The 57,315-nt window shown below is 44.6% G+C and overlaps 1 protein-coding gene across 1 annotated transcript; it reads right to left on the bottom strand.

Moving 5' to 3' along the window:
- Positions 1-31,567: 31,567 nt before the first annotated feature.
- Positions 31,568-44,010, bottom strand: APOL6 (apolipoprotein L6). The gene is given in 5 exon segments (XM_017890118.1): positions 31,568-31,621; positions 31,624-32,551; positions 34,668-34,764; positions 38,336-38,424; positions 43,856-44,010. Coding segments are annotated over 4 exon segments (1,104 nt in total). The 5' UTR covers positions 38,376-38,424; positions 43,856-44,010; the 3' UTR covers positions 31,568-31,582.
- Positions 44,011-57,315: the final 13,305 nt, after the last annotated feature.

Genomic DNA, 57,315 nt, shown 5'->3' with positions numbered 1-57,315 from the left:
ATTATGCACGCTTAAAATTAATTAATATTAATGTCATTTAACAATATTATTAGTTCTTAATATTAATTATTATTTTATTACTAACATCACTTAGTATTGATTTAAGTAACAATAATTGCTGATATCATTTGATTATTAATGGTGATATTACTATTATTAATACTAATTGTTAACATTTTTAACCAATATTAATTTTCACTATCTTCCTTGTGATTATTAATACTGATTATTACTATTAATTTTATATTTATTAATATTAATAATTAATAGACCTGTTCCTGATATCCGGGGGAGAGGATGATATGACTCCCAATATCACTGAAAGTGTATACCCCTGTATGTTGTTATTCCTAGCAGCCAGGGGGTAGAGGATGACATTCTTGAAACTATCGCAGCGGGTGTACATCCCTTCGGTCATCTGGTTCCTTATATAGTCTTAATATCATCCTCTTTCGCAGGAGGTGTACACTCCCTAGTGATGTTGTTCCTAATATCCAGGGACAGAGAGGATGATATCACTACCAATAGAGCAGGGTGTGTACACCCCTTCTGTGACATTGTTCCTCATAGCCAGCGGGGGAGAAGAAGATATTACCCCCAATATCACAGGGGTGTTCACCCCTTGTGATATTGTTCCTTATATCCTGGGAGGGAGACTATGATACTGGTGGCAATATCGCAGGGGGTGTACACACCCACTGTGATACTGTTCCGAATATCCAGAGGGGGAGAAAATGATATTACTACCAATATCGCAGGGGGTGTACATCCTCCTGTGATACTGTTTCTTACATTCAGGGGGAGAGGATGATATTACTCCCAATATCGCAGGGGTTGTACACACCTCCTGCAATATTGTTCCTAATATCCCGAAGGGGAGAGCATAATATTACTCTCAACATCTCAGGGGGTGTACACCTCCTTTGTAATATTGTTCTTAATATCCATGATGGGAGAGGATGATATTACTCCCAAGATTGGAAGAAGTGTACACTGGGGTTTCACTGAAGCAAATCTCACCATGGGAACTTGTACTACCTTGAGCATTCAGACACTGCCTGCTCGTGTGTTATCAGCTCGTTTTTATTTTTAAAAGATGGGGTCTCACTCTGTTACCCAGGCTGGAATGTAGCGATGAGATCATGGCTCACTGCAGCCTCGAATTCCTGGGCTCAAACGATCCTCCTGCCTCAGTCTCCCCAGTAGCTGGAACTACAGAGGAGTGCTACCACACCCTCCATCAACTCTTCATTGCTGCCGTAGGCCACGTGGCTCCACCTTCACTTTCTCCCACCTCAAACACTTGACCCCTCTGTCTGTAATGCAGTGCACTGTGTAGTAAGAGGGAGCCTTTACCTCCTTAATTTATTAGAATCTTTGGACATGGGCTGTCTCTAAGCTGCTGTTCTAAAAATGAGCCAACAATGGCCTGGGCCTGTGGACCCATGGGGTTGTTTATTTTTTCACTACAGATTCACATCTGTTAGCTCAAAAGCCCACTGCTGCCAAACTCAAATTTGTACACATCCAGTTATTGTAAAAAATAGTCCCAACAATGAAACCGTTAGCCATTTAGATCCTGCCTGCTTTGCATGTCCTGTGAAACTTCACAGGACAAGTGTTATCTATGGATGAGCTGGAGCCTCAAAATTCTAAGGCCTCCAAGCTGCCGCCACCCTTGGGAGTTCTCTGACCCGAGGCCCTGTGAGACACCACTAGACGAGTAAGCCCCTCTTCCCTCCCCTTCTCCTCCAGAGTTTCCTTCCACTCCTCACTTCCCCTTCTAGCCATAAACCTGTACAGAACAAATACTCAAAGTCATTTAACAAAATCCAAATAAAGACTTCCATTAAGCTAGAAATATGAGCAATAACTATCACATCAAAGCCAACTCTCAGAAACCAACAGCAAAATCATACTTTGTTAAAAATAAAGTCAGATCAAATTTAAGAATTTTTCAGGTGATTGTGCATGCAAAAGAATAATTTGTGAACATGGTAAGAGGAAGTCCAGCAGTTACAGTGCAGCTTACAAAGCAAGAATGAGGAGGCACCTTCACCTCTGTCTTGCAAACAGAGCTGCACAAGCTTATTTGTATCGGCTTCATGTTTCCAGGTTGGCAAGGAAGAAAAGCTTAATTTTTATTTGTGGGTAGAGCCAGCATTTGAGGGGAAATCAGGATCAATTCAGTTTCAGTTACATGGCCATAGCTAGTCGGCTCAGGGCCTCTTTCCCTCCCTCCCTCCCTCCCTCCCTTCCTTCCTTCCTTCCTTCCTTCCTTTCTTCTTTCTTTCTCTCTCTCTTTCTCTCTTCCTTTCTTTCTTCTTTCTTTAGACAGGGTATCATACTCCAGGCTGGAGTGCAATGGCGTAATCTCAGCTCACTGCAACCTCTGCCTCCAGGGTTCAAGTGATTCCCATGCCTCAGCCTCCTGAATATGTGGGATTACAGGTTCACACCACCACACAAGGCTAATTCTTTTGTACTTTTTGTAGAGAAGGGGTTTCACCATGTTAGCCAAGTGATCCACCTGCCTCGGCCTCCAAAATTGCTGGGATTACAGGCGTGAGCCACCACACCTGGCCATCTATTTTCCTGTTTGTTTTTAACAATTGCCCAATTTGGGTCATTCTCTCAGTCGTACTCAGAGTGTGACCCACTGCTTAGCACTACACTCGGTTTCCACATGACTTGGTCTCCATGCTGTCTGAAGATCATGAAGCAGAGTTTCAGTAGGTTTTTTCTTTTTTTGACAATTCCAATTGAAGCAGTTTTTGTTGCTCCATCCTCCTGAGATCACGTGATGAGTCAGTGGCTGCTGACAAGCACTGAAGACTCCTGAGAGAAGCAACAGATAGGAAATGTTATCAGTAGGACTAATGAGAGGATAATGCCAAGAGTTTGGAAAGTACCTGAAACTAGAGTCCCCAAGAGCCAAGATTTAATCTCTTGATTTAACTAGGTCAGTTGATGATGTTTTCCACATCTGCTGGAGAACCTGGACCTGGCCTTTTATATCTCTAAAGATCCAATATTTGGGCATCTATTCCTGTCGTATTCACATAGAAATAGCATTTGTTTTTTCTTCTTCTGGTGTGGCAGTCTCAATCCGATGGGTTTTCCTGGTTTGCAGCTTGGGTGTCTCTGGTGATATCATCAGGTTTCTGGTGAACTTTCTGTGTGGCCAACACAGCCTCAGGCACCAAGGTTGTCCAGGTATAACCTGTTGTAGCAATTTCTCTGAAGTCTCTATCAAGTCATCCAGCTCCCATTCGCAGAGCTGTAAGGCTAAGAACAACTCCAGTTTAATGGGTTCAACAGTGTGAATTAAAAGTTATCAGACACCTATGCTTGAGTCTTTTTTTATGAATCTCTTGAAATTTTGTGTCATAGCGATTTGCAAGTGCTTTCAGGAAAGCATCAGAGTAAACAATAACCACCTGGTGGATGACAAAAAAAATTAAAATGGCCACGGTTAATGATCTCATGAGAGTTCATTTGAATTTTCGTAAGAAAATTTAGTTATTCATGAGGTATATGACGTTTTAAGATAACAACTGGAATTATAGCTGATAACATTATCCCAGGACATATCAGATTTCTAGAAATTTCATACAATTTCTGGAACACTTACATTAATAACATATATCTATACAAACATAACATGATACTATGTAACAAATAGCATCCTTTCTTATTTGATAACATAAAACATAAAAGTATAAAATACCAGGAGAAAATGTAGGACATTTTCATAATGTAAAAAATAAACGACAAGGAAAGTTAAATGGCAAATGACTGACTGAAGAATATATTTGCAGGACATGTGACAGACCATGGGTTAATTATGCAAGAGTGTCTACAAATTAAGAAAAAAGTATAGGCAGACAGAAGGAAAATGGACCACAGATCTGAAAAGGTGTGAGGTGTGGTAGGGCACGGCCAGGCTTGCTGCACTGAAACCTCAAGTGGGTACGATGGTACAGTAAGTAGTGGGATGTGGTGGGATGTACCTCTGATATAGAAGCATTCCCTTACGTGTCACAGGAATGAATCTTTTTTTTTTTTTTGAGACGGAGTCTCACTCTGTCACTCAGGCTGGAGTGCAGTGACGTGATCTTGTCTCACTGCACCCTCCGCCTCCTGGGTTCAAGTGATTCTCCTGCTGTAGCCACACCACCACACTTGACTAATGTTTTTATATTTTTGGTAGAGATGGGGTTTCACCATGTTGGTCAGGCTGGTCGTGAACTCTTGAGCTCAAGAGATCCAGCCCCCTCAGCCTCCCAAAGTGCTGAGATTACAGGTGCGAGCCACCGCTCCCGGTCCAAGAATGAATCTTGAATGCCGATCAACCCTTGACCCCAAACTAAAATACTGTAAGAGCCACAAGTTCTGGCTTGCTCTGATCTCCTCTGAAATAATGCATTCTTCACTCCATAGGGGCTGCCGAGAGCACCTAGGCAACCTCCTCAGGAAACCAAGAGAGATAGGCAAGCTACATCCCCTTCCTGGCATCCTTGATTTTGCCAAGTACAAGTGCAGACAATGACATCAAATGTTTCACCTCTCAGATGGCAAAAATGCAAATGATTGAGTACCTCAAATTTTGATGACAGTGTACTGCAAAAGGTCTGTCCACACACTACTGGTAGAAATGAGAATCTGGCAATATCTATAGACATTGTGAATGTGAATCCTCTGTCAGCAGAATGGCAACTGGATTAGCTTGAGAAACTAAAGACTAATACATCTATGTCCTTTTCAGCCCAATTAGACAGAATCGAGTCATTTTACCTTAGGGACTGCGCTAAGAGTAGCAGTTACAGGATTTGTTGCTACTGACTTACAGGACTCCAAATGACAATGCTTACAAATCTATAGATTCTTGAAGGGAAAGGAGCACTGTACAGCTAACATTAAAGTCAGGATGTGTGCAGGGCACGGTGGTGCATGCTTGTAATCCCAGCACTTTGGGAGGTTGAGGTGGGAGGATTGCTTGAGACCAGGAGTTCAAGACCAGTCTGAGCAACACAATGAGATTCCCATCGCTACAAAAAATTTAAAAATTAACTAGGCCTGGGCTGGGCGCAGTGGCTTACGCCTGTAATTCCAGCATTTTAGGAGGCCGAGGCAGGTGGATCACCTGAGGTCAGGAGTTTGAGACCAGCCTGGCCAACATGGTGAAACCCCGTCTCTACTAAAAATACCAAAAATTAGCTGGGTGTGGTGGTGCGCACCTATAATCCCAGCTACTCGGGAGGCTGAGGCAGGAGAATTGCTTGAACCCAGGAGGCAGAGGTTGCCGTGAGCTGAGATCATGCCATTGCACTCCAGCTTGGGTGACAGAGCAAGACTCTGTCCAGAGAAAAAACCAAACAACAACAAAAAAAACTAGGTGTGGTGGCACACACCTGTAGTCCTGGCTACCCAGGAGGCTGAGGTGGGAGGACGCTTAAACCTAAGAGTTGGAGGCTTCAATGAGATATGATCATGCCACTGGACTCCACTGTGCAACAGAGACAAAAAAGAAGAAGAAGAAAGAAGAAAGAAGAGGAGGAAGAGGAAGAGGAAGAAGAGGAAGAAGAGGAAGAGGAAGAAGAGGAAGAGGAAGAAGAGGAAGAGGAAGAAGAAGAAGAAGACAAGAAAAAGAAGAAGAAGAAGAAGAAGAAGAAGAAGAAGAAGAAGAAGAAGAAGAAGAAGAAGAAGAAGAAGAAGAAGGAGGAGGAGGAGGACGAGGAGGAGGAAAAGGAGGAGGAGGAGGAGGAGGAGAAGGAGGAGAATGAGAACAAGGAGAAGAAGGAGAAGAAGAAGAGAATCACAGCTATGGCCGAATCACAGCCATGGCCAGCTGGTCATGGCAAAATGCACTTCCTCCTTCAGAACCCTTTACAGAACCCTTGGCAGGTGCACAGAGCACCACAGAACCAAGGGGCCCAAAAGAGAGTCTCGGCTGGGGTTTTTTACGTTTCATGGGTCACATACAGAAATTCCTGTTACATAACTAGCTTGTGCAGCACATCTCTCTGGGAGTCTCACCAGGAGCAAATCAGTCTCACTGTTATCAATAAACAACGCTGACAAGTTGGTACAAACCACGCCAAACTCCTTTTTGGCCCCCTGCCTACAAAGCGACACTATTCATCGGCTTTCCTGCCTTGGCCAGCATCCGTGCCAGGCAGGAAGTTTAGTACAACCGCTCAGTTTCATTCCAGGCATGCTGCAATTCACGCTCAGAGTGCAGGAACTAAACAAGGAAGAGGTGTGTTTATTGGGTTTTTGGGCAAAAGGAGGAAAGATAAATGCAACTGATTTATCCATTCCCACAGTTCTGCATCCCTCACTCCAAATGCAGAACTCATGTCCCGGGCCTGCCCCCTCAGGATGGAGCTCTCGGGGTCATGAATTGGCTCTCGGGCCTCCATTTTTGCTAGTGTGGCTTGTTTTAACAGTTGACGACATCATAGGCTCCAGGTTGGGGTACAAGCATCCTATAAATAAACCAGTGCGTTCCACAGACCCCCAGCCCCAGGCCAGCTCTTCTGCTGGTCATCTGCTACCTATCACACGTGCACACTCTGTTTATATCTACCAGACACAGGCCTGCCAAGGCTGTTCCATCAGGACAGAGGAATGGTGGATATCTTTTATACTTTGCCCATCTTAATTTTCTTCCTGGAAGTGTGGCTGCACCCCCTTTGCAGAGGAGAGTGCATGACTCGGTTGGCCTATCCCATGACTGCAGAGGATTGCAGAGGTTCACAAACCATTTGGGCCTAGCCACTTGGTAATTGAACTGTTTGGTATTTCTGTGACCTAGGGAAGCTGTGACAAAAATTGCTGAAACACTAAGACTCTCAGACACTAACTGGAGAACCTCTACCATGCTGGTTGCTTTGGGCAGAACCATTCCCAGGACTTCTGTGGGAGAAATAGGTAGGAAAGATGGACTCCCTTCCCTCTGGGGCTGCTAGTTTAAAGGCAAGGTAAATCCAGATCTCTGATGGCCATCTTTTCCATGATGTACAAAGGTCATTCCTAGGAAAGGAACCCACGCGGAGGAAAGCAGACCTGAGATAGACAGGAGTCCTAGGCCAGGCGCGGTGGCTCACAACTGTAATCCTAGCATTTTGGGAGGCCAAGGGGGGGCGGATCACTTGAGGTCAGGAGTTCGAGACCTGTCTGGCCAATATAGTGAAACCCCGTCTCTACTAAAAATACAAAATCAGCCGGATGTGGTGGCACTTGCCTGTAATCTCAGCTACTTGGGATGCCGAGGCAGGAATCACCTGAACCTGGGAGGTGGAGTTGCAATGAGCTGAGACTGAACCACTGCCCTTCAGCCTGGGCAACAGAGTGAGGCTCTGTCTCAAAAAAAAAAAAAAAAAAAAAAGTCCTAGTATGTAGTTGAGCACCTGGAATCAACCTTACCTGAAGCAGGGCCATCGCTGGACTTTTCATTACATGACCTGATTCATTCCTGAACCAGTCAGCAATCCTAGCTGCTAACAAAAGTGAACCCAAACTACCTTAATCAGAAAAGCACTGTATTACCAAATATTAGGTATCTCAGAAGTTCTCTAGGAAAGAAGAAGGAAAAATGGCCTGTATACAATTTGTGTCCATAAGCAACACCCCCAGGAACAGCACCCAAAATCACACTGAAAAGTGGTTTAGTGGGAAGCACTGCTAAGCACAGACAGCTCTGACTTCAGCACCGTTGTCACCAACACGACCAATGCTGGACACACGACTACAGCCTCTTATGCTGTTGGCTCTGGAAACAGGATGTAACTGCTGCCATTATCCCCAGAATAGATTCTGGAGCGAGCTCATGATTTGAAGTCTAATATGGGTACAACGGTTTGGCTGCATCTCTGCATCAAGAGAGGCTGGGAATGAGGATCTGATTTCTGTAGTCAGAGGCTATTGCCACGTCCCACCAAGAGCTGTAGAGCAGGGAGCGCCCCCAAATGGAGGCAAAGTGTTTACTGGGCAAAAAGAATCACCAAAGTCTACAAAGCCTTTGACTACCCAACGTCAGTGAGTGCACGCACGTGTGTGTGCGCACACACACACACACACACACTTAAATAAAACCAAGTAACAGAAAGTAGTACTTATAAACCCCTTTTAGCCCACATACACACAAAAACACTCTTTTCAAAACGGGATCAGGACACATCAGTTACTGCATCCAGCTCCAAGTCAGCTTCCAGTTCCATCCCAGGGCAGATCACCCATGTCTTCATTCTAGCTTCTTGGAGGCTGAGAAAGTGAGTTTACTGATCAAGTGCTGGGTGGCTGTGATGGTTTACAAATGTCCACCAGAGTACACAGCAGTTTCTCTCCTCCTCTCCTTCTCTCTCTCTCTGTCATTCCTTCTCTCTTTCTCTCTCTCATTCCTTCTCTTTCTCTCTTTCCTTCTCTCTCATTCCTTCTCTCTCTTTCTCTCTATCATTCCTTCTCTCCTTCTCTCTCTCTCTCATTCCTTCTCTCTCTTATTCCTTTTCTCCTTCTCTTTCTCATTCCTTCTCTCTCATTCCTTCTCTCTCTCTGTCATTCCTTCTCTCCTCTCTCCCTCGTTCCTTCTCTCCTCTTTCTTCATTCTTTCTCTCCTCCTCTCTCGCATTCCTTCTCTCTCTTTCTCTCTGTCATTCCTTCTTCTCTCTCATTCCTTCTCTCCTTTCTTTCATTCCTTCTCTCCGTCTCTGTCTCTAATTCCTTCTCTCTCTTTCTGTCATTCCTTCTCTCCTTCTCTTTCTCTCATTCCTTCTTTCTCTCACTCCTTTTCTCCTCTCTTTCTCATTCCTTCTCTCCTCTCTGTGTCATCCCTTCTCTCTCTCTCTCTCTCTTATTCTTTCTCTTCTCTCTCTCATCACTTCTCTGTCTCTCTCATTCCTTCTTCTCTCTTTTGCTCATCCCTTCTCCAATCTGCATGTAAGTGGACCTAAACAGTTCAAACCCATGTTGTTCAAGGCTCAACTGTAATTGTACGTGTAGAAAATCCAAAATAATGTATGGGTAATTCATTAGATTATAATAAATTTAGTGAGGTCCCTGGATACGAAGTCAATATACAGAATTGCATTGTATTTCTTCATACTAAGAGACAAACAATAAAAAGTAAAATAAATAATTTATGACATTAGAACACATCAAATACCTAAGAATATATCCAGCAAACAATTTTCAAGACACTCAAACTACAAGGCATCGTTAAAATAACTGAAAGACCTAAATAATTGGAGAGATACTATGAATCAAAAAATTCAATTTTGTCAGGAATTCAATTATTTTCAAACTGATCTATAGATTCAATAAAATACTAGCAGATATTTTTATTGGAACATTGACAAGTTGATTCAATTTTAAAATTTATATGGAAATAAAAATGACCTAGAGTAATAGAAGAAATCTTGGTGAAGAACAAGTGGGAAAATTTACATTACAGGATCTAAAAGAGTCATTGTAAATCCACAGTAATTAAGAGTATGGTAGGCCGGGCGCGGTGGCTCAAGCCTGTAATCCCAGCACTTTGGGAGGCCGAGGTGGGCGGATCACGAGGTCAGGAGATCGAGACCATCCTGGCTAACACGGTGAAACCCCGTCTCTACTAAAAAATACAAAAAAACTAGCCGGGCGAGGTGGCGGGCGCCTGTAGTCCCAGCTACTCGGGAGGCTGAGGCAGGAGAATGGCATGAACCCGGGAGGCGGAGCTTGCAGTGAGCTGAGATCTGGCCACTGCACTCCAGCTTGGGTGACAGAACGAGACTCCATCTCAAAAAAAAAAAAAAAAAAAAAAGAGTATGGTATTGCACAAGGCCAGACAAATAGACTGATGGAACAAAACAGAGAATCCAGAAACAAACAGTGTAAGTTCTGTTGGTCTATTTGTCTAACTTTGTCTTTGTACCATCACCTCATTTACAACAAAGGCACCCTGCAATGCAGTAGAAGAATGGTCTTTGCCACAAATAGTGATGATCAATTAGATATTCATACGGGATAAAAGTGAACTTTTTTTGAGATAAGGTCTTGCTCTGTCTCCCAGGCTGGAGTGCAGTGGCATGATCTTGGCTCACTGTAACCTCCACCTCCCAGGTTCAAGTGATTCTTATGCCTCAGCCTCCTGAGTAGCTGGGATTATAGACACGCACCACCACGCCTGGCTAATTTTTGTTTTTTTAGTAGACATGGGGTTTCACCATGTTGACCAGCTGATCTTGAACTCCTGGCCTCATGTCATCCACCCACCTCAGCCTCTCAAAGTGTTGGGATTATAGGCATGAGCCACCATGCCCTGCCAAAGAAAGTGAATCTTGATTCCTTCCTCACATCACACATAAAAATCAATTCCTGATGATGACAGATTTAAAGATTAAAATAAAACAATAAAATCTGTAGAAAAAATCGGAGGAGGATATGTGCACTATCAAGGGATATGCAAATATTCTATACAGCATTAAAAGAACTGATAGATGGAAGAAAACATTTATAACTTGAACTTCACTAACATGAAGAAATTTTGTACATTAAAATATACCAGTAAGAGCACACCCATGTTTATAGCAACATTATTTACAATAGTCGAAAGGAGGAAGCAATCTAAGTGTCAGTGTGATATAGATGCAGGAGATGGCCAAATGCCAAGGCAGATAGGGAAGGGTTCCTGGAGAAACTCCGACCCACCCCAGGTTACACCAGACGTAATCACGAAATTTTTACACCAGACCTTTTGTGCAGATAAGGGAACCTGCACAGGGGGCTTGCCTGGGCATACCCACAGCAGACCGGGGGCCCACATGACCTAGGGGAATGGGGTGGAGCTACTGGAAATTCACACCTTATGCAGGGGAGGAGCCTGACCTTCAGTTTGTGTCTGGTGGCCCTGGTATTCAATTTGTGAAATGGAAATCTGCTTGCAGAGCCCCTCTCTTTGCTGAGAGCTTTCCTTTCACGGAATAAATTCTGCCCTCCTCACCCTTCAATGTGTCTGCGTGCGTAATTTTCTTGGTTGTGAGACAAAACCTGGATTTAGCTAAACTAAGGAGCAAAAACCCTGTGTCAAATGGATGAATAGATAAACAATCTGTGGTACAACAAAGATTGGTACAAAAGTAATTGTGGTTTTCATTTAATTTTTAACTTTTAATTGCAAAAACCACAATTACCTTTGCACCAACCTAATATATACATCCGATATTAGTTAGCCTTGAGAAGGAAGGACATTCTGACACATGCTACAACATGGATGACCCTTGAAGACGTTATGCTAAGTGAAATAAGCCAGGCTAGGCACAGTGGCTCACGCCTGTAATCCCAGTACTTTGGGAGGCTGAGGCGGGTGGATCACTTAAGGTAAGAAGTTTGAGACCAGCCTGGCCAACATGGCGAAACCCCATCTCTACTAAAAATAGAGATGGGGTGTGGTGTCATGGACCTGTAATCCCACCTACTCAGGAGGCTGAGGAGTATTGCTTGAACCCAGGAGGCAGAGGTTGGAGTGAACCAAGATCATGGCACCGCACTCCAGCCTGGGTGACAGGGTGAGACTCTGTCTCAAAAAAAAAAAAAAAAAAAAAGAGAGAGAAATCAGTCACAAAAAACAAATACTGTATAATTGTGCTCACATGTGGTATTTAGAGTAATCAAATTCACAGGAACAGAAAGTAGAATGATGATTGCCAGTGTATAGGGGAAGAGGCAATTGTTATTGCCTCTTTTGTTATTGTTATTGTTTATTATTATTGTTTATTGTAGAGAGTTTCAGTTTTGGCCGGGTGCGGTGGCTCAAGCCTGTAATCCCAGCACTTTGGGAGGCCGAGACGGGTGGATCATGAGGTCAGGAGATCGAGACCATCCTGGCTAACACCGTGAAACCCCGTCTCTACTAAAAAATACAAAAAACTAGCCGGGCGAGGTGGCGGGCGCCTGTAGTCCCAGCTACTCAGGAGGCTGAGGCGGGAGAATGGCGTAAACCCGGGAGGCGGAGCTTGCAGTGAGCTGAGATCCGGCCACTGCACTCCAGCCTGGGCGATAGAGCGAGACTCCGTCTCAAAAAAAAAAAAAAGAGAGAGAGAGAGTTTCAGTTTTGCAAGATGAAAAAGTTCTGGAGATAGATGGTAGGGACGGTTGCATAACAATGTGAATGTACCTAATGCCACTGAACTGTACACTTTGTAATGGTTAAAATGGTAAATTTCATATTATAAATATAGTACTAAAAATTTAAAAATACACATACCAGTTAGTTAGAGGGTATATATCAGTAAGAGACTATCAGTTTAGAGACCACCTTAAAATTGTTAGTGCCTCAAGCTACAGCCTGAGAGAAGATATTTATGATAAATATATTGGATAAAAGACTTAAATGTAAAAAAAAAAAAAAGAAATTCTTCAATAAATAAGAAAATAACAGAATAAAATGGGCAAAAGGCTTGGACAGGCATTTCACAATAAAAGAGATTAAAGGGGTCAATAAGCACATGGATACTCAATATCATATGTCACAAAGAGGCCGGGCGCGGTGGATCACACCTGTAATCTCAGCACTTTGGGAGGCCGAGGTGGACGGGTCATGAGGTCAGGAGATCAAAACCATCCTGGCTAACATGGTGAAACCCCATCTCTACTAAAAATACAAAAAACTAGCCAGGCATGGTGGCCGGTGCCTCTAGTCCCAGCTACTAGGGATGCTGAGGCAGGAGAATCCTTGAACCCAGGAGGCAGAGGTTGCAGTGAGCCGAGATCGTGCCACTGCACTCCAACCTGGACGACAAGAGCTAAACTCCGTCTCAAAAACAAACAGACATATGTCATCCAAGAAATATACATTCAAATCACAATCACAAAGACATCACTACTTGCTCAGCAAACTGGCTAAAATTTTTTAGTGACAATACCAATAGATGGTGAGGATGTGGAACAACTGGAACTCTAACCATTACTGGTGGGAATGAAAATAGATACAATCACTTCAAATGTGTTTATTAAAGCTAAAATATGGCCGGGTGCGGTGGCTCAAGCCTGTAATCCCAGCCAGCCCCCTGAGACGGCGGATCACGAGGTCAGGAGATCGAGACCATCCTGGCTAAACACGGTGAAACCCCGTCTCTACTAAAAAACACAAAAACTAGCCGGGGTGACCGAGGCGGGCGCCGTGTAGTCCCAGCTACTCCGGGAGGCTGAGACGGAGAAATGGCGTCGACCTGGGAGGGCGAGCTTGCAGTGAGCTGAGATCCGGGCCCACTTGCACTCCGCCTGGGCGGCAGAGCAAGACTCCATCTCAAAAAAAAAAAAACAAAAAAACAACAAAAAAACAAGCTAAAATATGTACACTCTACAAACTGTGGTTCTACTACTTGCCATATGTCCAAGAGAAGTGAGTGTATAAACCTACCAAAACATACTCTATTAATCTGTTCTAATGCTGCTAATAAAGACATACCTGAGACTAGGTAATTTATAAAGGAAAGAGGTTTAATGGACTCACAGTTCCACATGGCTGGGGAGGCCTCACAATCATGGTGGAAGATGAAGAAAGAGCAAAAGCACTTCTTACATGGCAGCAGGCAAGAGAGCATGTGCAGGGGAATTCCCATTTATAAAGTCATCAGATCTCATGAGACTTACTCACTACCACAAGAACAATATGGGGGAAACTGCCCCTATGAGTCAATTACCTCCCACCAGGTCCCTCCCACGACGTGGGGATTATTACAGTTGAAGTTGAGATTTGGGTGGGGACACAGAGCCAAACCATATCACATACATTAACAAAGATGTACATAATAGCTTTATTTATAACAGTCTCAAGCATGTTTATCACCATTAGAATGAAGAAATACATTTTGGTATATAACGGAATTTCACTGCAGTAAAAAATAACTAACTAAAGCTACACATAACCACACAGATGAATTTCACAGATATACCTTTGAGTACAAAAGAGGATATACCGTATGATTTTACTTATATGAATTTTAAGGACAAGGAAGACTAAACATGGTGACAAATCAGAAGAGTTGGATGTGGCAGGCAGAATATCAGTTTCCCAGAATGTCCCATCTTAATCTTTAGAAACTATAAATATGCTCTGTTACCTGGCAAGAGGGACTTTGCAGATGTAATTAAAGTTACTAATCAGTTGGCATTAAAAGAGAGAGATTATCTGAATGGGACTAATCTAATCATATGGGCCCTTAGAAGCAGAGAACATTCCCTGGCTGGAGGTAGAGAGATGTGGCAGAAGAGGAAGTCAGAAGACTCAAAGTGTGGGAAGGACTTGAGTCATTGTTCTGGAAATCATGAGAAGTAGTGAGTTCTACCAATGACATGAAGGCACCTAGAAGCAGTTTCTTCCTTGGAGTATCCAGACAATAGCCCAGGCCATTCAACACTGACTTTGGCCCTATCAGAAGCTAAGACAAGGTTGGGCACAGTGACTCATTCCTGTGATCCCACCACTTTGGGAGGCCAAGACAGAGGGATTGCTTGAGCCCAGGAGTTCAAAAAGAGCCTGGGCAATGTGGCGAGACCCCCATCTCAAAAAACAAAAAAGGCCAAGATAAGATTGGGAACCCAGTCGAGTATTACCTAGACTTCTCACCTACAGAACTGTGAGGCAATAAATGTGTGTTGTTTTAAGCCACTACATTTGTGGTAATTTATTGCAGCATCCATAGAAAACATATACAGTGAGTATGGACTGGATGGGAATAAAAGGGGGCTCTCTGGAGAGCTAGAAACATTCCATATCTTCATCAAGTGGTAGTTATGTGGTGAATAAGTATGTAAACATAATTAAACTGTACACTTCATATGTTAAAACCTAATTTAAAATAGAAAGTGAGCAAACAATTGATCATCCTTATATTGTTAAGTTACAGCTCTATTGCGGTATGCTCATAGAACACAGCCTCTATAACTACTTTTTAAAAAATCTTTTTTTTTTTGAGATGGAGTCTCGCTCTGTCGCCCGGGCTGGCGTGCAGTGGCCAGATCTCGGCTCACTGCAAGCTCCGCCTCCCGGGTTTACGCCATTCTCCTGCCTCAGCCTCCCGAGTAGCTGGGACTACAGGCGCCCGCCACCACGCCCGGCTAGTTTTTTGTATTTTTTAGTAGAGACGGGGTTTCACCGTGTTAGCCAGGATGGTCTCGATCTCCTGACCTCGTGATCCGCCCGTCTCGGCCTCCCAAAGTGCTGGGATTACAGGCTTGAGCCACCGCGCCCGGCCTACTTTTTAAAAAATCTTATTGGGATTTTCTTTGTAGACTAGTGCTTGACGTATTTTACAAATGATCCCAAAGCATTTGAAAGAAACTTATTCTCTGCTTTTTAGGAGAAAATGTATGGGTGTAAATTAAGATTTTAAATTGTGTTATATAGGAGGAAACACTAATTTTGCTTTTTCTTGTTTCTATGTGGTGGAACTTTCATGAGAGCAAAGCTCCCAGCCTCCCGCAGGGAGGGGGCAAAATGTATCTGTTAATCTTTGAAGGAGCGGGGCCATGTATAGCTCAGTCCTTTTTTCTTCTCAGCTTTCCTTGGGATCTACCTACCCACGGGAGAGCACGTATTTTGTTCTGTTCCTTCACGTTGCAGGTGTCAGAGAGACAAGCCCTGTTGGAGAGGCATGCAGTTGTCCAGGGTGCCTGCTCCAGAGATGGAAAATCTGTCCAGCGGTGGGGTGAAATATTCATAAGCCCACATGGCTCAGAGAGAAGGAACCTCATTCTCTAACAGCTTCACCAGTAATTAAGGCGCTATTTCTATCTCCATCTGCCTAATTCTTGTGTCTATTTCTGGGTTGTTGCATGGGGCCAGAAACGTTGTACAAAGAGCGCAATTTAAGGGGCAAAATAATACCCAGAGATTGTGTTGCTCGAGCCTAAATTCCGGCCTTTGGCTTTGGGTTACAAAAGTCATGCGGGGTCAGGGACTTGGCACGCACAGAGCTGTGTGGCTTTATTCTCAAGATTGCCTTGCTGAAAATAGAGTCAAGATTTTTTTGTTTGTTTGTTTGCTTTACCAGAATAGCTCTTAGTTGATGCTAAGCCCTGTGGCCTTAACAAACAGGTGCAGTTGAGAGAATGAATCAATTACAGGAATGAAAAATTCTGTTTACAAATCTTTTAGGTATTGGTTGCTGAGGCTGGGGAACTTTTTTTTCTCCTTTTACAGAGTTTCTCAGCTTGCCACTTTTATTTTATTCTATTCTATTCTATTCTATTTATTTTATTTTATTTTATTTTATTTTATTTTATTTTAAGATGGAGTCTCGCTCTGTCGCCCAGGTTGGAGTACAGTGGCACAATCTCGGCTCACTGCAAGCTCCACCTACCGGGTTCACACCATTCTCCTGCCTCAGCCACCAAAGTAGCTGGGACCACAGGCACCCACCACCACACCCGGATAATTTTTTGTATTTTTAGTAGAAACGGGGTTTCACTGTGTTAGCCAGGATGGTCTCGATCTCCTGACCTAGTGAACTGCCCACCTCGGCCTCCCAAAGTGCTGGGATTATAGGCATGAGCCATCGCGTCCAGCTTTGGCATCTTTCAACTGCAACATAAGTTGTGTTTCACGTTTGTTGTAGGGAACTACTGTGGACAAGAACCAGCTTTAAATTGTTAGTGCCTCTTAAACGAGGAGGTGAAAAACTTGTATACTGAAAACTACACAATGTTGCTAAAAGAAATTAAAGAGGACATCAATAAATGGAAAGACATCCTGTGTTCATGGATTGGAAGATAATATTGTTTAGATGTTAACACTACCCAAAGAAATCAACAGATTCATTGTAAGCCCTATCAAAATCCCAACAACATTTTTTGCAGAAGTAGAAAAATTCATCCTAAAATTTATATGGACTCTTAAGGGACTCTGAATAGCCATAACAATATTGAAAAAGAACAAAACAGGAGGGCTTGGCCAGGCGTGGTGACTCACACCTGTATTCCCAGCACTTCGGGAAGCTGAGGCAGGCAGATCACTTGTGGTAAGGAGTTCAAGACCAGCCTGGCCAACATGGTGAAACCTCATCTCTACTAAAATACAAAATTAGCCAGGCATGGTGGGGGACGCCTGTAATCCCAGCTACTCGGGAGGCTGAGACAGGAGATCACTTGAATCCAGGAGATGAAAGTTGCAGTGAGGCGAGATTGTGGCACTGCACTCTGGGCCTGGGTGACAGAGTGAGGTTCCATTTCAAAAAAAAAAAAAAGGAAAAAACACCTGGGGTAAACTAAAGCATTGAACTGTAGAAAATACTGGAGAGGCCTCAAAAATACTGGAGAGATTTATTCTGAGCCAAATATGAGTGACCATGGCCCGTGACACAGCCCTCAGGAGATCCTGAGAACTTGTGCCCAAGGTGGTAGGGGGTGAAGCTTGGTTTTATACATTTTAGGGAGACATGAGACATCAGTCAAATACATTTAAGATATATATTGGTCCAGTCTGGAAAGTTGGTGTAGGATATAATAAATTCCTCTTCAAGAGTTTTAGCCTGTTAACTTCCTTTAAAATTCAAGAGGGAGAACATGGTTAAGTATGATGAGTTCTGAGATCATCTCCAAAGAACCAATGTAGCAGTATGTTTAGCTCCCCTGTTCTTTGTTCTCTATTTTAAAGTTTAGCTTCCTCATTCTTTATGTCTTCTTGCCCCTAGTTTCAATAAACAACCCCTTTCTAGCCTCTATCACCCGCTCTGTCCTTAGTCACCTGCTCTGTCCTTAGCCATCCTTAGTCACCTGCTCTGTAAGCATCCTTCCCGCCGAAAATACTTACCCCACCACTCTGGCTCTTACCCTCGCTCTCTTTAAAACAGTCAGTTGGAATTAGCTTAGACTGTGTGGTCCAACCCTAGCCAGTAGGGGAAAGACACAGCAGTAGGGACTAGCTGCTTTAGGCATGAGACTCCCCTTCCTTCCCTCGTCCAGTGTGCTCTCGCCATTGCTCCATCTGCGAGATGCACCCTTCCATAGAAATAAATTGCCTTGCTGAGAAAACTTTTGCCTGAGTGCTATTTTCACTTGGTGGCACGGAGTATTTACTTCCAATACTGGGACCACTTGTTGGGGAGGTGGGTGCTTCCAGTTTATAGGGCTATAGGTAGATTTAAAAATGTTTTGATTGGCAATTGTTTGAAAGAATTATTAACAATAGGGCCAGGCCCAGTGACTCAGGCCTACAATCCCAGCACTTTGGGAGGCTGACGTGGATGGATCATGAGGTCAGGAGTTCGAGACCAGCCTGACCAACATTGTGAAACCTTGTCTCTACTAAAAATACAAAAAAAAAAAAATTAACCAAGTGTGGTGGTGGGTACCTGTGGACCCAGCTACTCAGGAGGCTGAGGCGGGAGAATTGCTTGAACCCAGAAGGCAGAGGTTTCAGTGAGCTGAGATCACGCCATTGCACTCCAGCCCAGCCCAGGCAACAGTGTGAGACTCTGTCTCAGAAAAAAAAAAAAAAAAAAAGTTGTAGAGACCAAAGCTTTATCTTGCAGATGAAGTCTCCAGATAGCAGGCTTAAGTTCCGTATTGATGTGAAATGCTGATTGGCTTTTCCTGAATTCCAAAAGAGAGGCGGGCATACTGAGACATGTCCGAACTCCAGCTTCCCATCATGGCCTGAACCATTCTTTCAGGTTAAATGTAGAGGGCTCTGACCTGGAAGAAGAAGTCCATTCAGATGGTTGTTGGGGTGGGGGGCTTTGAATTTTATTTTGGTTTACAAAGGTCTCTCTCTGACCTTCTGCCACTGCCCCCTTCCCTTCCAAAGCAAAGAGAGGGGCTTTCTTTGAAGTTCTCTTGTTTGATTAAGGGAAATTCTGTCCAGAAGGAATGCAATTGCTTTGGACCCCCCTCCCTGGAATCTACATCAACTAGAGAAGATTAACTCATATTGCAGGAGAGGAGAACAATGAAAAGCCACTCAAGACATCAACCTAGACAGACTTTTTGCCAATTTTTTCAACTACAGTAAGAACAGCAAAACAAAAAGTTACAGATCTGTAGGCAAATGAGAAAATTGGAAATCAGAAAGAAAACTCAGTGGGTTGCAGAAACATATGTTATAATGCATATTTTGTAATACAGCCTTGAGAAATGATCCCCAGCAGGTAGTCTAATGACAATATTCTAATGACATAAAGCCAGTATTTAACCCCCAAAGCAAGAAAAACACAGGAAGGAAATTCTATGCCAAAATACCAACAGTTGTCACTCTTAATTGTGCATTATTTCTTCCTATGTTTTAGTTTCCTGGATTCAAAACAAACAAACAAACAAACAAAACTTATCTATGCACTACTTTCAAAATAGCAGCTAAAGCATAGAAAAAAAAAAAAATTTAAGATAGGTGAGCTGGGCAGCCAGGAGAACTCCTACAGGTTCTGAAGTCCTGAGGAAGCTTCAAGGATTTGAGTCTTGGGGGCAGGCAGAGGGGCTCTCTCCTTCCCGCAGCAATGTGGTTGAGCAGGTTCCAGTGACACCCTTTTTTGTGCAGACCCAGGATCCCAGCCAGGATTACTGCCAGGGTGGGGGAGGAAGAGAACACAGAGAGGCAACAAGAGGGTGAGTTGATATGGAAAAGAGAACACAAAATACATTTCTCCCAGGAATCCTCCTGTCTTATCTTTGGCTCTTACTATAGAGGCTGGCATAAAACAATAGAGGTCTACTGAGGACTGACTGTGCATGCAGGTGAGTGAACGTGTTATTGGAAACGGGTCCCCATCCAGACCCCAAGAGAGGTTCTTGGATCTTGCACAAGAAAGGACTCAGGGCAAGTATGCAGAGTAAAGTGAAAGCAAGTTTATTAGGAAAGTAAAGGAATAAAAAAATGGGCCAGGTGCAGTGGCTCATGCCTGTAATTCCAGCACTTTGGGAGGCTGAGGCAGGTGGATCACGAGGTCAGGAGTTTGAGAACAGCCTGGCCAACATGGTGAAACCCCATCTCTACTAAAAATACAAAAATCAGCTGGGTGTGGTGGCACGTGCCTATAATCCCAGCTACTAGGGAGGCTGAGGCAGGAGAATCACTTGAACCTGGGAGGCAGAGGTTGCAGTGAACCAAGATGGTGCCACTGCACTCCAGCCTGGGCAACAGAGCAAGACTCCATCTCAGAAAAAAAAAAAAAAAGGAATGGCTACTCCATAGACAGAGCAGTCCCAAGGGCTGCTGGTTGTTGCCCATTTTTATGGTTATTTCTTAATTATATGCTAAACAAGGGGTGGATTATTCAAGCCTCCCCTTTTTAGACCATAAAGGGTAACTTGCTGATGTTCCCATGGCATCTGTAAACTGTCATGGCTCTGATGAGAGTGGAGCAGTGAGGATGAACAGAGGTCATTCTCATCGCCATCTTGGTTTTGGTGGGTTTTAGCCAGTTTCTTTATTGCAACCTATTTTATCATCAAGGTATTTATGACCTGTATCTTGTACCAACCTCCGGTCTCGTCCTGTGACTTAGAATACCTAACTCTCTGGGAATGCAGCCCAGGAGGTCACAGCCTTATTTTACCCAGACCCTGTTCCAGATGGAGTTGCTCTGGTTTAAGCACCTCTGACATTTCTTCCCTCCCTTTTATAAGACAACCCTTAATCATAAGGGTTGCAGAGAGACTCAGATTCATCTTCTGTAACTTCTTCAGACTGAATAGGGGTGATGATATTCCTGCCTAACTATGAGAGTCTCTTGTGTTTAGGGTAGAGAGGAGCTCAGTCAGAAAGTATCAGTATAGTAATGGCCATTCATAACTCCAAGTTTTGACAAGAGGTGATACCTGGAAGATTAATAAGTGTTTAATTTAAGAAATCGTTGAGCAAGCATATCCTTATTCCTACACAGAAAGAGTACAATAGCAATATATTCCACAACAGTAAAGCAAAATAAGTAAAATTATTCCAAGTAAACTAAATTAGAAAGCTTTCCAAGAACTGGGCAACTGTTGGAGCCAAGCTGACATGGGGTCGATAGTTGAGTCCAGTGTGCTCAGAACTAGAATATTGATTCACACTTTTACATTACCCATCTGTCTTGTTTCTTTTAAGCTGCAGTCAGGAATGGTTGGTTTACAGGAATAAGCAGGGTTAGCCTAAATTGCAGAAACAAACTTAAAAACAACTGATGAGACTAGAATTGAATAACAAGTGTACCATAGTTTTGAAACATAATATTTCTCTCTCCAGTTTCCCATTTTACTAAAGACAAATTATGGCAACACCAATTTGCCTTTTCATACTTGACCTAATTATTTGTCTAAAGTGCTTCAAGAATAATGATTTTTTACATAAGCTCTTTGTAAATTGGCTTTGATGGAACTCTCTTCCATAGAAGGAATTTTAGATAGGACTTTTATTAGAGCCGAGCCTTGCCATGGGTTTGTATCCTCAAATACCTATGAATTGAGTAAATTCCTCTCCTCTTGAGGTTCCAAGATAACTTGGGGCCCCTGGGCCTGATAGAAAGTGACATTCTTTACTTATCACCAATCAGAAACCCTATACAGGGACTGTGGAGGCAAGATATGAGGCCGGTTTTCCCAAGGGACTTTTATTGGCTTTACAAGTTAAGTTTGATTCCTTAAAGGAAAGCACAATATTCCAGTCAAGGCCTTGGTAAAATAACCAGTTTTTCCTTTTTTTTTTTGGAGTTTTTTTAGTAGACACGGGGTTTCACCATGTTAGCCAGGATGGTCTCGATCTCCTGACCTCGTGATCCGCCCGTCTTGGCCTCCCAAAGTGCTGAGATTACAGGCTTGAGCCATGGTGCCCGGCAATAACCAGTTTTTCCAATTGTGCCCTGTTACAAAAGAAAACAGATTCTAATTGCACTTATGCAAATAACTATACTGCCATAAGTTAAGAATACTTGCAACTAGTTTTCAAATTCTGGAGAAATCATGTAGAGAGAAACAAATATGCTCCAAATTTTGTTCACAGAAGTATACTTTACTCAATTGTTAAAAGCTGTAAATAGCTCAAAAGAAAAGTTTCCTTGTCTCTGAAAAACAAAAAAAAAAGGATCAGCAACATTTTAAGCAAAGTAAAAAACAAAAGATTACTTCAGACTTCTATTAGTTTACTCCATGCAGTTAACTTCTGTTCTGTTTGATAGCTATGAACATTTCAGCTCTCCATGAGAGTTCTGAAAGTTTTTTCTCTATTCTGATGTCACATTTCCAAAGTTATCAGAATCCTACACTCAAGAACACCTATTAGAGTTTTATAGTTGATTATAAACCACCTTTTAAAGAGGGTTAAAACAAGACAACAATTGTTTGTGGGTGACGAAACATGTTAGGACAACCACAGTCAAAAACATGATAGACAAAGAAATTTGGTTACCTCTGTGGCATACAATGATTTTATATAACAATCATAATTATTAATAACATACTCTAAGTCATATCATAATTATAGGAGTTTTTCTTAAAAATAATTTTGGAACACATACCGGTAACATTTATACAAATACAGCCCAAAGAAAGCCAAACACCATTTCATATTTGATGATGCTTCCTGTATGACTTTTATACTAAATAAGCCAAATGTCACTGTTGCATTAGTGCATTATTGATGTCAAACCCAGTTCTTAATAAAACCTTATAGACATATCTACCCAATTTTAATGTTTGACCATAAGGTAAGATTCTCATAAACCTTTTACAACCCTTTACAAATGTTTGTTAAAGAGTAGGTCATAAGCAGGATTTTGCTCTAACAAAAACCTGTTGTGCTTTTATTCCAATGTTTAATTTATGGAAAAACTGAATAACGCCTCTTTAACTTTAGCCAATATATTCACAAACAAAATCTCTTACAATTAATTTTTTTAATAAAACTTCCACAACTTTCTTAAAAACCTTCAGCTTTATTCTGTCTAACTTAAAACAATCCTCTAACCCTTTAGGAGAAGAAAAGAAAATTCATGGCTGGCGTGGTGGCTCAAGCCTGTAATCCCAGCACTTTGGGAGGCCGAGGCAGGTGGATCATGAGGTCAGGAGATCAAGACCATCCTGGCTAACATTGTGAAACCCCATCTCTACTAAAAAAATACAAAAAATTAGCCAGGCGTGGTGGTGGGTGCCTGTAGTCCCAGTTACTCGGGAGGCTGAGGCAGGAGAATGGCGTGAACCTGGGAGGCAGAGCTTGTAGTGACCCGAGATCATGCCACTGTACTCCAGCCTGGGTGACAAAGCGAGACTCCGTCTCAAAAAAAAAAAAATTTCACTTTGCTAACCTTACAGGTAGAACTGTTTCTTTAGTAGTCTTAATTACATGTTACAGTGTTAACTCTTAGCAACTTTTCTTTTTGGTGAAAAACCTGGTTAGTAAGTGATATTAATTATGTACCAGGTATGGAGCCTAGGCCACCAGAGGGTCTGACTATTTCCAGCATAGCTAGGGGGCATGGCTAACTCCACATGTCCCAGGCCTTATCTAGAATATAACACTCCAAAATAAATTGAACAATTTTTAAAAGTCAAAGAAGCAGTTTATGACTTTACTACATTTAGTAAACCTACTATCTGACCTGCATAATTTAGACCAAATATTTACATTTTTGAAAATATTTTTATTTTACCAATAGTCTTTAAAACTGTCTTCATTTCCCAAAGGTTACTTAAGTTACACGAACTAAATAAAAGGCATTATACTTTTTAATTTTCTGAGAAAATATTTGATTTAAGCTCTTATTATTAAACAAAATTAATCAAAGCTCTTTCATATATAAATATCACACACAGAACCTATATAAATACACAGACAGACAGAAGATAAAAGACTCTTCCTTAAGCCAGGAATTGGACTCTGAATCCAGATCACCATTGTGAAAAAAGAAATCACAGCCACATGGTTATAAGGTCAAGTTCCCAAGGACGTACAGGACAAGAAGAAAACCTCATTCAATTTTTTTCAGGGTCCCGCAGAAAAGTTCATAATTTTCCAGTTTGCTGGGCCATCTGAAAACAGGCTTACAGGTGTCCTAAGCCCACGTTTTATCCTAAGGTGCCCCTCTTGGTGACAGAACAATACAGAAAGACCCACAAAGCACACCAGATTCACTACAGCTTAAGATTAGCCTCATGAATCCTTTTTCCCATTAATCAAAACTTTATAGGAGATAAACAGTGATTTTTACCATTCCTTCGACCAGTTTGCACAGAGAGAGAGAGGAAAGGGAAGGGAGAAAAGTATTGCTTATGGCAGGGTGGGGAAGGCAAGGTGTTCAGGGAGGCCAGAGCTTTCTGCCCACTGCAGCAGACACTGAATCAAATTTGCCATATAAATTTACCATATAAGATTCTTTCTTATATAAAATTATTTCTCTTTAAGCTTTTTAACCTTGAAAAAATTCTTTATTTTATAACTTTATTTACATCATTTTTTATTTTCTGGTTCCTTTTACCTGGTTTTATACATAATTTTTTAATAAGCTTTGAATTAGACAAAACTTGTTCACCTTTTTTGTTTTAAAAAAAAGGACCACACTTTTTTTAAGCAAGAAGTGTTTTCCTACAAGATATATTTATTGAAAATACCACAAATAAGAAATTATCTGTTATTTAATTAATATGACTTATATATTCTAAATTGCATTCCAGTTTGTCTTATCCATTACATTACCTATTTTATTTTAATTGTTTTACCTTAGATTATTTATAAAAAATTGTTGATTAGTCATGATTTAGTTATGAAACCTCCCTTGCAAAATTACAGGCTGAGACAGTGAAAAACAATTTGACTCTAACTGACTCCCACCTTGCTCTTAACCTCAAGCTCTCCCTTGTTCATTCCTGGGCATAGGACCAAATGAATCTTTTGTGAGAAATCTAGCTAAGTTTAGCCTTTAAACATAAGACAATAACAGTCTCTTTCCCAAAACCAAACCTCCTTCTTGTCTGTGGGACTAAACTGCCTCAAGCCACAGGATTAGAAGTTATATGGTAATATTACTAAATTCAAGATTGCAGCTATTTTCATTAAACCATATCAATATCATTATTTATTAAAAATTACACAATGGCAAATGATCATTACATGGTTTTGTAACCCCTTATGCCAAAAGTTTTGACACGTTTATGGTATGGGTATTTTGCAGGGATAAGTATAAAATCACTTGATTGAATAAATCGGCAAAAAAAATGTTATGCTGACAATTCTTAAGACATTTCTAACATACTTTACCCACAATAATTTTAAAGCTAGCCTTATTTATTAAAGATTTTACTTATAGTTACATAAACTTGAAAAAGCATTTGACTACTCTTTCTTTTTTTAGTACCTGATTTTGTTATGCCCAGGACCGTTTATTCCCCAAAGAAGGACACCAGAGTCCAGGCAGTCAAAGCAATGTCGCACCCGGATCTTTAATGCAAGGTTCGAACTTGGTCCTCCGTTCTACAGCATTCAAAGGGCCCGGAAACAATGCGCTGCGCTTGCTATTTTATAGCTTCGAGGTAAAACAGGACTTGTCAGGTTCAGGAGGAACAACATACAATTGGTTTACATTTTTAAATTTATACTTTTAGCAGCTTTCTTATTGGTTCCTGCGTCTTTTACAAACGGTTGTAACCTTATCGGAGATTTCTCCAGGTGTCGTTTTCTTTGGAGGATATATCGAGGATTGTGTTTTGTGTCGGTGCCCAGGAAGTGGGAGGCATTTGGGGGGATGTGATGTGCTCCAAGCTGTGATGTGTTAAGGAATGTGTTCATTTCAATTTAAGCCACTTTTATTTTTTTTTAAAGCCAATTGGGAGCTCTTTTATATATTTTTAGTACTGAAACATTGTGTACACAAAATACATACATATAAGGACTTATTAGGCATGCCAGTAGAAGTACATTTATATTTATAATGCCCACCCACCCCCCCACCCCCGCCTTTTTCCTATCTTAGACTTTTGATTCTTTTTTTTTTTTTTTTTTGAGACAGAGTCTCGCTCTGTCTCCAGGGCTGGAGTGCCGTGGCCGGATCTAGCTCACTGCAAGCTCACCCCTCCTGGGTTCACTCCATTCTCCCAGCCTCAGCCTCCAAATAGCTGGGGACCACAAGGGCGCCGCCACCTCGCTCGGCTAGTTTTTTGGGTAGTTTTTTTTTGAGTAGAGACGGGTTTTCACCGTGTTAGCCAGGATCGGTCTCGATTCTCCTGACTCGTGATCCGCCCGTTCTCGGCCTCCCAAGTGCTGGGAATTACAGGCTTGATCACGCGCCAGGCTGACTTCAGATCTTGATAACCTGTTTTACAACCCCCTAGGCATGTTGTCAGCTTAAAATAGCCTTAATTGCACCATTAAAGAAAACAACCCAGGTGGGAAAATCAAATAGCAAAATCTTACTATCATAATGTACAGAGAGGAAAAAGCCCTGGTGGTGTTAGAGGAAGATGTCTTTTTATTTTCTTTGAGCTCAAATTAAACATAAAATTAAACTACATTCTACAAGTGAGTAGCCTCTGTTGAGCAATAACTATTTTAGTCAAAAAATCCGGTGAAAATCAGAATTCAGTCAACTGAGAAGTAAAAGGGAAAAAAAATATTTTCTTGCTACAAAAAAGACAAGGTCTTAGGAGAGAAAAACAAACAAGAAACAAAAAACATGAAGGCCTTTCAAATACAAACATGCACAAACACACACATCTTGCGATGGTGAGTTGTTTTAACTTAAGCAGATTTCAACCATTGAGCTCCTTTAAAAACTTAAAAAAAAAAAATCTTATTACCAAATCTCAGCTAGGACAAAAGATTGCTATTTCAGAGGTACAGCCATTGCTCTTTCAGCCCCCCCCCCCCACCCCTTCCGCCCCTGTTTGGTCCAGCTAGCAAAAAGGTGCCTTGTTATGTAAATAAAGCCCCTATAGTAATTAAAATTAAAAGAAAAATTTTTAAGCTGCTGTTTTCCTACTACGTCAGAGTCCTTGACCCCATTAATTTAGGTTCCCCTTCGGGATTTGACTAAGACAGAAACAAACAGAAACAAACAACAAAACAGTTAAGCAAAACTAACAATGGTCACACAGATTATACAATTTCTGAGTGCTCTAAGTATAAGCAGAAATTAATACCAGCTGGTTGTTAAATACTAACTTTAGTTGTTTAAAAAGAATTTGCAAGACAGAATCCCAAAACAGTTTCTTACCTAGTGATGGGTCTCAGGCTGTAGACTGCCCTGTACCATCCTAGAAGCAGGAAAAAAAACAAACCAATTTTCCCCATTGCAAGAGAGCTCAAACTCCATAAAAACATCACCTGCCTTCCATCATCATGAAAGCAGGAAAAGTTGCTTTCCTTGTTGGGAGCAAGTAAAACTCCAACAAAAGAGGTGTTGTACAGCAAAATAAACTTCAGATCTCTACCAAATTTTAAGAGATCAGGGATTTTCTGGAGGGTGTCCTCTCAGACCTCAGCAAATTGTCCTATTGGTTTGAGCCATAAAGTTAGCTCATGCTGGTACCAAGCACTGATAGATTTGTCAAAGGTCAGGAGCATCTCCACTCAGAATCCATTCATGGTTTCCAAATTGTGAACCCAGAAAATCTGAGACAGGTCTCAGTAAATTTAGAAAGTTTATTTTGCCAAGGTTGAAGACACACCTGTGACACAGCCTCAGGAAGTCCTGAAGACATGTGACCAAGATGGTCGGGGCATAGCTTGGTTTTATACATTTTAGGGAAACATAAGACATTAATCAATATATGTAAGAAGAGCATTGGTTCAGTGGGGAGGGAGCTTCCAGTTCACAGATAAGTGAGACACAAATGGTTGCATTCTTTTGAGTTTCTGATTTGCCTTTCCAAAGGAGGCAATCAGATACGTATCTATCTCAGTGAGCAGAGGGATAACTTTGAACAGAGTGGGAGGTGGGTTTGCCCTAAGCAGTTTCCCTAAGCTTGAGTTTTCCTTGGTGATTCTGGGGTCCCAAGATATTTTCCTTTCACAGTTGACATCCCCAATGTGATAGTGTTTAGGGCTCAGAAAAAGATACCCTAAAATAGGGTGCTTTGGCATGCTGAGTTCTTTGAATACAGGAGACTGAAGGGCCTCAGAAATAAGAGAACAAAGGTCTCTCTTTGACCCACTCCTGCCCACTTCCCTTCCTTTCCAAAGCACAGGGAGGGGCTTTCTTTGAAGTTCTCTTATTTGATTAAGGGAAGTTTCTCCAGAAGGAAGACAATTGTCCTGGACACCCCTTCCTGGAATCTACATCAATCAGAGAAGATTAACTCATATTGCAGGACAGGAGAATAATTAAAAGTTGCTCAAGACACCACACCTAGATAGACTTTTTGCTTATTCTTTCAACTATAGTTATGTGTTCAATAACAATGTTTCAGTCAACTGTATATACAACCAGGGTTTGATAAGATTATAGTGGACTTGAGAAATTCCTATTGCCTAATATGCCGAAGGAAGAAAATGTTTTAAAATGTATTTTGTGTACCCTAAGTGTGCTGTGTTTATAAAGCCTACAGTAGTATACAGTAATGTCCTAGGCCTTCACATTCACTCACCACTCGCTGACTCATCTGGAGCAACTCTCAGCCCCGCAAGCTCCATTTGTGGTAAGTGCCCTATACAGGAGAGCCAATTCTTATCTTTTATGCCATATTTTTACTTTTATTTTTCTCTGTTTACATATGTTTAGATGCACGAATATTTCCCATTGTGCTGCAATTGCCTATAGTATTCAGTAGTCACATGCTGTACAGGTGTGTAGCCTGCGAGCAATAGGCTCTCCCATATAGCCTAGGTGTGTAGTAGGCTATGCTATCTAAGTTTGTATAAGTACACTCTGCGATAATCACACGACTATGCAGTTGCCTAACGACACATTTCTCAGAATGTATCTGTCATGCGCATCCATGTGAAGAGACCACCAAGCTTTTTAATCACCTGGGTGCAGGCGGGCTGAGTACAAAAAGAGTCAGCGAAGGGAGATAAGGGTGGGGCCGGTTTACAGGATTTGGGTAGGTAAAGGAAAATTACAGTCAAAGGGGGGTTGTTCTCTGGCGGGCAGGAGTAGGGGTCACAAGGTGCTCAGTGGGGAGCTTTTGAGCCAGGATGAGCCAGGAAAAGGAATTTCACAAGATAATGTCATCGCTTTAGGCAAGGACCGGTCATTTTCACTTCTTTTGTGGTGGAAGGTCATCAGTTAAGGCGGGGCAGGGCATTTGCACTTCTTTCGTGATTCTTCAGTTACTTCAGGCCATCTGGGCGTATATACGTGCAAGTCACAGGGGATGTGCAAGTCACAGGGGATGCAATGGCTTGTTTGGGCTCAGAGGTCTGACACTATCCCTGTCACCAAGAGATACATGACTGTATTCTTCTTCTTCTTTTCTTTTCTTTTCTTTTTTTTTTTTTTTTTTTTGAGAAGGAGTTTCATTCTGTCACCCAGACTGGAGTGCAGTGGCATGATCTTGGCTCACTGCAACCTTTACAGCCTGGGTTCAAGCGATTTTCCTGCCTCAGCCTCCCGAATAGATGGGATTACAAGTACCCTGCCACTACATCTGGCTAATTTTTGTATTTATAGTAGAGACAAGGTATTGCCATGTTGGCCAGGCTGGTCTCAAAGTCCTGACCTCAGGTGATCTACCTTTATCAGTGTAATTACACTTTCTCAGTGTAATAAGGCAAACTTTGCTTACCATATACTTCCTGCCCCTACCCCCTCCCATGGCCTGTGTCTCTACCTCCCCATCAGGGGCCCCACTTCCTGTAGCTTGGGGTGCTATTTAAGCTTCCACCATCTGGCCCACATTAAAAAATGTATATGCCTTTTCTCCTGTTAACCTGTCTATTGTCAGCTTGTTTTATAGATTCAAATTCTTAAACCTTCAAGGTCTAGAAAGGAAGTTCCTTCTACACCTCCAATAGTATAAATAAGTGGAGCCTTTTGGTAGGTGATAGAGTCATGAGGGCCCTGCCTTTAGGCATGGAATTAGTGCCTTTATAAAAGAGACCCGGGGGGCCTGTTTGCCCCTTCTGCCATATGAGGACACAGCAAGACGGTGCCATCTGTGAAGCAGAGTGAACCTTCACCAGATACGGAATCTGCTGGTGCCTTGATTTTGGACTTCCCAGCCTCCAGAACTGTGGGTTTCTGGGTACATCTCTGTTGTTTGTAAATTACTCCGTCTAAGGTATTTTGTTAAAGCAGCACAAACAGACTAAGACACTTGGCGAGTGACATAACCTCCTTGGCTTAGTCATCTTCGGTTACTATAACAAACTAGTAACGAACTACTATAGATTGAGTTGCTTACACCACAGAAATTTATTGTTTCACAGTTCCAGAGGCTAGAAGTCCCCGGCTGAGCTGCTGATTCATTCAGTTCCTGGTGAGGGCTCTCTTCTTCTGCCTTGCAGATGGCTGCCTTCTTGCTGTGTCTACAAATAGCCTTCCTTCAGTGCAGGTGTGCAGCAGGGGTGGGGAGGTCCTCTTGTATTTCCTCTTCCTCTTATAAGGAGGTCAATTCCATTGGGTAAGAACCTCACCCTATGGCCTCATTCAACCCTAATTACCTCCCAAAGGGTCCATCTCTAAATACAGCCACATTTTGGTTTAGGACTTCAACCTATGAATTTGGAGGAGGAGACAATTTAGTTCCTAACTCTCCCTGTGGCTCAGTGACCTCTTTGTTAAAACTGGGAAGATCCGGCTGGGCATGGTGGCTCATACCTGTAATCCCAGCACTTTGGGAGGCCAAGGTGGCTGGATCACTTGAGGTCAGGAATTCAAGACCAGCCTGGCCGAAATGGTGAAACCCTGTCTCTACTAAAAATACCGAAATCAGCTGAGTGTGATGGTGTATGCCTGGAATCCCAGCTACTTGGGAGGCTGAGGCAGGAGAATTGCTTGCACTCAGGAGGCAGAGGTTGCAGTGAGCCGAGATCATCCACTGCACTCCAGCCTGGGCAACAGAGACCCTGTCTCAAAACAAACAAACAAACAGGGGAGACCCTTTTCCCAGTATATAGGCCTTAAGGAGCATTGAGGGATAAACAGAAGGCATGCCTAGGTCTGTCCAGGACAGGCACCCTCATCTCCAAGATGTACTTGATATTATTTGGACCTCCAAGGCCATTGTATGCCATGTCCTAAGGAACATTCATGTCTGGAGCCATGAGGCCCGGAATTAGCCGACCTCTGTTGCTTGATCTCCGCAAAGCGGAGACAAGACGGCACATTTCCGGGTTCTTTATTTACAAACCCTTCCCGCGCGCGCCAACCTTTCCCGCGCGCGCCAACCTTTCCCGCGCGCGCGCAAACATTTTCCCGCCCAGGAAGATATGCAGCCCAGGGCGCAGGCGCGATCCCGCGCCCGGGAAAAGTACAAACCCAGGGCGCATGCGCGATTGTAATTTGAGAAGACCCGGCCCCCGTCACCGCCCTGGCCCAACATCTTCCCCTGCCAGCCTATATAAGGCATGACCCTACACTCAATAAACGAGACTTGATCAGGCTATTTGTCTTGTCTCCATTTCTTGTGTTTTCTTGTCTCCTCCATTCCCACTCCCCCTTCCAGGGCCCATTCGACTGTCCTGCAGGTCGGGACACATTCATGTAAACTTTACATACCCACAGACACACACACCCACATCCACACCCACACATGCTCCCTTAACCCCTTCCAGTAAGCCTTGGTTTCACAGGTCCCAGTTAAATCCTTCCCCACCCCTCTGGCCCTTGACCTTACTTTCTGTTGCAAGCTCTGGTAGTACTCGGTGAGTAAGGTGAGTTTCCTCTCCAGCTCCGAGGCCTCGGCTCTCAACTCTTCCGCAAACTTTGTCCTTGCTCCTTCCTTCAGGTGCTTCCATTCCTTTGAGAGAGTGGCCCAGTCAAAGCCAAGGGAGATGACGGACATCACACCTCCCCGCAGGCAAGCATTTTTGGTCATCGGCAGTGTTTCCCCAAAGGCCTTTTGTATATGCTCGATGCTCTGGGAGGAGACTTGGCCAGTGGTCAGAAGACGCTTGCTAGCACTGGCCAAGCGTGGGTCAGCTCTGAGTTTCTGAAATACATGGATGTTTTTCTTGGCATACTCCAAGGTGTTTACACCACTATAGGAAATCTTTGCAGCAGCTGTGACATAGTCTGCCCTGTTTTCCTCATCCTCCCTGTCCTCTTGGTCATGGGTGGGCAGTATGTCTTCAGCCTGTGCTTGGGCTTTTTTATTTTCGGATTTTTCCAACATACCACTCACGATGCTGGTGACCGCAGCTGCTGCTGCCAAACCTTGACCAGTGGTGTAGAGCAGTAGGCTTACTCCTCCTGTTACTGGGGCAAAGGCGAAACCCAGGAGGCTCATTGCTTCACTGATGACAGCAGTAGAGTTGACCACTATGTTAGCCTTGGTGAATTTCTTGTGGGTTTTGTCAACATCCTCTGCAAGGGCACGGAGCTTGTTAATGTTCCCTTTTAGATCTTTTTTCAATCTGGGAAATTCTTTCAAAAATATTTTTTCTTCGGGGGACAGATCTCTGTCTTGTAGCTCCACATCTTCACACAGAGGAACATCTTCCTCATCCCTGAGGAGAAATGAAATAAAGATTTTGCTTCAGCTTCCCAGACGGGAAACTACTTGTGGCTCTTGGATATTCTTGCCACTCTCAACTTCGAATCCTCCCTGTACCTCCCTACAAAATCCCCTGAAAAGTCCCAGAGCATTGTAGAGTAGTTCAACCTTCGCTGAAAACTACTGGTTCCGTGGAGAAAAGAAACATGTAAGAGGGGCATGTGGAAGGACAAATGTGAGTCAACCCAGCCTTGGCCAAAGAATGGGGAAGGAAGATTAAGTCCTGAGGTATGTCTTCAGCCTTGTTCAGAGAAAGCACAGCACTGCTGCAGAGGAGGGGCAGTGGGGAAATGTTAAAACCCCACTCAAGATAAGGAACTTGGGAACAATGGCAGGAGAGACCTGGGAAAAGTAGGAGAAAGAGAAAACAAGGTGGTGGGCAGGGGATGAGAGTCCCAGATGTGTACAAGTGAGTAGGAGGGTGGAGGGGGCCATATTGAGTCATACATCCTCCGCTCTGATGACCCTGAATCTGGCTACGTGGGGTGTGCCTCTGCTTCTATCAGGAGTTGCACATTGAGAGTTGAGATACATTATTATTCATGTCCTGAATGCTCTCCTTGCTCTTGGTCAGCTTTACTTGACCCTTCAAGCACATGGGATTGGTCCTTCATGGAAGAAGTTTGGACAAAGAGACCCAGGCCCCTCTTCCTCCAACATTTCACAGGACGAAGTACGTAGGGATCTTTGCCAGGTCAGTTGGCTTTGACCTTCAAGAGAGAGCTGCATCAGGGTAAGAGCAAAGCCTATTGCTTGGGACATTTTCTCATGCAAGATGCCATTTGTGCATTTCTTTCAGGGTGAGCCATGGAGGCCTGGTGATAACAGATGCCCTGGCCCAAAGGAGAACATCAGAGCTGGAGGGAACCCTGGAGAGGATCTGGGCCATCTCCTTTATGATTCAGTGAGGGGCCTCAAGCCCAGAGAGAAAAGAGGACACTCCCAAAGGAACATGCAAGGTAAAGATGGAGCGTTGGGTGGGCTGTGAGTCCTAAACTTGGTGCTTTCTGCCCTTCCTCTCACCTGTCAGTTGATGTCACGGCCTCCTCATTGAAGTATATGTATGTCCATAAATGTATTTATCTTTAAATCTCTCTTTCCACACACACATGCACAGAATTCCTCAGTGGGAAAGATTAGAAACTAAATATACCATCGAGCATATGTTTTAAGTATTAATGAATTAATAAACTTAGGCCCAATTATCCATTAATCCACAGATGTAAATCAGTTAACAGAGCAGAAGATCACCAGGGCTTGCAATGGGAAGGGGTGGGATGAAGGCAAGCGGGGTGACCCTGATGAAGAACCCCAGACATAAAAGATGCCATAGTTTAGCCCACCCTGATCTCTGTGTTTCCTCAAGGTATGCTAGACAAAAAGAAACAGCAAATAGATACGTAGTTGCAAAGATCAACAACGCCACTGTAAATTAACTGTAAAGTTTTGGTTTTCGCACGGCTGATAACTAACAGAAGCTTGACTTCATGTGTTTCTTAATTAAACCAACCATCTCACATGTGAACATCTCTGCTCCAGTACATCCTGTATCAGCTGGTGATGTCTACTGGCACTGGATAACATTTCAGTCCAGTTCCATGAGATACTACACATAATTCACCTAATTCACTCAGCAAATATTTGTTACTTGCACACGTTGTGCAGGAGGCTGATTTACTGATAACTGGGCTTAAATTCATCAATTTGTTAACATCAAATGGCTTCCTTCCTTGGTGGTATATGAGCTGAAGAAATGGAGTTCCTGTCTTCAAGAGAGTTACAGAGATGAGGCTCCAGAGAGGAGCAACTTCTGTCTTTGGAGTCTTATTGCCCAATGCCATGTGACTGACTCAATCTTGACTTGCTCTCCAAAATATTTACTTTAGCTCTGTGAAGTATTTTTTTTCCCTAGGGGAATGGATTTTCGCATGCGTAATAGAGACCAGTGGGAAGATAAGGCCCACTTCACAGCTAATCCTATCAGAGCACATGTATTCCTTATCGTGAGGATGCCTGCAGCATTTCAACAGAACCAGCCCTCTCCCTGGGGACTACGCCTTTTGGGTTACCTTTTCAAATCAACACCAGCCTCACTTTCTTTCTCTGCCTGGTTGTCCAGCAGCCTCTGTGGCACCAAATCTGTGTCCCCAGGAGTCAAATGATTTTCTGGTCAGGAATGTAGAAAAACAACGTTACTGCACATATGATGAAACCTTATGAAATTCAGGTGTGGAGGGATTTTGGATTATGTGGTATCAAAATAACAACCATATAGCATACTAAATATTTGCAAACTATTATTTTAAAATTGCATGTTGAGGTGTAGCTTACATACAATAAATGCATGCAGTGCAATAGTCAGTTCAATACATTTTGACCTCTTTATTGCAGGGTAGCAGTATACGCCACCCCAAAATATGCCACTTCGGCATAAGAATTATTTTGGGCCAAAGGCAATTGAGAAGAAGTGGGTACAAGAAAAGTTCTCCACCCTCCCCCTATTTGCCTAAAAGCAAGACATAAATTGACAAAGGTAAAGCTGTCCCTCATCTCCTCACTATCAGGAAGGATAAAGTTTGATCACCAAAGATGACATTGACTTGCCTTCCCATAAGTTGTTCCTCCTGGAGACTCAAAACCCTTTTCCACTGTCTTACTACTTCTCTAAAAATTTACCGTTCATTGTTGGAGGTGTATTGAAGCTGGAATTCAAAGCTACCTCTTTGAGAATTATTTAATCCCTAGATCTCTCCCATGTCCATATGAAATAGACATGTTAACACACTTCTGCTTGATTTTCTCTTGTTAATCTGTCTTGGGTTACAGGAGTCTGTTCCAGCTAAGAACTTATGAGGGTTGAGAAAAAAATTACTTTTCCTCCCATACATAGCCAAGGGCTGGTAACAACCCAAATACATCAATCAATAGAAGAATAAACAAACAAATTATAGTATTTTTATATAGTTAAATACTACATAGCAATAACAACTTTTAAAACTACTGATACTCAAACAACATGGAATAACTTCACAGACATTATTATTGAGTGAAAGAAATTAAACAAATGACTCCATTTATATGAAGTTCAATAATATGCAAATGAATTGGTTGTAGAAGTCAGAATCATGGTTTTCTCTCAGGTGGGGCGATTATTGACTGGGAGGAGGAAGTACAAGGAAATCTCCTGTTCTCCATCTTGACCTGGGTGAGTGATTTCTTAGATGGATATTATGAGAGGAAAAAAAAAATTTCCCTCTACCCTTCTAAGTTCTCAGCTAGGACCCTTGTAACCCAAGACAGATTAATAAGAGAAAAACAAACAGAAGTGTACTCTTAGGTGTATGTAGGAGACACCAGGGAATAAACAATTCTCAAAGGAGTGGCTTAGAACTCCCTGCTTATATAGCCACCCTCAACAAAGAATTATACAATTTTAGAGAAGTGACAAGATGAAGAAAAAGACTTGGCATCTTGAGGGCCACCAAACTCTGGGTAGACAAATAAATAGGAAAGGAAGAATAGAAAGAGACTAGTCAATAAAATTTGTTATGCAGCTTCCTCTGGTACCATCTCCAGGCCCATAAAGGTCTAAAGTTCTCAGTGGTTAACCTTTATGATCCTTGATAGAAAGACCTTTGTAAATTTAGGTCTTGCTTTTAGGCAAATAGAGAGAGGACAGAGAGCCTTCCTGCATCTGCTTCTTCTTAATTGCCTTCACCTCAAGAATCCCTATGCCAAAGGGGCGTATCTCGGAGTCGCGTATTCTTTTCTCTCACAAATATTATGACCACATGGACAGTAATGATTAAAGGATCATTTTCACCGAACAAAGCAGTAATTTACAAGGCTTATATTCCCAAAAACGTAATATGTTGTGATATTATGATTTATAAGTATAATTATATATAGATATATAATTACATATATGTGTGTATATATATGTGTGTGTATGTGTGTGTGTGTGTGTGTGTGTGTGTATATGGTTCTCATCCCCATTTCTGGCACAGGGCTCCTAAAACCCTTGGAATTTCCTGGTGATGAAAACAATAAAGGTGAAAAGAGCATCTTTTCTTAACCATAACCGGCCCCTTTTAGCCACACCTGAGTTGATGTTAACGATGTGACTTTAGTAAGCCTCCAAGGATGGGGGCGCTGGTCGTCTGGGGAACCAACCATGTGATTTGAGGGTTGGAATATTCTTGAGTTCCAGGAGAGGACAGAGACTGGAGATTGAGTTAACCACCAATGGCCCATAGTTTCTTTAATCAGTCATGCCTGTGTGAGGAAGCCTCCATAAAACTCAAAAGGACAGGGTTCAAAGAGCTTCTGGGTTGGTGAACACATGGAGATACCTGGAGGGTGGTGTGCCCAGAGACGGCATGGGAACTCCATGTCTCTTCCCCTATATCTTGCCCTGTGCATCAATTCCATCTGGCCATTCTTGAGTTGGATCCTTTATAATAAACTGGTCATTGTAAATAAATGTTTCCCTGAGTTTTGCAAGCTGTTCTAGCAAATTATTGAAACTGAGGAAGGGGGTGTGGAAATCTTCCATGTGTCACCACGTTGGACAAAAGTTGTGGGTAACCTGGGGACCCACCACTTACAACTGGTGTCTGAAGTGGGGGCAGTCTTATGGAACTGAGCCCTTAACCTATGGGATCTAATGGTATCTCCAAGGAGATAGTGTCTCAATTGAGTTAAACTGTAGGATGCCAAGTTTGTTCTCATCAAGAAGTGGAGAATTGCTTGGTGTGGGGGAAAAAACTCACACATTTTGGTGACCAGAAGAAGTAAATTGGTGTGAGTATTGAGGGTAGTAGTAGAGTTCAGCCTCCTTCCTTCGCCTCTCTCGCACACACCCTCTTGCCCTTCTGCCTTCTGCCTTCTGCCATGGGATAACACAGCAAGAAGGTCCTTGCCAGATGCTAGCACCCTGATATTGAACTTCCCAGCCTCCAGAACTGTGAGAAATAAATTTCTTTTCTTTATAAATTCCCCAGTTTGTGGTATTCTGTTATAGCAGCACAAAACAGACTAAGACAGAATAAAAGAGTCCCCCAGTCCTTCTATCTACAAGGGTTTTAGGAGCTCTATGTTGGTAGGGGTAATGGCAGCAGTTAGATTTGCAGAAATCCACAGGTTTTACCAGCGCATGTGGGAGGTGAGAGAGTAGAGTCAAGGATAACATCATGTTTTGGGCCTTGAACAACTGTTACAATGAAGATCCCATTTACTGGGATGGGAAGGGGTGAAGGTTTTTTGGTAGGATATGTGTTTGTCATGGGGTGTGATAAAGTTCAGTGTGGAATGGGTTAAGTTTGAGAAACCTGTTAGACAGCCAAGTGATGTTGAGTCTGTTTCTGGCTGGAGATCAAATTTGGGAGCCATCAGTGCAGAAAGTAGTTGAAATCATGACTTGGGGGAGAACCCCAGGATAAGTGTAATAGTAGAGACAGAGTGCAGTCCAAGAACTGGGCCCTGAGCACTCCAATAGTGGGAGCTGAGGAGGGAGAGGAGGAAGAACAAGAGATGGAACACAGGAGCAGCTGATGAAGCACACAGAGAACTAACAGAGAATGGCATTTTGGAATCCAGGGTGAAACATTTGAATATGATTGACAGCCTTTGTGTCTCCCTGTATTTTTCAACATTCTGAATCTTGCTTTCCATCTTTATCTTACGAAGATTCTGCTTTACCTGCCAGTGACAATGGCTGGAATGGAAGAAAACATACCTTGGCAGGCTGGAGGTAGCGTGTTTCTGATCCTACTCATATTCAGAATGACAGGTGTTCTGGCTGGGAAGAGACGCTGTACTACCTTTCTAGAGGAGAAAGAAGGCCTTCTCATTAGTATGGATTCAAAGCCCTTTTCTATCACTTACCTGTTCTGGGGTTTCAAGACATTCAAGACACCACTGTACGTTTCCCCTCTCAGAAAAGAGAAATAGTTTGATATAATAAGATATAACTTATAGATAAGTAAAATAGCTAGTAAAATGCCTAGCTCAATAAGTGTTCAGGAGCAACTAGTTTCTGCATTTTTCATAATTATAAATAGGATAAAAATAGTGTCTTACAAGGAAAGGACCCTCAGATTGGCTCAGAAAGCAAACCCCAACTACTTTGTATGTTTCTTACAGGAGATACAACTGAAACAGTGACTTGAAAAAAGTTGAAACTAAAAGGTTGGGCAAAATCACAAAGGCAAGGGAAGTGTCTGTGGCTGTAAGAGGAATCCTTGGGATGGAGCTGTTCTGTGTCTTGATTAGTGGTAGTCACACACATCCACATGTGAGAAAATTGCAGGAAATTAAACTTGGGAAAACTCAGTAATGGGTCTATGGGATCTCTCTGTATTATTTATTATAACTGCATGTAAATCTATAATTATTTCAAAATAGAAATTTTTTTTAAGTGGCAGGCAAATAAAAAAAGTATTGTAACATTATTAATAGTAAAAAACAAAAAAACAAAACAAAACAAAAAAACACCTAAATTTCCACTTAAAGTGGACTGATTAAAAAAACTATGGCCTATCAAACAATGATATCCTATGCAGACATTAAAGCAAAGGAGGCAAATTCATGTGAACAGATGTGGAAGGATCTCCTATATGCATTGGTAAATTAAAAGGCAGGGTCCATTTGTACACATAAAAGATAAATGTGACTGTATAGACAAGCATCTATGCCAGATGCAGTGGTTTATGCTTTTTTTTCTTTTTCTTTTTTTTTTCTTTTTGAGACAGAGTCTTGTGCTATCACCCAGGCTAGAGTGCAGTGGCACTATCTCAGCTCACTATAACCTCCACCTCCTGAGTTCAAGCGATTCTCCTGCCCTCAGCCTCCTGAGTAGCTAGGATTACAGGCATCTGCCACCACGCACGGCTATTTTTGTATTTTTAGTAGAGACAGGGTTTCACCATGTTGGCCAGGCTGGTTTCCAACTCCTGACCTCAGGTGATCTGCTCACCTCGGCCTCCCAAAGTGCTAGAATTATAGGCATGAGCCACCAAGCCTGGCCAGTTTATGCCTTTAATCCCAGTACTTTGAGAGGATGAAGTGGGAGGAAAGTAGCCAGGCATGGTGGTTGGCATCTGTAATCCCAGCTACTCAGAAGACTGAGGCAGGAGGATCACTTGAGCCCAGAAGTCGGAGACCAGCCGTTTTACCAGTTGGTAAAACAGTGAGACCTTGTCTCCGAAAAAAAAGAAAAAGAAAAAAAAAATTTAATAGCAGTAATCAGTGAAGAGATTAAGGGTCAGGAATCAGTGGAAGCTTTTCTCTAGGTCCCTTCATACTTTTTGTATCAGTATTTTTTGCCACGTGGCTGTCTGTGATATGTTAAGCAATTAAAAAAAAAAACAGTTTTCCCATGAGGCGGGTTGAATAGTGTGCCCCCTCCCCTGCCAAATTCATGTCTACTTGGAACCTTAGAATGTGACCTTATCTGGAAATAGGGTCTTTGTAGTTAAAATTAGTGAAGGATCTCCGGGTGAAATTATCCTGGATTTAGGGTGGCCCCGAAATCCACCACTGGTGTCATTATAAGAAGAGGAGGTGACAGAGAGAGACACAGAAAAGAAGGCCGCGTGCAGACAGAGGCAGAGATTAGAGTCGTGCTGTCAGAAGCCACCAAGGCTGCAAAAGGCACAGAGGGTCTCCTGGGAGCCTGCAGCAGAAGTGTGCCCTACCGGCACTATGATTTTTTACTTTCAGCCTCCAGAACCGTGAGACACTAAATGTCTGTTGTGTGAGGCCACCCAGTTTGTGGTGCTTTCTGACAGCAGCCCTAGAGAAGCAAATATATTCCTTTGGATCTCTTCCCTACATTTGGTACTTGGTCCAGCGCTTACGGCAGAAATGCCATTTCCTAGATATGGCTTCTCGCTCAGCTCATCCTCCCTTCTCTCATCCTCTTCCCTTCCACTTGTAAAAAGTTAGAAAAAAAAAAATCCTCCCTCACATACTCTGAAGGGACACAAATTCTTTATTTTTTAAATTTTTGATTAATTAATTTTTTTTTTTGAGACGGAATTTTGCTCTCGTTGCCCAGGCTGGCATACAATGGCACAATCTTGGCTTATTGCAACCTCTACCTCCCAGATTCAAGCAATTCTCCTGCCTCAGCCTTCCGAGTAGCTGGGATTACAGGCACGTGGTAACACGCCTGGCTAATTTTTGTATTTTTAGTAGAGATGGGTTTCACCATGTTGGCCAGGCCGGTCTTGAACTCCTGACCTCAGGTGATGCACCTGCCTCAGCCTCCCAAAGTGCTGGGATTACAGGTGTGAACCAGTGAACCACCATGCCCAGCCTGGGACACAAATTCCTTTTTTTTTTTTTGAGACGGAGTCTCGCTGTGTTGCCCAGGCTGGAGTGCAGTGACGTGATCTCGGCTCACTGCAAGCTCCACCTCCCGGGTTCACGCCATTCTCCCGCCTCAGCCTCCGAGTAGCTGGGACTACAGACGCCCGCCACCACGCCTGGCTAGTTTTTTGTATTTTAGTAGAGACGGGGTTTCACCATGTTAGCCAGGATGGTCTCGATGTCCTGACCTCGTGATCCACCCGCCTCGGCCTCCCAAAGTGCTGGGATTACAGGCGTGAGCCACCGCGCCCGGCCTCACAAATTCTTATAGCCATTCATTTTCTAATTGTTTAAATGAATACAAGTTTACAGTTGAAAATTTAGAAATAAATTATAAAATCTGCCTGTACACTCACCACATGGAAATAAAAACTAGTGATATTTTATTTTACAAACCAAAAATTTAAATGAATGCTGTTCATGTAGTTTGTGTGAATTCTTGTCACTTAACATTGTATCGTTGGAGCCAGGTGCAGTGGCTCAAGCCTGTAATCCCAGCACTTTGGGAGGCCGAGACGGGTGGATCACGAGGTCAGGAGATCAAGACCATCCTGGCTAACATGGTGAAACCCTGTCTGTACTAAAAAAAACAAAAAACTAGCCGGGTGAGGTGGCAGGCGCCTGTAGTCCCAGCTACTCGGGAGGCTGAGGCAGGAGAATGGTGTGAACCCGGGAGGCAGAACTTGCAGTGAGCCAAGAGCCGGCCACTGCACTCCAGCCTGGGCCACAGAGCAAGACTCCGTCTCAAAAAAAAACAAGAAACAAAAACATTGTATCGTAGTAGTTCCCCAGGTGATATATAGAAACCGTGTCGCATTTCATTATACGAATGTATGACTACACATTCAGTAACTTTCTCACTGTTGAAACTTTGGGTTGTTTTCAGTTATTTTAAAATTTTATATTTATAATTTTTGGTTAAAATCCTTATATAGACGTGTGTCTACATGTTTGGTTATTTCTTTGGGGCAGTCTATGAAAAAGAATTAATGTGTCAAAGATAAAAACGTTCTCCCCTCTTTGGTGTATGAAGCTTGGTTTGGTTTGGGGGGCTTGGCACCTTTAAGGACTTACTTTCGCCAGACATACATCTACCTGCTTTACAGTGACCCTGTGAAATCGATGCTAAGATTATGCCCAGTTTACAAATGTGCAAATTGAGACAAAGGGAGGCCAGTGTTACACAGTAAGCAGGAGAGCCTGTACGATTCCAGCCACGCTGAGTCTGGAGTGGTTGGTCCCAATCAGAGCGCATTTGCTCCCCAGGACGTTGCTAATATCTGGAGACATTTTTGATGGTCTCAACTGGAGAGGGTATGTAGTAGGCAGATGCCAGGGATGCCGCCAAGCACCCTACAATGCACAGGACGGCCCCCACAACCAGGGATCACCTGGTTAAACATGACAAGGGTGCCGGGGGTGAGAGACCCTGGTCTGGAACCCCATTTTTCACCACAGTCCCCCAGTACCTCTCCCACTTTTTTTACATTAGTCCTATGGGATGCAGGAGAAAGGTAACAGCAGGAAACTCATCTGGGCAGATCCCATTCCCTCCCCTCTGACCTGCTCTCGGTGGTTGTGAGATGAGAGTTTTATTGGGAGAGGATGTGAGACATTATTTTCATTTGAAAGCTTATAGGATATTTATGACAGTCTTCCCTTATCTGCCTTCCCCCACAAAACCAACTTCTTCAGATACACAATCTAAGTAAGAAAAGTCTGCTTACTTTGAAAACACAGCTTCAAGATAATATCCCAATTTTTTTTTTTTTTTTTTTTTTTTGAGACAGGTCTCACTCTGCTGCCCAGGCTGGAGTGCAGTGGTGCGATTACTGCTCACTACATTCTTGACTTTCTGGGTTCAAGTGATCCTTCCACCTCAGCACCCCCCTACCCACCCAGTAGCTGGGACTACAGATGTGCACCATCACGCCCAGCTAATTTTTGATTTTTTGTAGAGACAGGGTCTCACTATGTTGCCCATGCTGGTCTCAAACTCTTGGGCTCAAACAAGACACTTGCCTTAGCCTCCCAAAGTGCTGGGATTACAGGCATGAGCCACTGCGCCTGGCCTAGTCACCCTAATATTTATCACAAACTCCCTCACCCTCATCCCAAACAACTTCCCATAAACCTACAATCTAGAAAACTCTGTAGGTTGGCTTTGCAGTTTCTGGACAACTCACCCAGCACCCTTTTTCTTGTGAAATGACACCCCTAAACCACTCCTATATTGAATTTCTAGAGAAACCACTGTGGCTGATGTAATCACCTGCTTTCTTTTTTTTTTCTCTCTCTGTCGTCCGGGCTAGAGTGCAGTGGCGCGATCTCGGCTTACTGCAAGCTCCGCCGTTCTCCTGCCTCAGCCTCCCAAGTAGCTGGGACTACAGGCGCCCGCCACCACGCCTGGCTAATTTTTTGTATTTTTAGTAGAGACGGGATTTCACCGTGTTAGCCAGGATGGTCTCGATCTCCTGACCTCGTGATCCGCCGGCCTCGGCCTCCCTAAGTGCTGGGATTACAGGCGTGAGCCACCGCGCCTGGCCGAAATCACCTGATTTCTAAGTGCCAGATCACCTCTGCTTAAGCCCTCGGATCCCCAGCAGTGGAGGGGCAAATGCAGCTTGGCTAGTCACATCACACGCTTTATCACGTTTTGATTTAACCCTCAAATGGCTGTAAGGGACAGAAACCTACCGGGTTTAACACAGGAGAAATTGATCCTCAGACTCTCCCCAAGCTCTGGCTGGCATTTGAACCCCGCTGCTTTGACAGCAGCTCTTTTTCCTGAGTCAGGTGCCTAAAGCTAACCCCTTGGGGGCTTTGTCCTTCAGGGACTAGAGCAGCAGCCCCCTTCTCCCCCAACTTCTGCCTGCCATCTCACCTTCTCTCCACGGAGCTCTCCTTTGTGGCCTCGGGTCCCGAGGGAGAGGAAGATCCTGAACCTCTGTCCTTGACTCTCCGAGGCCCCCTGGTCCTGCAGGAGGCTGTGAGCGTCTGGGCTGGAGAAAGACAGATAGCAAGAGTAGGGTGGCTTTTTAACAGGAATTGATTGCGAAACTGGTTTGCTCTTCCAGGAAATCATGGGCTCCAGCTGTCACTTTCATTTTCCTTTTTGCCTGTTTCTCTAACTGCATGCACAACGAGATGAAAGAAAAGAATCAAAGTCAGAAGGCCTGAGTCTCTCGTCTCTGTCCTGGCTGTGTTATAGGATGGACCTATATGGGGTATGAAAATAGCTCCTGTGGCTTAGAGCTATGGTGAGGAGCCCATGAGCAAGCGATGGGGCACCTGATGAATACTGGATTCACAGTAGCGATCATCACTGATTGTTCTGAAACTGCTTTCCTCCACAGCATCTTCATGGGGATAACAGCCCTATGAGGTGCACGGCCGGCATTAAAAGGCTAATAACTCTGAAATGCAGAATCGTCTGAAAATGGAAACTTTTTTATTTTATTTTATTTTTGAGATGAAGTCTCGCTCTGTTGCCCAGGCTGGAGTGCAATGGCACGATCTCGGCTCACTGCAACCTCTGCCTCCTGGGTTCAAGCTATTCCCCTGTCTCAGCCTCCCCAGTAGCTGAGATTACCTGCGCCCGCCACCACGCCTGGCTAATTTTTGTATTTTTAGTAGAGATGGGGTTTTATGTTGGCCAGGCTGGTCTCAAACTCTTGACCTCAAGTGATCCACCCACCTCAGCCTCCCAAAGTGCTGGGATTATAGGCGTGAGCCACTGCACCCGGCCTGAAAACGAAAACTTAAAAAAAAAAAAAATTTATTCATTTAGTGGCAAAACCTGACCTGATCTGGCATGAATTCACTTATGGTTTTATGTCTCTTGCTTAATTTGAATATTCACTGTCACTGTAAAATATTAATATGTTTGACTGGGGAGGGCTGCTGGGGGTGGGTGGGTTACATAGTACGTGATACCTGCACCCCATTACCTTTCTAAAAATCAGTTGGGAACTCTGACATGCATCTGGCTTCAAGGATTGGAGATACAGGATGTGATACTCTGTCTCCCACTTTAAGGAAGAGGAAACTCAGGCTTGTAGAAGTTGTGGGTTGTTAGTGATTACACAGCTAAGAACCAGTCAAGGCTCTGTGTCTGCAAGAATGAGCCCACAGTGTGGTTATGGGCTGAGATGTGTGTGTCTCTCTAGCATTTGTGTCAAGTTGTGATCAGAAGTCATGTGGTTTGCTATATTTGTATGTCCAGAAATCCCCAGTCACCACCCCTAGCTGAGGCCACACTGGGGGCTATTGCTTTGCAGAAGGCGTGGCCTACGTAGCCAGTCCTGGCTTTGCGACGATGAAGGCCACCTCCTGTCCCTGGGCCCTACGAGCAGGAATGAGAGGTTAAGGGCTGCTGGGTTGGGTCCTGTAGGGGCCTTTCCAACCCTGGCACACCAGATTCCACAACCCACCCCTGCTGTGGCCTCCCACACTTGGAGAACACTCTAAACACAGCCTGACCTTGAAGAGGACTTGGCTGCCTGGCTGGGGTCGCTGAGCCATCCCAGGCCTCCCTGCTGTTTTCCCTGGCAACGAACCCAGATGTTGTGGTCACTGCTCGGTCCTGGGAGTCTCAGGGGCCAGACCGGCCATTGGATGAGGGGCAGTGTTTACCACCAGGGGTCTTGTGAAACGATCGCCCCAAGAGATGCTGTGTGAGAAAAATATTCTGTAGCCAAATGCAGGAAGTGCTGCTTATGTAAGGGAACAGAAAACATCCATCCTGTAGGTCAGATGAACAAAAGTGGGGAGTTGCTTAATTTCCTAGAGTCCACTTCCCTTCCCTCAAGGCCCAAGACCTGCTGAAAAGAAACAAACTTGCCTGAAGGCCCCTCAGTCTCTTGTGGTTTAAAACACACTCACGGGCCGGGCGGGGCACGGTGGCTTATGCCTGTAATCCCAGCACTTCAGAAGGCTGAGGCAGGCAGATCGCCTGAGGTCAGGAGTTCAAGGCCAGCCTGACCAACATGGTGAAACCCCATCTTTACTAAAAATACAAAAATTAGCTATGTGTCGTGGCGGGCACCTGTAATCCCAGCTACTTGGGGGGCTGAGGCAGGAGAATCACTTGAACCTGGGATGCAGAGGTTGCAGTGAGCAGATATTATGCCATTGTACTCCAGCCTGGGCAACAGAGTGAGACTCTCTCAAAAAAAATTTTTTTTTAAATAAAAAAAAAAAAAACACGCACGCACACACACACTCTTTTGGGTAAAGTCTGTCATTTGGGGGTGAATGTTCAGGCAATTTAAGTTCGAATTTTTTGTCAGGGCTTTTTATGTTTTCTTAAAAGTTTGCCTCCCATTGAGGCTGCAGTGAGCTGAGATCGCACCACTGTACTCCAGTCTGGGTGACAGAGAGAGACCCTGTCGGAAGGAAGGAAGGACGGAAGAAGGAAGGAAGGACGGAAGAAGGAAGGAAGGAAGGAAGGAAGGAAGGAAGGAAGGAAGGAAGGAAGGAAGGAAGGAAGGAAGGAGGAAATTTGCCTGCCTCTGAGATGGCATCTGGGGGCAGGGGCTTGTACTGGCCCTCTGGGGTTCCACTGGCCCACAAAGAGGGTCCTTTGTGACCCTCCCACCAGGCATCACTGGCTCCCGGACACCTGGGTTCTGGTTTGCCTTGCACCTCTCTCGAGGACCTGCAGGTTTTCTGTGTTGCAGCCACAACCAACCCACCCTGGGCTCAGGCTGTCTGCCTCCCAGAGAGCTCACCACGCCTCAGCCCAGTGGCCCCTGGCACAGACAGGGAGGAGAGAAAGGCCTTGAAGCACATTTTGACCCTGAGATTCTTGAATTCCAGAAATTTCTTCTCTTCTCTCTGGCTACAGCATGTAAGGAGAGTTTGAGCAAACGCTGTCCTGAGAGTGCAATTTGCCAAATGTAGCAAAAGTTCCATCGTAACCTGCGTTGCTTTGCCTGGAAGCAGTTTCAGGAAACTGGGAATCCAGGCCAGAGTGTAGCAGGGAAGTAGCCATTACAAGGGGAGAGCGGAGCACTGAACTTGAACCCAGGACCACCAAAAGGGCCAGGCCTGGCATGGCCACACCCTTGTTGCTTGGCCCACAGCAACTAACCCTCACCCACTTCCGTTCCGTCTCCTTCCTGGGATTCTTGTGAGGAAGTTTTTGTTTGTTTGCTTTTTGTTTTGTTTTGTTTTGTTTTGTTTTGAGACAGTCTCGCTCTGTCGCCCAGGCTGGAGTGCAGTGGTGCGAACTTGGCTTACTGCAACCTCCGCCTCATAGGTTCAAGCGATTCTCCTGCCTCAGTCTCCCAAGTAGCTGGGATTACAGGCACGTGCTAACATGCCTGGCTAATTTTTGTATTTTCAGTAGAGATGGAGTTTTGCCATGTTGGCCAGGGTGGTCTCGAACTCCTGACCTCAGGTGATCCACTTGCCTCGGCCTCCCAAAGTGCTGGGATTACAGGCATGAGCCACTGCGCCTGGCCTAGTCACCCTAATATTTATCACAAACTCCCTCACCCTCTTCCCAAACAACTTCACATAAACCTACAATCTAGAAAACTCTGTAGGTTGGCTTTGCAGTTTCTGGACAACTCACCCAGCACCCTTTTTCTTGTGAAATGACACCCCTAAACCACTCCTATACTGAATTTCTAGAGAAACCGCTGTGGCTGATGTAATCACCTGCTTTCTTTTTTTTTTTTGTTTTCTCTGTCATCCGGGCTAGAGTGCAGTGGCGCGATCTCGGCTTACTGCAAGCTCCGCCGTTCTCCTGCCTCAGCCTCCCGAGTAGCTGGGACTACAGGCGCCCGCCACCACACCTGGCTAATTTTTTGTATTTTTAGTAGAGACGGGATTTCACCGTGTTAGCCAGGATGGTCTCGATCTCCTGACCTCGTGATCCGCCGGCCTCGGCCTCCCAAAGTGCTGGGATTATAGGTGTGAGCCACCGTGCCCAGTGGAATGAGTCATCTTGACAATGGTAAAGGTTGATGCACATACCAGGTGCTCTGGCCATCATGACTATTTTTGTATACACAGGACTCTTTTTTTTTTTTTTTTTTTTTTTTGAGACGAAGTTTCACTCCTGTTGCTCAGGCTGGAGCTCAATGGCAACCTCGGCTCACTGCAACCTCCACCTCCTGGGTTCAAGCAGTTCTCCTGCCTCAGCCTCACGAGTTGCTGGGATTACAGGTGCCCACCACCACATCTGGCTATTTTCTTTTTTGGTATATTTAGTAGAGATGGGGTTTCACCATGTTGACCAGGCTGGTCTTGAACTTCTGACCTCAGATGATCCACCTGCCTCGGCCTCCCAAACTGCTGGGATTACAGGCGTGAGCCACCCCGCCCGGCCCCAAGGACTCATCTTTCATGGGAGATCTGAGAGACTCTTGAGGGGATGTCTCCTCCTTTCTACCCTGAATTAAAAATGAAGATGTCTGGTGTCCTGGGTCGGGGGATGGGAACTTCCAAGTGCAGAATGTTACATATGGAGCACGTGCTGGGAATATTTCACTCATGATCTCATTTCATCCGTGTGCTCCTTCTATGAAGCAGGGGACACAAGCCCAATTTATACCTGCCAAGGCTGATGCTCCTGGGCCCAAGGACTTCATCCAAGATCATAGTGTCTAACATGACTAGGGTTAGGCGTCGAACCCAAATCTGTCTGCCTCCAGTTCTTTGCACTAAAGCACATCACAGAAGCCCACATCTCTGTTCTGTGGCTGAATGATCAGTGAGTTTGCAAACGGCTCTCCTTGCGGTAGCCTGGCCAGGTGTGGGGTGGGGGTGGGCAGGGGCTGGAACAGGAGGTACAGGTTGTGCAAGAGGTGAGGTTGGTTGGCATTTTAGTTAGCAGGTTGCAAGTGACACATCATCTTGGAGCACTGGAAGCAAAAGCAGGGAAGCTTATTTATTCAGCTTGGTGGTTCTCATACTGCAAGTCACAATTTACTGTGTCCTGAAATCAGCCTAGTGGGTCGCAAGAAATAATAAAGGGAAATGAGGTCGGACGTGGTGGCTCATGCCTGTAATCCCAGCATTTTGGGAGGCTGAGACTGGAGAATTGCCTGAGCCTAGGAGTCAGACCAGCTTGGGTAACATGGTGAAACCTCGTCTCCACAAAAAAATGCAAAAATTAGCTGGGTATGGTGGTGCGCCTGTGGTCCTAGAGACTGGTGTGTGTGTTGGGGAGAGATGGGGGGTGGGAGGTGCTGAGGTGGGAGGATCACTTGAGCCCAGGAGGTTGAGCCTGCAGTGAGCCGTGATCGAGATTGCGCCACTGCACTCCAGCCTGGGAGACAGAACATCTTAAAAAAAAAAAAAAAAAAAAAAAAAAAGGCCGGGCGCGGTGGCTCAAGCCTGTAATCCCAGCATTTTGGGAGGCCAAGACGGGCAGATCACGAGGTCAGGAGATCGAGACCATCCTGGCTAACACGGTGAAACCCCGTCTCTACTAAAAAAATACAAAAAACTAGCCAGGGGTGGTGGCGGGCACCTGTAGTCCCAGCTACTCGGGAGGCTGAGGTAGGAGAATGGTGCAAACCCGGGAGGCGCAGCTTGCAGTGAGCTGAGATCCGGCCACTGCACTCCAGCCTGGGCGACAGAGAGAGACTCCTTCCCAAAAAAAAAGAAAGAAAGAAAATGAAATGAGATAGAGTAAAGAAAAAATCAGAGTATATCATACATAATAAAGGTGTAAGTCTTGGTTCATGGAAATTATGTCCATATAATGATGATGCACACACATGTGTGTGTTATGGATTGCACTGTGAAATGGGTCACAGATAGGATGCTTGAGAGCTACTGACTTGCTCACACAATCAAAGGAAAATCTAGAAGGTTTCAGGCAGCTCCAGGTTCAGGAACCAGGAGCCCCACTGTAGCTCTCTCTCTCTCTTTCTCTCTCTTCCAGCCTCATTCTGTCCCACTACAGGTGGGCTTTTTCCATAACAGAAAGAAGAGAATGTCAAGTCTATTCCAATTCATGTCCTTCTAGTTCCTGGGTTGGAGATTCAAGAGCATTTTCCCCACCAGATCCAGTAAGAAAATTCTTTGGAAAGATCTCTCTAGGTTAACCTGTGTTCCAAGTCCCACTGGTCTCTGTGGCTGGGGTTATTTGGTTCTCCAGTTCCTCAGTCCAGGTTACATTCCCTCTCCGATGGAATGTAAAAGCAGTATTCTAGTATCCAGAAAGTCCTCATTGAGCCATGAGGTTGGAGGGGGGTAAAAAGGGCACCCAATAAATGAAGTGCTCTTTTGTATGAGTCGGCTGGCGAATGCCCTCTCTGGGGGAAGGGGTGTCAGGTATTAAAGGGCTGGCTACCTCTGATGTGGCCCAGAGACCCCTGATAGTGTTTTGTGAAGTGGCATGTTCCCGGCAGCTGGTCCTCCAAGGTGGGAACCTCTGAGTGCCCTGAGTACCATGGCTTAGCAGCCACTCTGCTCCAGCTAGAAGAATCCATGTTGGGATGTCCCATAACCTCTCTAGGCTTGGGCTTCCCTGGGCATCACCCCACATGCATCACAGAGAATGGGCCCCTCTGGCAATTGCCCTCCATAGCCATCAAGATTCCCTGTCTGCTGGACTGAAGATGGTGCTATCTCCCCCAGAGACTTTGTGTCTGTACATAAGGAACTGCTGGACATACTCTAGGAAGCCTCGCTGTGGCCAAAAATGAAAATCCACCAGGTCACTGAGGAGCAGCAGACCTAGTTCTGCACCCACTGTGGCTATGGACATGCTGTTTCCCCTGCAAGGGTGGGCAGTTGGGCTCTGGATGGCCAGGGATCCCCTGTGAACTCATGATGCTCCAGAAGGGAGCATCTTCCAGCAGGAGGAGCCTCAGCCTTCAGGAATGAGTGTGGGACAGGGCAGGTTCCCCTTGAAACACCAGGGCCCTGCCCTCTCTAAGCCTCCATTTTCACATCTGCAAAACAAGAGGATCTCCTTGGATAAGTCAAGGTCCTTTTCTTGGCTGTGATCCTGTGACCCTTAGAATCTACCATTCCATGATTCTTGCTGCAATGCTATGATTCAGAGTATTTTGCATCTCTGTTGCTTTGTATCCAAGCCTTATTCACTCCCCAGCCCTGTGGATGTGTGTTTTCAGACTGCCTCTTGCACCCCAAGAAGGCCAATCACAAAAATTATACCTTGGTTTTGACACAGGATTTTTTCTTGGTCACTTTGCAAGCCAGGGACCTCTGGCCAGCAATCCCCACTGGGACCTCTCTCGGCCGTGTTACTTGCTGCATGAGACGGCCTGCTCACTCGGCCTACCCTGGCTGAGTCTGGCTTGTGCACCAGTTCCCAAGTTCTCGTCCCGCACCCAAGAAGAGTGAGGATACACTGACAATTGAAGAGTGAGCAAGCTGGAGAGTTTTATTGAGTGATGAAACAGCTTTCGGTGGAGAGGCGACGCGTGGGTGGCCCCCCCATCCAAAGGCAGGAAAGTTTCTCCACTGTGACTGAGTCTGGGCTTTTAAGGGCTTAGAATGAGGGAGGGGAAGGCAGTAGGTAGCGTTGGAAAAGGCAACATTCGACTGGTTAAAAAGCATTATTCAGAAAGAATCTGTCGGGAAAGGGTGGGCAAACAGGAACAGATGTTCTCACCCTGGGTCAGGGGTTTCATCCAGGACCAGCAGTCTGGTCTTTCAGCCTTCAGGCTGTGTTTTGGCTTGAAGGTGGAGCTTCACTGGGGACCTGCCCCTGTCTGCCTGGGCATTTGGCTGCCTCCTGTCGCTCTCAGTGTCTCCCTTCGCTCTCATTCCGGCTGCCTGCCTTATCTAAGGGACTTAGCTTCAGTGGCGATGAGCTTAAGCTCTCCCAGCTCTCTACCCCTTGCTAGGTGACATCAGAGCAGGACCTACATCTTTTCTCCTTGGCAATTAGCACCTAGCACAGTGAACCTTTGTTGAGTCCAAGGGACCTAAATTTCACAGCTCGTAATAGGCCTGGTTCAAATACAATGAGTTGGAGAAAATCGCATGCACCAGAATCCCAGAGAGGATGGGGGCTTGTGGATGGGTGGGGCTTGGCAGCTAAACTGACCAGTCCTCCATGAGCAAAGCGGGTAGGACAGAACACAAGCTCCAGTCCTTAGGGGAGGCAGTTTTTGGGGCAAGAGGGCAAACCATAGCATCTGGCAATGGAGGAGGTGTGGAGCCGGGAAGAGGCCAGACGGACCAGAAAGGACTGGCAAGGTGTGGCACCAGGGAAGAAGCTGGCAACAAAGTGAATTGGGTTTTGTTTGGTTGTTGCTGCCTGGCATCTGGTCAGGATGCTCTCCCGATGGCCCTGGGATGCTGCCAGCTCCTTCTGACTAGGGGCCTGGATTCTCTAATGTGGTCCTGAAGAAGGGCTGGTTAGGGTGATGCCCAAGGCAGTGCCTGGTGACAGCCACATCTGGGCTGCTAGGAGGTCCCACACTGTTCTGCATTGAAGGCGAAGATTCTTTTTCTTTAAGGCTCTAAAATTCTTAAAGCTTAGATTCCAAAATCCCATGGGAAAGAAGGCAAGTATTTGGCTTGACACAAAACTACTCAAATTCCTATCTTGTGCTGTGCAGAGCTCAAGGGTTACTGTCTAGGGACCAGGCAAATTTGCAGAGAGGTCAGAAAGTCTTCTGAATTAAGGGGGAAGAAGTCAGCTGGGTGTGGTGGGTCACACCTGTAATCCCAGCACTTTGGGAGGCCGAGGAGGGCAGATCATCTGAGGTCAGGAGTTTGAGACCAGCCTGGCTGACATGGTGAAACCCCGTCTCTACTAAAAATACAAAAATTAGCCAGGTGTGGTGGTGGGCACCTATAATCCCAGCTACTCAGGAGGCTGAGGCAGGAGAATTACTTGAACCTGGGAGGCAGAGGTTGCAGTGAGCCAAGATCGCACTACTGCACTCCAGCCTGGGCGACAGAGTGAGACTCCATCTCCAGAAAAAAAAAAAAAAAAAAAGAGGGAAGAAGTCCCCTCGCTCCTTCCCTGTAGATGACCAGAAGTAGGAGTCCTGCATCGATGCTGAGTTGGACAAGGCTCCTATGGCCCCTACAAGCAGCTTGTCCCCCAGAGATCTGTGCCACTGACCTGTGCTCAGAGTGCCATGGAGGGAGGAGCACGTATGACAAGAAGGGGCCTAACAGGCATCTGTCCTTGACGACAGGTATTATGGGATGATCTTAGGTTATTTTATTAAGGCAAGAACGTACCTCTTTTGTTTCCCATTCCGGACCAGCCCTGAATGCAGATGATGACATCAGACGAGCTGATCTCTCCACCTCTTTTCTCTTAGAAGTTCTTCAAACCAGTATTGACACGGCCTGTAGTAATTCCCTAAGACGTGGACATGAATTCTGATTTGCACAGAAAAGCAAAGCCCTGGGGCTGAATGGCACTGGTGTGATGCCTGGGAAGAAGAGAGAATCTTCTAGCAAGGATAAGCTGAAAGCTGGGAGTCCTATGAACTTGATTACAGAGACGCTTGCCTTTATTTAGAGCTCAGGCTCACAGTGAACAGTGCAACAGCAGTAGCCATCTCTGTTGATCTTACTATGGGTTCTGTGATTATTGCTTTATGTGCTCAGGTTAATCGTTTTATTATTTATTTCTTTATTTATTTATTGAGACAGAGTTTCTCTCTTGTTGCCCAGGCTGGAGTGCAATGGCGCAATTTCGGCTCGGTGCAATCTCGGCTCACCGCAACCTCCACCTCCCAGGTTCAAGCGATTCTCCTGCCTCCGCCTCCCAAGTAGCTGGGATCACAGGCATGCGCCACCACACTTGGCTAATTTTGTATTTTTAGTAGAGATGGGGTTTCACCATGTTGGTCAGACTGGTCTGGAACTCCCGACCTCAGGTGATCCGCCCGCCTCAGCCTCCCAAAGTGCTGGAATTACAGGCATGAGCCACTGTGCCCAGCCGGTTAATCCTTTTAATAACTCTATAAGGTCAGTCTGCCATTGTCCTGTTTTACCAATGAGAGGAGTGAGGCTTGGAGAAGAAAAGTGTGCCCAAGACTAAACGCTTAGCAAATGTTGGAGCTGGGGCCTGAGCCCAGGCAGACTGGGTTTTGAAGCCAGAATCCTAACCATTCTGCCCTGTAGCCTCTAAGAGCCAAGGATTTGGAATCATAATTAATCAGTTTAAATTTTATGCAGTGTTCTCTGGTTCTCATCAAAGAGAGCAGGAAGCATCTCCGGAGAAGAGAGTGACCCAGAGGGCAGGGAGACCTCAGTCCTCTCACCATTCTCATTGTGTCTGGGGCTGAGTCTGGCCTCTGCAGAGCAGTGGATGAGAGCAGCAGCTCTGATTAGGGTGTGACATGGCCTATTCACCAGAGTGAGGCCTGCACGCCAGCCAGGGTCCCAGGCACTGAGCCAACCAGGAAGGGAAACTCCCTCCCATGGTGACATTCCCAGTTACTCTTGAGTCCAGTCTCCAGATGTTTTTTCACTGAACACGTTTCCAGAGAGTCTCGGAAACCCGGGGCAATGTGGGGCTGGAGGCAGAGCACTGGTCCAGCATCTAGAGAGCAGGGAAGTCCTTTGGCTGCCCAAATGTATCGTGGAGCCTGAACAAATCCATTCTGCTCTGAGCCTGCATTTTCCCATTTATAGTGAGTTGAAGAGTGATCCCAAAACATGACGTCCAAGTCCTAATCCCCCTCACCTGTGAATGTGAGCTTATTTGGAAACAGGATCTTTGCCAATGTAATTAAGGATCTTGAGATGGAATCATCCCTGATTTAAGAACAAATCCAGTGACAGTGTCCTTAAAAGAGACAGAAAAGGAGAGCACACAGAGACACACAGGGAGGAGGGCCATGTGAAGATGGGGGCAGAGCCTGAAGCGACGCAGCTGCAAGCCAAGAATTACCAGCAGCCGCTAAACACTAAGGGAGGCTTGGAACGCATTCTCCCTCAGAGCCTCCAGCAGGGCCAACCCTACCATACCCTGATTTCAGACTTTCGGCTTCCACACCTATGAGAAAATACATCTCTGTTGTTCTAAGCCGTGAAACTGCGGTCCTTTGTTACAGCGGCCCTGGTCAACTAATGCACTATCTCTGAGAGCACTGATGGGGTCAGGAAGCCTCCTGTTGGGTAGAGGAGCAACTAAGATACTGAACTTGGCCCCCACCCTGAGGCTTACAGGTGAGTAGAGAAGCCAAAACCTGCCCAAAATCACTGCATTTCCAGCTCCAGCTTGATGCACCTTCTGCACCTAAACCCAGGCTTCCCAGGATGGAGTGGGCTCTCAGTCTTGGGGAGTAGACTGACTGCCTTAGGGTGGGGTGGGAGGATGGAAACTCAAACCTAGGGAAGGATGAGCCCCTCAGGAACTGCAGGGTAGGGTGGGTGGGATGTGAGCTCTGGCAGGGCCACCCCCAGGAAGCTAGGATCTCCCACTGGGACAGGGAGCCAGGGTTAAGATTCCATCTGAGCCAGCGTCTTTTCTGGGGACCATGCTGGCTCTGCAGAGGGGCTTCTGGGCTTCAGGGTTTCAGCTTGGGTGGTGCCCTGGAGAGCAAAGGCTGCTGAGAGCAAAGCCTAGCCCCATGCAACGTGCTTTGCAGGACTCAGAGGAGGGAATTAAGAACTCTTGGGAACAAGGAGCCGCACCGACTAGTCAGGTGAGGTTGCAGCAGGGTCATCAGAGTCTCCGGTTCTTCACCTGAAAATGCACATAGCAAACCTTGCCTTACAGGGCTTTATGAAATGAAATGAGCTGCTGTGTGCATAAAGCGATTACTGTACCGTTTGGCTGAAGCTTTGTTATCGAAAACATTGCTTTCCTTACAGGCTTGAATTGCACCTGAGTTCCAAAGGAGAAGCTGAGATTCCTTCCAGAGCATATGCCCAGTGTCTTCAACTTGAGATGGAGCTGGGATGCCAACTCTGCAAACGTGGGCTTTGGGCTTGGACAAGCCTGGGTTTGCATCCCAGCTCTGCCCTTTGCTGTGACTGTGGCCCTGGGAAAAATGAGCCACTCTGAACTTTCCTGATGGCACTCATAAGTGGGAGACAGTATCATGTCAGGGTGTGATCATGCACGCTGCACATAGTAGGTGTTTAATGATGTTTCTGAATAACAAATGATTTAAAATAAAGGCAGCTGTGCGAAGCAGTGAGAACTGATAGTAAATGTGGCTGGGGCACAGATAGCAGGCAGTTGGGAGGGAGGGAAGAGGGTCTGCTTCTTGATGGGTAATCAGGGAAACTATATCAGCAGGAATTGTTTTTTTTCACTCTTGTTGCCCAGGCTGGAGTGCAATGGTGTGATCTCAGCTCACTGCAACCTCCGCCTCCCGGGTTCAAGCAATTCTCCTGCCTCAGCTTCCTGAGTAGCTGGGATTACAGGCATGTGCCATCATACCAGGCTAATTTTGTATTTTTAGTGGAGACAAGGGTTCTCCCTGTTGGTCAGGCTGGTCTTGAACTCCCAACCTCAGGTGATCTGCCCGCCTTGGCCTCCCAAAGTGCTAGGATTACAGGTGTGAGCCACACACCCAGCCGGTAGGAATGTTTTGATTGCAAATGACAGAAATCACTTTTGGCTCGTGGAATGTGACAGTACCTTGAATAAGCAAGACATACTTTTACCTCAGGGCCTTTCTTTATATTTGCTGTTCCCTCTGTTGAAATGCTTTCTCCAGCACCCCCCAAGGTATTTCTGTAGTTCTCTCTTTTATCTCTTTGAATCTTTATCAAATATCTCCTTTATCTCACTGAATCTTTATCAAATCTTTATCAAATACATTTAAACTAAATTTTAAAGTACATTTTAAGCCAGAAGTAGTGGCTCACTACTGTAATCTTAGCACTTTGAGAGGTCTGAGGCAGCTGGATTACTTGAGCACAGGAGTTAAAATTCAGCCTGGGCAACATGGTGAAACCCTGTCTCTATAAAAAATACAAAAATTAGCTGGGTGTTTCCTCTCCTGTAAAGTGGGTAATAACGAGTATCTACTTCCTAGGGTTGTTGTAAGGATTTCATGAGTGCACAACCTGGCTGGTAGCAAACCTGGAGAGAGGATTGATCATTACACAAGCAGGATGCTCGGTAGCCCCAATGTCCTTAGAACCCACCGGGCCCACCCCACACCAACACACAAGGTTCAAAGGTCAACCAGGAGACCAGTGAGTGAATGCAGGGATCCCGCCTCGACTCGCTCCTCTGTCTCTTCCTCCCGCTCTTCCCTCCTCCCAGGACCTGAAGGGCTTTCTGTCCCTTCCTTGAGGGTCTGCAAGGACTCTCCCCACCTTATATCCTGCTCTTTCCAAGGGATCATTTGCCCTCCTGACTCTCCTTGAGCTATAATGATGGAATAGTGGCAAGGGTGTGAGGTGGGGTGGGGGGTG

Source organism: Rhinopithecus bieti, unplaced genomic scaffold, assembly GCF_001698545.2.
Source record: "Rhinopithecus bieti isolate Rb0 unplaced genomic scaffold, ASM169854v2 scaffold_19737, whole genome shotgun sequence".
In the NCBI taxonomy this organism is placed as follows: domain Eukaryota; kingdom Metazoa; phylum Chordata; class Mammalia; order Primates; family Cercopithecidae; genus Rhinopithecus; species Rhinopithecus bieti.
This window is presented reverse-complemented; position numbering and strand designations above follow the sequence as displayed.